At 40.5% G+C, this 66,521-nt stretch overlaps 2 protein-coding genes across 2 annotated transcripts; both read left to right on the top strand.

The window, feature by feature from the left end:
* Positions 1-5,775: 5,775 nt before the first annotated feature.
* Positions 5,776-17,943, top strand: paqr5b (progestin and adipoQ receptor family member Vb; the record flags this gene model as incomplete). The annotated part of the gene is made up of 8 exons (XM_083993064.1): positions 5,776-5,829; positions 7,740-7,867; positions 11,565-11,770; positions 12,655-12,781; positions 13,468-13,512; positions 14,260-14,356; positions 16,459-16,603; positions 17,657-17,943. The coding sequence occupies 8 exons, from the start codon at positions 5,776-5,778 to the stop codon at positions 17,941-17,943; spliced, it is 1,089 nt and encodes a 362-aa protein (XP_083849190.1).
* A 3,328-nt stretch (positions 17,944-21,271) lies between these two features.
* Positions 21,272-33,363, top strand: LOC311008204 (kinesin-like protein KIF23; the record flags this gene model as incomplete). Its single annotated transcript, XM_084001662.1, has 24 exons — positions 21,272-21,285; positions 22,726-22,792; positions 23,094-23,222; positions 23,401-23,506; positions 23,671-23,807; positions 23,891-24,003; positions 24,152-24,322; positions 25,382-25,423; positions 25,833-25,945; positions 26,295-26,416; positions 26,833-26,935; positions 27,026-27,105; positions 27,219-27,338; positions 27,535-27,694; positions 27,779-27,943; positions 28,488-28,654; positions 28,831-29,004; positions 29,487-29,699; positions 29,935-30,249; positions 31,864-32,097; positions 32,315-32,403; positions 32,772-32,832; positions 33,065-33,105; positions 33,228-33,363. 24 exons carry the CDS (start codon positions 21,272-21,274, stop codon positions 33,241-33,243), a joined length of 2,952 nt encoding a protein of 983 aa, XP_083857788.1. The 3' UTR covers positions 33,244-33,363.
* Between the last annotated feature and the right edge of the window lie 33,158 nt (positions 33,364-66,521).

Here is a 66,521-nt window from a genome sequence, read left to right as displayed (position 1 = left end):
TCCTAATAAAGTGTATGTCCACAGATTTCTTGAATATTATAACCCACACTTAGCTCCTCTTTGTTTTACAGACTGCAGATCTACAACACATCCCTGCATTAGCTGAAAGCATTCACAGAAAACATGTGTGAGGTGGTTGATAATCTTCTTTGTCTCTATGAGGACATGTTGAGTGTTAAGCTGCTCCAGGGGTTTAGCCAGTAACTGTAGAGCTGAGCAAAGAACACCTTGGTGTTTCTTTTTGTGAATGAAAAAGTTGAAATACTTTGAATAAAAGAGGAATAAAACATTACTGGTCGTAGTTTACATAAGCCTATAAATTCATTTTATGAATAATACATCTACTCTTTTACTTTTAATCCAGGACTTGGCTTGTAAAGCAATATTTTTATATTGCAGTTTTCCTATATCTGATTACATCTCTCCATTTTCTATTAATATTAGCTTATCGTTATTATTGACACAATAACATCAAGAGGGATTTTATTGTAGTTCAACTCGCCAAAGTGAAGTGAATATTTAAAGTATGACTATAGAAATAGATAGTTGAGACTGATGTTGTGAACTCATCCTGTGTTTTGTCTGTAAAGATCTGAACCTGCAGAGTAACAGCTGTCTAGTAACTGTAGAGGAGGAGGAGGAGCCGCCCTGTGAAATATGGAGGAGCAAGTATCAAGAACTATAAAATGGAAATACTGATGTGAAGTACGGGTTCTTTTCCACCGCTGCATGCATTAAAATCATAATAGCTCAAGAGTGAGATTAAAAAGCTAATGTGTTGTAAGCCTTTGGACCATCTCACCGCCATCTAAAGTGAACAAAAACAAAGTTATTTCCATGTTAAAGAAAGCAACGTTTGCATCAGCAACAATGACTCGGTGAATGCTTAATGTGAGAAGCCACTTAGTGGATGTGCTGATGTTACACAAACATTTAGGGCTTGCCACAGGAGGCTCAGCGTGGCTGCATGGTCTGGAGAGAGAGAGGGCTTTTGGCCTGAAGCGAACTTGTTACTTTTTCCTCATTAACAGTCTATAAAAGAAGCGAGAGGCGCTGCAAGACCTTCCAGTCCCTGCAGTGGTGCACTTTAATTCCCTGTGATGTTTCCAAAAAACTGTAGCTTTGTGCCCTAAGGTCACAGAGAAATATATTAATTTAACAAAAAAAAAAAAAAAAAAAGAGTTAACAAAACCAAACAGGAAAAGTCTGTTAAAGTCTGAGGACGCCGAGAGTGTTTAAAGAATGAAAAGCTTTTCTTTTTTTTTAAAGGAATGTTTCAGAGCAGTTTACCTGTTCACAGCAGAACCTGAGCAGCCTCTGTTGGACAGCACTGACACCTTGTGGTAGCACAGGACAGTACAGGCATACAGTATAGTAGACACCTCCACATGACAACAGAAATCCTCCAGCAATTGTTAAGCAATTGTTGTTATGTATTGCTGATGCCCTATGATGGCAGCACTAACTGATTATATTATGAGCACTAACTACCTTGTGCCACCGCAAACGTGTGTTATGGCCTTACAAATGTCACTTACAAAATCACTTCTATAGAGTGTTTGGTCTGAAACACGGGTCTGTCAGTTCCTCTGCTCTGCTCTGAGCCGAGGAGAAAACTTTTCTCGTATCCTACAAGTTTTATCCAATGAGGAGAGAGAACGGCATAAAGGGCTGTGTGTGCAGCCAAGGGATGCGCGTGAATGTGGTGACGTAGGGACGAGGTCACGAGGACCAATAGATCCATGACGAGGGCGGGGGCTGCTAACTCCATCGGCTGACAAGAAGTTATGGTGCGTTCAAGTCAGCCCGTAACTCGTGTTTTTCCGACCTGTGAAGTGGTACCAGTTCGATCTGGTACGAGTTCACGGGTCGGAAGTTACGAGTGGCCGTTATAGTGACTTTCACAGGTAAAACAGGTCGGAAAAACACGAGTGGGTTGCCTGGAACGCTACAAAGTCATAAGTCGTGACTTGAAGCTGTAATTTACGGTTTCAAAAGCCTGCCTGGAACGCAGCATTAGCCAAAACGACCGGATCGCTTACTTCTGCTTTAACATCAGGCAGAGGGACTGGCGATGAAAATTAGCTTTTTTAGCTAACTCGGGTGCATTTACATTTGTTTTTTACAATGTTTTATTAATGTACATTGTCCCTTGTCAATAAATTAAACTGAAACTGAAACTGAAATGGACGGTAGATTAAAGCAGAAGTAAGCGGAATATTTGTGTTAATATAAGTCTTAAATAGTTGTATCTTCCGACAGCAATCACTTACATAGAGTGTTTGGTCTGAAACACGGGTCTGTCAGTCACTCTGCTCTGCTGTAAGCCGAGGAGAAAACTTTCCTTGTATCCTACAACCTTTATCCAATGAGGAGAGAGAACGGCATAAAGGGGCAGTCCTCTCTGTGTGTGCAGCCAAGGGATGCACGTGAATGTGGTGACGTAGGGACGAGGACGGGGACTGCTAACTCCATCGGCTGACAGGACGTTAGCTTACTAACTTACTTACTTCTGCTTTAAAGGGACAACCAGGAGTTTTGGAAAAGCGAAGTGTTTTCACTACACACTACATTTATGAGCCTCCGCGTACCGTGAAATTCTTTGACCGGCGCAAGACAGACTCATGTTTTCATTCATCAAGAATTAAAGTCAGAGGTTGGAAGACGATCACATACCGTCGTAGTTCCCACCATAAACGGTGATTCGGCGGCGTTATTCTCATGACTCGCCACGAAACCAAAAGTAAAGAAACGCTGGTCGGCTCGACCAGCATCTCCACCACCACTAATAATAACAAAATAATGATAGAGACAAAACGATATATTTATGGAAAATGGGCCCATTAACAAGAGTGGGTAACGTAGATTCATCCACATTAATATGAGACTTTTTTATAACCAAATAGAAACTCCTCATTGTCCCTTTAAGTAAAATAAGTACAAAGAGTGTACAAACTGTTGTGGAGGGATGAGGAAGGATGATGGCGGTGAGACCTGCACTAATTCTGTGCTGGGTTGTGTTGTGCCTACATGCTGTGTTTATGTTCAGCAGCGGGGGGCGGGGGCACTGATGATCACACAGCAGCAGGAGGTGGAGCTGCTGTGATGAACTCTGGCAGAGCTTTGGCAGATCTCTTCTATTTGGATTCAGCTGAGTCTGGAATGTGATTTATCGTGCTGTTTAAGACGTTGGTGTTTTGTTAACCGGTTACACAGAGGAGACAGGCATGTGCTGTCTGTGTTGTGTGTTGGCTGCCATGTTCAGGTTAACCCCACCTAACCACCACACCCATCTGTAGAGCAATAAACTCCTGAAACTTTGACACACAGTGTTTCAGGCTGCTGGTGATAAAGTGACTTGTTTAAGAAAATGTTGTGAACAGTGACATGCAAAAGTTTGGGCACCGCTGCACAAAACCTCTGTTAATGTGAACAGTGCAGCAAGTGGAAGATGAAGTCATCTCCAAAAGGCATGAAGTTACAGATGACACATTCCCATTACATTTTAAACAATAACATTGGTAACACTTTATATTAAGTAGCTACACGCTATTAAGCATTAGTTAAGCATTAAATACTGAATTCATCATTTATAACACATGAATACTCATTAGTATGTAGTTTATAAACACAGTTAAAAATGTTTTACTCATCATTGATAAACACTAACTGTGTTTATGTGTTATAAATGAAGAAATTACCTAATGCTTAACAGTGTGTAGTTATTGCAAGTGTTACCTAACATTTTATTTTTATTTTTTATCTTTTACATTTTGAAACTGACAGAAAAGGAAAGTGCCCACAGCAGAGGTTTGGCCACCCTGCATAGTTAGTACCTAGTAGCCCCCCCCCCCCCCCTTTTTTGGAAACTATCACAGTGTGTAAATAGTAAATATCTTGTCTGATAGCTTGGTCAAAGTTATCTGAGAGCTCAAGTCTCCTTGAAAACAAAGATAATACACTGATATTGCTTAAAATATTGCAAAAGAGTGTTTCATGTTTAACTTGATGCCTTTTGGAGATCATTTCATCTTCCACTTACTGAACTGTTCACATTAACAGAAATTTTGACCAGGGGTGCCCAAATGTTTGCATGCCACTGTATGGTATCAAAGTATATCAAATACATGCAGTTAAAGTGAAGAAGCTCAACAGATGTGTTCATCCTCCCTCAGCAGACACAGTGTGGTCACCGTATTCCTATGAATCCAAATGTTTTCATCAGCTGATCTTGTTTTCTATCCTCAGGTCCTCTGGGGACATAACCTCAGCTCACCACTTTGTTTATACTGGTGCCATTATGTAAAAGTCATGATGACTTACATATTAACCGACTTGGAGCCAGACCACACTGACTTTCAGTCCAACATGCTTCTGTTGGTTTATTTATTGATTGATTTGTCTAAACCTGCACACCGTTGCTCTGACTCTGACTGCTGCTCCGCTCCCCTGAGAGAGAGCAGAATGAGCTCCCAGGGTGCACTGCTGTAGTCCATGTATTGGCTCATCACAGTGAGCTGTTGTGATTGCAGCTTTAAATAACAACACGGCGAACGACTGAAAGTGGTTTTGATGAAATGTGCGGCCGGTGGTTTGGAGGGTAAACTGTGGTTTGGACTTGTTCAGCATAACACAACCAAAGAGTTTACAGGAACATTGTGATATATAAAGTGTGAATGTGTGTAGAAGAGTGTGAGACTTGAACAGTGATTGCACAGAAGCCTCATACTGAGGATTTGGTATTCAAAACCAGACATAGGTTTTCCATCAAACCTTTGGGATGAAGCATTAACTTATCATTTGTGTTTAAACTTTAGCAAGTTCAAACACAGTAAGATTACAGTAATGATTGCTACAGATTTACCTCAAACATGAGGTCATAAAATGGCCAAAGTAAAAAAAAAAAAAATCACTTTGCCAAAATAACACCTTCCTTTTTTACTTTACTTCCCTGCAGCAGCAGTCAGATGTGTTTGCTTTCACCCCTGCAGAGTTTGAACAAGATAAGAGTGCGGGGAGCCGTGTCTGGGCTCGGCCACCTCTGCTGGGTGTGACGGCTGCCGCTCGTCTCAGGGCAGATGGTGACATGTCAGTTTCACCGTAAGACGAGCAAGAAAGTAGCATGAAAGGAACTCTGTTGACTTTTAATGACAGAGCCATTCACACCCTTCATTCATTCATGGAGCCATGCAGGTCTTATCTAGGCCACCTGAAACTCAGGACTATTTCTGAGCTGAGCTTCTCATCTGCTGCTCTTGCTTTTGAGTTCTGGCTAAAAATTGCAAACAATTGCAAAAAATAAAAATGAGCCTGAGTTGCACACCTTTAATTCCTGGAATTCACTGAAACCTGCTCTGCTGCCTCGCCTGTCATTTCTTTGTGTCAGGAAGATAATACAAGACTGCAAGACTTTTGTTTTAGAGACAACTGGACTGTTTTATTTTCATGTTAATGGAATGTTGTGATTAGATGGAAGAATAGTGGCCATGAGTTCGATCCCATCCTGAAAAACTTGTCTGTCTTTTAGAGAATCTTCAGTGTGTGTGTGAGTGTGTGTGAGCATACACCTGTGTGCACATTCTCTCCACCTCCACAGGGACAGGCAGCCGGAGGGGGGAGTGGCTCAGGTATGCTGCTGGATATTCTCGCTGGGTTTGAGTAAGGGAGGAGATGAAGGGGAGGAACGTCGAGGACGGCATGGCAACAAAAACCTTATAAAGACGGAGGCACACCAGATCAGATCACCTCCCAGACAGCAACGGCACCGAGGCCATCATGCTCAGCCTCTTCAGACTACCACGAGTCCTCACCATCAATCAAGTCCCCAAAGTAAGTTCATCTTCTGTACTGTAGGACGTCTATAGCTTTCACAGTCAGACTGAGCTGAGATCAGTTAGAAGGGAGTGTAACAGGGAACCTTAAGACAAGAAATGCCTCTGGTTATTTTCTAGAAGTCAGAAAGCTTGTTTGAGAAGGATGTACTTCTACGTTTTGAACATCCAGTTCTTACTTCCATCAAGCCCAAAGTTGCTGCCATTGAATGAAAGGTGAAGTTCTCGTAAATCTGTGCTTCCACCTTCATGTGGCTTGTGACTGAGAGGAGGGAACTGTTTGAAGGACTTTTGATAATCCTCAAAAGATGAAGGTTTCCAGCAGCATCAACCTCATCTTAACCTCCCTCTTGTGTTCAGGTCACCAGTGACCCGTTTTTAGTGTTTTAATGCATAAAAGTACCACATAAATTAGTTTATAGCATCAAGGCTTTTTGACTTTGTCAGGAACCTCTATTTAAACAATATAAAACTAAAAAAACAAAAACAATTCACAAAATTCTAAAATGTTCTGGTTAGAATTATGACATTTGTGGTGTTAGGGTTGGTTCTGAGTGTACAAACTGAAATCATAAGTGAAAAACCAACCTTTTCATGGATAAGAATTTTTAGAATAGGTACTTTATTGTCATTAAAATACAAAGTGTGCATAGAACGAAATTTCGTTTCACTGACTCTTGGTACAAAACAAAAAAATATGTATGTATATATACATATAAATAAATTAAAAACAAGACAAGTGAGGTCAATCGGTCAGTAAAGTGCTCTGTGTGCATATGTGCAAAAAAAACAAAACTATTTTTATATTTAAAAGGATCAGTTAAAATGTTAAAAATGTTAAAAGGAAGCCTAACAATGTAACCAAGACATGAGAAACAAATGGGATGATAGTGTGTTTTACAGCTGATTTAAGACTCAGGTCAAAACTGACCCTAACACCATAGATGGAAGCAGAAAGCTGACAAGAGGAAGGTTACATTGAAGCCAAGGGTCATACTGACAAAAACGGCCCAGGGGCCCACACCAAAAAATATTCAAACCAATATTTTCATGGATATAAGGCCTAACAATGTAACCAAGAGAAGAAAAACAAATTAGATGAAAAAAATGTTTTTAGTGTATTTTACATCTGATTTCTGACCCAAATTGACCCGAACACCATAGATGGTAGCAGAAAGCTAACACAAGACAAAGGTTAAAGCAGAAGTGAGTGATCCGGTCGTTTTCGCTAATGCTGCGTTCCAGGCAGGCTTTTGAAATAGTAAATTACAGCTTCAAGTCACAACTTACGACTTTGTAGCGTTCCAGGCAACCCACTCGTGTTTTTCCGACCTGTTTTACCGGTGAAAGTCACTATAACGGCCACTCGTAACTTCCGACAGATCGAACTGGTACCACTTCACGGTCGGAAAAATACGAGTTTCCTTGAACGCACCATAACAGTCCTCGTCGCTACGTCACCACATTCACGGCGTTCCTTGGCTGCACACACAGCCCTGCATGCCGTTCTCTCTCCTCATTGGATAAAAACTGTAGGATACGATAAATGTTTTCTCTTCGGCTCAGAGCAGAGCAGAGGGACTGAGAGACCCGTGTTTCAGTCCAAACACTCTATGTAAGTGATTGCTGTCGGAAGATAGAACTATTTAAGACTTATATTAACACAAATATATCACTCACTTCTGCTTTAATCAAAACCAGGATTAAGTCATGTGACACCTGATATGAATCTTGGGGGGACACTGAACCACTCTGACAGAAACATACAACTCCTGCACCACTCAACATTTCCCAGTTTTGTGTATTTTGTTACAGTTTGTAAAAAAAAAAAAAAAAAAAAACGTTAAAAGAGGTTTTTCCAACTTCTCATTATGACAGTGAACTAACCAAGAGTTTTTCTTTGACAAGGTTTTTCATGAGGACAGCATCATCTCCGGGTACCGACACCCCCGCAGCTCCGCCACTGACTGCATCCTCAGCCTGTTCCAGCTGACCAATGAGACGCTCAACATCTGGACTCACTTCCTGCCCACATGGTACAGCTTGACAGATGTTACGTTTTCTTTGGTGCATCACACAATCTCTGAGTCATAAACATGTTCACAAACCTGTTCTCTGTGGATGGATGCAGTGAGGCAAACTGAGAGAGAACAAGTGCAGTTTAACTTTACACAGAGAGGAAAAAGTTTTGTGAACACATGATTTTCCAAATTCTCACTGAAAGAAAGTAGAGTGCTCCCGAGGAAGCTTTCTATGGTTCACATTCAGAGGCAAGATCTTGTCAAGTATTATCTAGAATCTTTTCTGAACCTGTCTCACATGTGTCACAGAGGTCACACAAGTCTGATGCAAGTCAGTCTTCTTTCTGATCACTATGATAAAGAGAAAGAGTCCCTTCTAGGGATGCCACGATTACTTGTTTTCACAATTAATCGCAATATTAAACGCCACAATTAATTTATCATGAAGATTCCTAAATACAGTCACTTTCCAAAAAAGATTATGTTGGAACCATATCGACAGATGTGCACCCACGTAAAGGTAAATACATAGATACTGGTCCATTTACGTAACACTGAACTGGTGTCATTTGTAATTAACAAAACAAAATAAACTTAAACATTTGACAATTTATGACTTGAATATTTCAAACACTTCCCCTTGGGGATTAATAACTGGTCCTATGTTAATAAATAGTTCAATCGTACCAAGAAAATCTGTAATCATGACATCACTAGTCCCTTCATTCTCTTTTCACCATACAACTTCAGATTTCAGGCCAGTATCCACTTAGATAGATTTCCATCCAACATCCACATTTTCAAAAAACTGGCAAAAGAAACTGGAAATGAACGCGCGTTTCCACCCATTACTGTTACACAAATATTAGGAGTTGGATAATCACAGGAGATAAACATCTGGTGGGGCTAATTTTCCAGTTGGGTGCCATTAAACCATGGAAAGGAAGGGAACACAATGGGGTGATGTAATTAAAGGAGCAGCGGTCAACGCAGAAACGATGGAGCACGTGTAGGAAAGGATGAGGGAAATGTGACATTTCTGTTTGTTCTCTCTGCTTCTGTTTTTACTGCGTAAAGAGGGGGGGCTCCAGCAGTGTGTGTGTGTGTGTGTTTGTGTGTTCTAGGATTGATAGTAACTACAGAAGCTCCTTCACCTACTAGCCACACTGCACTTCCTCCCAGCTGAGATACCAGTTGCTTTGGTGCTTAAGTCCACAGAGAAAGTGTATTATTTGTTTATGTGTGTGTGTGTGTGTGTGTGTGTGTGTGTGTGTGTGTGTGTGTGTGTGTGTGTGTGTGTGTGTGTGTGTGTGTGTGTGTGTGTGTGTGTGTGTGTGTGTGTGTTAGGGATATACTCAGGTCACTTGGGTGTGTGTATCGTGGGATCCAGCATAAACCTGCAGGACGGTGGCTAATGAGCACATCTGTGCCTGAGGCTTTCATATGAGATGCCACAATTAGTTAACTGCTCAGTGACGGGGAAAAGCACAAATAAAGTTGATTTGTTAATGAGGTGCACTGAGACGTGGAAACAGTAGCCGCGATACACACACAAGGCAAACTATAGCCTCCTGATAAGATTACGCTTTTTGTGTAGAACTGTTTGCTGTTGTGTAACTGATGTATGTATGATGTAACTGGGTGAAAACTCCATGATACTTCATTATCAACATCTCGGTTTTCCCCTGCACTGTGATGTGCGGATGAGAAGCCTATTTAACATCCATCCATCCATCAGCTTTACCGCTTATCAGTGCATGGGTCACGGGGAGTGTGGGGGGGGGGGGGGGGGGGGCTGCAGCCAATCCCAGCTGACATAGGGCAGTACACACAGTGACATATAGACACACAACCTGACACACACACATTCATACGGTCACATTTTCACGTGTGTTTTGACTGTGAGAGGAAGCTGGAGAACCTGGAGAGAACCACACAGGAGGAACAGGGAGAACTTGCCTCAGTACTAACCACTGAACCGCTGTGCCCCCCCCCCCCCCCCCTCAGTTAGATATAGCTCATTTAAAGGGATAGTTCAACACTTTGGCAAATTGGCCCATTGCCATAATCCCTTTAGTTTTAGGAGTAGGTTCATTACCTTTAATTGTCGGTGCAAGATATTTTTAGAACCGCGGGGCAGAGCCACGAGCTGCTCAGAGCTACACTACAGAGGCTCATGGGGTTTCTTGGTTTCCCTCATCAAACTCATCAAATACACAATCCAACAACTCCAAAACGCTCTGGTGGACAAGTTGTGACCTGCACATTCACCACGCTATGAGATAATAACAGAACGTTACCAGACAGAGTTGTTTTTGAGGCAAATGCAAAGACTGTTTGCTGAAAAACTGCCCCCAACGGAAACGCGCATCAGCAGTTTTGCATGAATTTACCTCTAAAACAACTCTGTCTGGTAACGTTCTGTTATTATCTCATAGCGTGGTGAATGTGCAGGTCACAAATTGTCCACCAGAGCGTTTTGGAGTTGTTGGATTGTGTATTTGATGAGTTTGATGAGGGACACCAAGAAATCCCATTGGCCTCCGTAGCGTAGCTCTGGGCAGTTCTGCTCCGTCATCTAAAAATAGCTTGCACCGACAATTAAAGGTAATGAACCTACCCCTAGAACTATAGGGATTATGGCAATGGGCCAATTTGCCAAACTATCTCTATATGGTATGTAACTCACCGGTCATAATAAGTCTGCTACAGACAGGAAATGCACATTACACAGGAGATTTATGCATTTCTGTTATTTTTCAGCTTTTGCAGCCTGTCTCTGAGAGGTTGGAGCAGGACGTTGTCTAAATGTTTAAATCCAATTAGAAAAGGGAGTGAAAAAAGGGAATACTTTGGAAAACATAATGTACATAAAGAGTGGAAGCAGAGAGAACAGCTCTATCCACAGGTCAACACCTTCACAGCTCAGAAATGAACAGTAACACGTGTTAGTTTGATCCTTGAACAACAAAGTTGTGGGTTTACTGTAGGCTTCACGTTGTGACTCTGTCAACAATGTAGACTTGAATGAAGGTGTGTTTACCCTGCACTTACACCCATATTTGGTGCATGATGTATAGATGTCACACAGCACATGTTAGGCTACTCCCTTATTCAGTGTTACTACTATACTACCAGTGATTTAATAGTGAGTGATTGTAACCAATCACATCACCCCCATCCTCCACTCCCTGCACTGGCTCTCCTTAGCCTTCAGATGTCATTAAGATCCTGGTAGTGACTTTCAATGCCCTGCATGGGGCAGCCATCCCTTACATCTCTGACCTTCTCCAGCCCTACGCCACCTGCCGGTCCCTAAGGTCCTCCGACCATCCTGGCTGACCAATCTAAAAACAGAAGATGACTGAGCCTTTCAGTCTGTGGCCCCCAGGCTCAGAAATGCCCTCCCCCCAGACCTGAGAGCCTCTGCCTCGGCAGATATATTCAAGGCACAGCTAAAAACGTACCTTCTTCGACAAGTTTTTGAATAGCGGGATATTTAATTGTTACATTCAGTGCTGTTTTGCCTTGTATTCTGTGTCTTTTTTACTGTTTGTGTGAAGCACTTTGACTCTGAGCGGCAAAAAGTGCTATATAAATAAAGATTATTATTATTATTATTATTATTGAATATTCAAAAGCCTATGAATCTAAATCAATCATGCAGCATCTGATCCAACGTAATCAACTGGATGTGTCTTGTTCCTCCTAGGTATTTCCTATGGAAGCTGGTGACAGTGGTGCTGATGCAGGCAGCGTGGCAGGACTCCTTCACCTGGCCTCTGCTTATCTTCCTGCTCTCGTGCTGCATTTACCCGCTGGCGTCCAGCTGTGCTCACACCTTCAGCACCATGTCAGCACGGGCACGACACATCTGCTTCTTCTTTGACTATGGTGCCCTCAGTTTCTACAGCCTGGGTAAGTACATGTGGTTCACTGTCGCATGGTTCACCAGAGACCAGTGGGAGAAATAGTGATGCTGTTTTAACAACTTAGTATCAGTAACAGATATGATATTAAAGGGATGGTTCAACATTTTGGCAAATTGGCCCATTGCCATAATCCCTATAGTCATAGCAGTAGGTTTGTTACCTTTAATTGTCGGTGCAAGCTATTTTTAGAACGGTGGAGCAGAGCCGTGAGCTGCTCAGAGCTACACTACAGAGGCTCATGGAAGTTCTTGGTTTCCCTCATCAAACTCATCAAATACACAATCCAACAACTCCAAAATGCTGTTGTGGACAAGTTGTGACCTGCACATTCACCACGCTATGAGATGATAATGGAACGTTACGAAACAGAGCCGTTTTTGAGGTAAATACAGAGACTGCTTGCTGAAAAACTGTCCCTGAACACAAAAAATGTTGAACTATCCCTTTGAATAATAAATAAAATAACCCTAACCTTAACCGCATGATATACAGTATGAATCTTTTAAAGTGGCAGGAAAGTGAAAATGTAAAATGCATCAAATTATATCAAATCAAAATAAGTGGTTAGAGCAACATGCCAACATGAATGAGTTGCCAGTGGTGATACTCGTGACATTTTGTGTGTGAATAGTCTTTGAACTCTACAGTAGAACAGCCCTTGAAAATGATGAGTAATTTTGAGGCACTAATAGTTTATGAGGATGGAGTTGAGCTGAATGGCGTTACCTTGACATCTGAATGTAAATTCTGCTGGATAAAATATGTTTAAAAAAAAGATCAAATGCTCTGGCTGGAGTGTGCTACATCATTTACCTGATATAAAACACACACACCTCTTATGATGACACTGCTGATGTTTTGTCGCTGCAGGGTCAGCAATCGTCTACTCCGCTTACGTTTTCCCGGACAAATGGGTGAACGGCCTCTTCCACCAGTGCTACGTCACCATGGCTGTGCTCAACACTGTGGTCTGCACCGGGCTGGCCTGCTACTCCAGGTATGGAGAGAAGATTCCCTTAACCCAGCTCCCACACTCATTCTGTCCCTATCTGGGTTTGTCATGCAGGTTAAAATGATAGAAAGCTGAGCATCTGTTGTGATGCTGCTTGCATGATGTGCATGTTAACTTTATCTTTTTCCCACTTTCAAGTCACAGTGCTCAGCATTTATTTTTTTGAAAGACAAACTTTTGGTTCCATTTTGAAAAAAAAGCCCACATCTGGTTGTAACAGTGCAGGATGAGGATCTCTGCTGATTTTAGTATGAAAACATAAAACAGTGGAAAGTCACATTTCCCATTATATAAAGCTGACAAATACCACAGACAGCATAGCTTTAATTTAGATTCAAGTTTCACAAGATAAGCTACAACAGCTTGGATGATAAAGTTGCAACTTGGAAAACAAGTTGAATATGTTTTTGGTATGTAGTGGGTGGGGTATTTTGGAAAGGTTGGACAAGTTTAAAGGTGTGGAAATACCTTCAAAAGTGTGTTAGTGATTCTGAGTTTCTTAAACAACATTCATAAGTATCAGGGATATTCAGTGGCCTTCATCACTGAGGAGCAACGTGCCACCGCCTCTCGCATTTACAGCTGTTCTCACAGTGAGTGCTGTTATTTTCTACATGTACTGAATTAATGTTGGCTTGTTCTTCTTTCACCCGTCTCTCCCCGCTGCTAAGGCTTGGCTTACCATTTCTACAATATAATCATGACACCGTAAAGAGGTAAACACCGTGCACTTGCCTACAACTTGCTCTTTCTATGTCTTCTTCCACTCTTCTGTCTCAACTGAAACTTTGGTGTGCCTCAAACGCTACAGGCGGTTTCCACCTTTAAAATGCTGACATGTCTTCACAGTTACATCATCCAACAGACAGTAGGCTACTGACTGGGGCTTCAAGAATTGAGCAATTCACAGTTAAATCCAATGGGTGTTACCTGAGTGTGGCTATAGAGACCAACACAAAACAGTGGTTAATTGTAGGTGTAGTTCCAGCTGAGCCGGTCAGAGGAGCTGACTAAACCAGTGGCCAAACATGTTCTGTAACAAACTGCCTCTAACTTTAACCACTTCTTTTATTCACTTCCAATTTAAATAATTGGGTGTTTTTAACTTCTAAACAACTTTTTTTTTTTAAAAAGAAAAAGCTGCATATGTGACAGTTCTGTGAAGCATATCATTATGATGGGATATCCAGTTATCACATGCAAAAAAACAATCCTTAAATCTCTTACAGTCTGTCACAAATGTACATATAATTACATTATTTCAAGCTCTTTGATTCATTTCACATGTAATTAAATCGTATTATAAACAAATTGTATCTTACTGAGACATCATCATTAGTGATGATATACAACATGTTGTCATAGCTTCCTCCACGCCTCCAACACAGTGTAACCATGGGGTATCTTAGATAATATTAGGGTTTGTTGTCATTCATTACAGTAAACAATATCTTTCATTTCAGATTCCCTGAGTGCCAGAGTCCAAGGTTCAGCAAATGCCTCCGTGTTGTTGCCTTCGCCTACCCCTACCTGTTTGACAACATTCCTCTGTTCTACAGGGTACGGCACCTACACACCTCACACACGTGCATCTCCACACATGACCCATTTAAAAAAAACACACACAGAAGTAAAAAGTAAAAGTAAAAAAACAAAAACAAAACATGGTCCAGTATAAGGCCCTACAAGACAACTTCAATGAGTGAGTGAGAGAATACAGTATTTTACCTGACATAGATCCATCACTGTAAATGGTAAATGGTAAATGGACTTGCACTTATATAGCGCTTTTCTAGTCACTCGGACCACTCAAAGCGCTTTACACTGTAATAGTCGCATTCACCCTTTCACACACATTCATACAGCACTGCTCGCAGACAGGCTTTGGAAGATAATCATTCACACACATACACACAGGGCAGGTGTGGGTTCAGTGTCTTGCCCAAGGACACTTCGACATGCAGACAGGGGGAGCCGGGAATCGAACCGCTGACCTTCCGGTTAGTGAACGACCCGCTCTACCGCCTGAGCCACAGCCGCCCGCCTGTCTTTTGGTCCTGGTGCCCTGTGCTCACACTTTACATTGTATCAGTGATCATGATGAGGGTTATCTCAGATGTCATATGACTGTGAAAATGTCCTTCAAATGCACAAAAGGGTGACACAGGCCGTGATGTGATGTGTGATATGAATCTGGTCCTGCCACATTGACAGAGTTGTGAAATAAGTGAAAGAGTTGATGGAGAAAGGACTGTGTGTGTCTGTCTCTTACTATCACTATCAGTATTAAGGCAAAAAAAAGGGATTTTTTTTTTTTTTTAATGATGAACTTGGTTGGACACTTGTTATTTAACACACAAGTAGACATTGAACAGGTTCGTCCCTTTTTAGTGTCCCCTGGAAACATTTCAGTAGTGTCTGTGTCTTTTCATGCGTTTCCTAGAGTTTGCAGTGTGTTGAGCTCTCAGGACCACCATTCTCTTTACCTGAGATATTTACAAAAATGGAGACTGTGATATATTAAGTTACATTTCTGAACATGCACATTACATACAGTACCAAATAAACAGGTCCGTTTTCTTACATCATTTGGTATTAAACTGTTATTGAGCACTGGAGCAAAAATATCTACAGGGGTTTGGATCTTTAGGTAACAACAAACTAAACGCCCAGTGTTTCCTCAATGATGCAATAAATCTGCAGAAAATTCCTTTAATTGGAAATGTAGTAAAAGTCTAAAACAAACACTAACCATTGGTAAAATGACCATGAAGGTGTTGTGAGTGATTGTGGATCTGAGGCTGCAGCAGGACAAACACACTTTTACTTTGTGAAGATGTGCAAAACATTAGCCAACATCAGTCTGCAGCTAACACCTGTCAGCTCCTCCTCTGGGTGGTTGAGTGGCTCCATTTTTAAAGGGATAGTAGCATTTTTTTTATAGTGGGGTTGTATGATCTACAAATAGCCCCTAAGTACTTTAATTGCAGTAGAAGACTCTCTGCACTCCTCCCGTTAGCAACGCCAGCCCATAGCCCTGCCCAGAGATTTACAACATACAGTGTTGTGAACAGACCCAAAGAAACGGCCTATTTTTGTGGCCTAAAAGAGGTTTTACCTGAAAAAAAATACACAGTTCCATTGTTCGCTATAATATAATTTTTTCCAGCCCTTCAAAGTGCAAAAAAAATACAGTTTTTATTTGGACCTAACTGACGTATCCCTCCGCCCAGGGTTAGCGCCCGCCAATCAGCAGTTGGTTAGGTCCAAATAAAGTTTTTCCTGCACTTTGAGGGGCTGGAAAAATTATATTATAGCGAACAATGGAACTGTGTATTTTCTTTTCAGGTAAAACCTCTTTTAGGCCACGAAAATAGGCCGTTTCTTTGGGTCTGTTCACACTGTTGTAAATCTCTAGGCAGGGCTATGGGCTGGCATTGCTAACAGGAGGAGTGTAGAGAGTCTGCTACTGCAATTAAAGTACTTAGGGGCTATTTGTAGATCATACAACCCCACTTAAAAAAAATGCTACTATCCCTTTAAAGACAAATGATACTTTCTAAAGAGGTTTGAGCCTTGCTGATACATTTGAAGATGATAAAAGTAGTTTCCTGTTTCGTGAATGATCACTGTTGCCTCTGCTCTGTGTGCTGCGTTGGCAGGTGTTCCTGTGTGTAGGGGAGGGATGCACAGACAATGATACCAACATCCTCCACTACAACCACATCGCCTTGGCTTCCCTCACAGGCTTCCTGTTTGCCACACATTTGCCCGAGCGCCTGGCACCTGGTAGCTTCGACTACATAGGTAAGACTGATCTGAGGAGTAGATGTTGTTGTCAGGAGTATGTTAAGCATCTCAGATAATCATCACCCTGCTGCTCTGTCACTTCCCCTCTAACCTACTGTGTCTTTTGGCTCATTGTTTCAGTTTTACAATTGATGGTTATGGTTTACTGTTGTTTGGTTCCCTGTCACACAGTGGAGCCAAAGAAAGAGACAAATATTTTCTTTAGGAAACTGGTGAGAACCAGAGCAGAGTTAATAGAAGACGGCTAAATAAATAAATACAAGTTAAAGTTGAGCCATAATTGCTGGCTGTGTAACTACCGTATTTGCCAACAAGTTTCTCATATCAACCTACAAGATGAAATCACAGTTGACTATCTGTTGTGTTTGCACATTCTTTCTCACTGTTGTCCAACGGATAAAAAGTCAGTTAGCGCATATTTAGGTTAAAAATGTACAATACAGTTCTGTCAGTTTATTTTCAATATTGTGTTGTTTCCAGAATTTATATAGGAACATTTTCACAATATTTGAATTTCTAATGAGCTGTAACTTTATAGAGCACTTGTATTGTGCTGTTTTGGGCTGTGTTGTGACACTATCTTCTTTCTCACAAGCATCTCTGATAACTTTAGATGTTTTACATTTTGTGAAACACTGAATTCACACTATGGAACACTGAACAGTACAGAATAATGCTCTTGCCCCTCCACCCCTTATATTTATTTTTCTTTACTTTAAAATCACTTTGCACAGTGAATCATTCACTCAGTGGTATTTTTTTTTTGTTCTGTTGTTTAATTGGGTAAACAGATTTAGTCATTTACTGTAGTTTTTTTTTTACTGCTTTTTTAAAATTTAGCATAGAAAATACAAACTCTCAATGAGGACAACAAGAACAGCAATACACATGAAAAACAGAAAGAGAAAAGAGAATATCATATAATTTAAGAGGCAGTACGTCTTTAATTTTTAAAGCAATCCAAGTATATACAGTATGTCACACACTCAGTGGTAAATGCATCTCACCAGTTGTCTCAGCTCAAACATGACTCGACTGCTCCCTCTGCAGGTCACAGCCACCAACTCTTCCACGTGTGCGGCATCCTGGGCACCCACTTCCAGATGACGGCTCTGGAACAGGACATGGTGACGCGGCGCACCTGGCTCTTCGAACACTCCATTCCTGTCACATTTTCCAACTCAGTGGGTGCAGCTCTGCTTTGTTTGGTGCTAAATTTAACTATTATCATCCTCTTCAGTCTACCACTCCTCTCTGCACCAGCCTGCCAGGAAAAGAAATGTGGTAAAACTCCAAAGAAAACCTCAGCAAAGACAAAGACCTGCCCCTGCTGGTAAACCTCCAGCTTCATAAACCACAGCTGAGGGATCTCAGAGACACATGAACAGACTCAGAGTGCATTATGGGTGATATGAAAACATTGTAAAGAGCACTTCTCAGCTAAGAAGAGCAGACTTAATGTTTAAAGGGGTGATAGATTGCAGTCTGCACTAAAATCATGGTGGTATTTGTCCATCAGACATCACTGTGATGGCTGCTATTATATGTGGTGGTAAACTGAAAATAAGGGCATCAGTTAAATTAACAAAAAAACGTTATATACAATGAATCTACCTAAATGTTTCTGAGGAAACTTGTTCCAATAAAAAGCTACTAATGTAGCAGATTAGCTACATTATTGGACAGTGCTTTGTATGTTATGTCAAATATAAAATGTAGATTTACTGTTAATTCCTGCAGACACTGTATCGTTTTATATTTATAGTGCTTGTGTTTGCAAACAGCTTGTGCTGAAGGACAGTCTGACAGGAAATGTAAATAAGTTATTAAGTGACAGCTGACTGGATTGTAGGCTACAGATTGTAAAACCACTGTGACATAAAACACATCATGACAAAAGAAGACGAAGATTTTGCTTGGAGCTGCCTGCAAAGAAGCAACCTAATAAACTACAAGTTATGCCACTGATGATGTATGGTTTAAGCAGAATGAATGTTTATTTCCCTCACATGATTGCTTTGTCTGTACCACTGGATACTGTCTTATTATTATTCTTTTGAAAAACTGAAAGTATTTTAGTAGCCTATATGATGTTATTTATTATTCTTTTTTAAAATAAACTACACATGACTGACTGTGTGTCTTCCTCCCTCAAATGAGAGTCCCCAATGCCACAGCTTCATTATTTTTCCTTCAACTTTTACACATTAAAATGTGTTTTTAAAGCATGAAAAAAATAACATCTATGCCCTCCACATCTGAATGAGACTTGGAGAGCAATCTTTGAACTCATGCATGACTCCTCTCACTGCTGTGGACAAGCGCTCATGAAATGTAAGATTGTTCATCGTGTTCATTTAAGAAAAGTCAAAATAGCCTATATCCATAATAGGCTACTTGTGACAGGATGTAATTGTCTCCAGCTATTATGCATCTAGTCTGTGTATTGTATGTACTGTGGTGTAGCATATTATTTCACACTTAGAATGTACTGTGGTCATTCCATGAAATCGGTAACTTTTCAACTTTGAAAAGTTCAAATTTAAACTATATTTAATTGCTATTTTTTAAGTAGCCAGGAATCAAAGAACGTTTAAAATGACAAGAAATTATGTTGTGCCATCTCAGGCTGTGGAATTTAATATTGTATTACAGTTTTAATGTTTTCCTAATCTTGTCAACCCTGTTACCGACATAAACTTTACAATATACAGTATTTTAATAAGATTATTGAGAATATTTTCTATAAATAGTCTATATAGTTTTAATTATAATGGTAACAGTTGAAATTAAAAAACATTAAAAAATTTTTATCAAATTAATGACAACAACAGGGTTGAAGTTATGGTAACAGGGTTGACAAGAGTAATAGATGAGAGGACACACATTCTATTGTCTGCACTGCAAAGGTAACAGGGTTGACAGTAACAGGGTTGACTATTTCAAGCTAATTTGCCCATTGCTAGCTGAAATAAATGCTAGCTAAAGGGCAAACTGTGTATTTTGAAAGGTAATTACCTGTAGATATTGATTACATTATGAGAAATAGAAAATTGTTTAGATTTACGGTAGCTATATGTTAAAAAGTGGTAACAGGGTTGACGTTGTATGCTTGTCCCCCCCGGTCCAACCTTGAAAAAACATCAAAATAGCACATCAGAGATGAGAGAAAGTTACTTGTTACTGAGCTGTTAGCATCCTGGGTAAGAGATGATGCAAACTCCTGTCAATCATGTCAAATCTGGGATGTACCATTGGTTTTCTAGGGTTTTTTGGTTAGGGTAACAGGGTTGACATAAAATCAGGGGACACCGATAAAGTGGTAAATATTTATAATAATTAATATATATTATTACCAAAAACACTGTTTTACAATAAGATCATAAAACAATATGTAAATATGAACATTTTGCCAACATTTTACATATTAAAAGTCCTGTTGACGTAGGCTACAACAACAACAGTGAGGGACAGGCCAAAAACCTCACCCTCATCAGCATAAAAGTAATTTTAATTATTTAAAATTAAATTTAATGGACTTTAATTTGATGTTATAGTAAGGAGAGAAGACATGGTAATGTTATATTTTTAAATTACATAGCCTATTAATTTGTTGTTATCATAATTTTATGACTGATTACTTCTTGGGGACGCAAAAGTTACCGATTTCATGGAATGACTAATTCTATGAGTAGCCTAGATTTTGTTTTTGTTTTTCAGATAGCCTACTAGGATTTAACAGACTAAATATGAATATAATATTAAATACACATAACACATCTTAGAGTGGTGAGTTATTACAGCTTACTCAAGGGGAACTGGAGTAACAAATATTTTGAATGGCTAATCAACGCTGCTGGTCCACGCTCCGACACAGCAAGGTGGCAGTGGAGCGTGTCGCTACCCGATCCGCGACGCTACCGGATCCGTGACAGCCACGTACGGCAACTCCACTTGGACAAACTTAGTTGAATTGACTTAGGATCACTGCCCTATGTGCGTCGCCACAGACGGTTTATCTTTTTATTTATTTTTTTAAATACTTTATTAGTAATGTAAATTGAGGGTTGGTTGTGGTGATCTGGATCTTGATGATCAGAAAACAGGAACACAGGCGGACTTTTAATGTTTACTGTCCTCTTTTCTCGCCGGCCTCATCACCATGACAACCACAAACAATCACAACTACCACAACACTCACTGAATAAACGAGTCTGCCGCGGCTGTCTTATGACGGACCTACGCGGTTTTTATTTTATTTTATTTTATTTTTTAATCATTTTCACAGTACCGTATTTTAAATTCACAGAACTTAAAGCATGTACGCAAATCGGGCAGTGCCCAAATGAAGTTTGTCCAAGTGGAGTTGCCGTAGGCAGCTGTCCAAGATGGCGGCCGGTCTGCGCATGCGCAGACCAGTTTTGTCACGGATCCGGTAGCGTCGCAGATCGGGTAGCGACAGAGCGTCTTAACGTGGCCTCCTGGCCGCCATTTTAAAAGAGAAGAAGAGGAGGAGAAGAGGCGGGAACTTCCGGTTCGGTACGCCCGGCCTGCGCTGTGATTGGCTGAAATATCTGACTGTTGGGCCAACGTTTCTCAAGAGGGAATTTTTAAAATCGTGAAGAGGCGCTCTGTCCGAGAGACTGAGAGAGCTGGACATCAACAATGCAGAGACCAGGGTGAGTAGAGTACCGCCGTTTGTTCATTTAAGGTGAATAAACAGCACACAGTTTACAAAGTACACAGTGCGGTAAACATTATGGAGTTACGAAGACTAACCTGCGAGCAGCCGAAGAGTAAAACGGACAATGAGAGGGTTTAAGTTAGTTCCGTAGCGTTAGCGTTAGCTCGTCGTCTGACCAACGATGGCGAGTTGCCTGACAACTGGTCGGTAGCATGGATGTATGGTCGGTAGTGGCGAAATAATAACTTAACACTGGAGCTAACGTTAACTTACACCATCTGAGACAGCGAGCCACACGTGTGAAAGACGCTCTAACCCTCCAGGTTAAATTAAAGTTGTAGTTGGTTGTTATATGTCTTTCTGTTGACGTCGTCGTCTTTCCAGAGTGTATTATCTTACGTCTTTTTGTTTCCTCATTCAGCCGTGAGGTGACTCCTGGTTCTTTATTTTGGCTCCGTGTTATCTTTTTGTCGCTGTGTGGTCGTTTTCATCTCAATGGTTGTTTTGTGTATTGTCTCGGCTTAATTGGCCTCAGAGCTCCAGACTGCCCCTAAATTGGGGCATTTTGTCAGACAGTGCAAGTGCATTTTTCATCTACTTGCAAATGTGCAACCAGTAGCTAAATTTGCTTGTTCTTTTTTTTTAACATTAGTGCAACGTGGAAGGGGCAACTCTGGTATCAACTCTGGTATCTGTCATTACAGGTGGCAGGTCAATGTGTGTGAGGATCATGAATCAAACGGAAATGTGAACATTTGCTTTGCAAGTTTATTTACAATGTGTGCCCTCAGTTTTCTGCTTGTGCTCCTAAAAATCTGAAGGGACCACTGTTCTCCTAGTAAAAAAAGTAAGCCTGGAGCCTGGACCTTAGCGGAAATGTGCAGTCACTTCATACAGAGGCTCAGGCTCAGTCTAACGTGGCAGATACAATATTCTTTGTTGAACATAACCTGTGAATTGTCACAATATTGTACTTTATGGCCAAAAGTATGGGCACACTAGATTCCTCCAAATTCTGGCCTTGGCTTAGCATGTTCTCATTTTTGTGATGAACCCATTTCTCTGTGACAATGACGTACAGTTTCAGTTTTGTGTGGAAGGGTTTGACTGCACCTTCAAGATTAACTGTACCTGAATTATATGAGCCTTTTGTCCCCATATTACTTAGTTTAACTGTCTCACACACACATACACTTGCGCCCTCACTCATAAGTCTTGCTTCTTGATTTTATGTTTCTATGTTTGCTTGTTCTGTTTACTGCTGTGGTCTTCTCATTTTGTTTTCATGTTACCAAGGTGAGATCTCCTTAAACCTTCCAGGTTTTTTAATCTCATCTGCACATTCTGTTAACTGTATTTTAATTATTTTTCTTGCTTGATTATAATATTGTACAAACTAATAATAATAAGGTCTGTATTGCTTCATCACATACAGCAAAGGCAAAACTCCCCGGCGGCCAGGCCCAAAGAAGGCATCCAACATAGATAAAGATCCTGTTGGAGTAAGTAAACATCACTTATTTTGCTAATCCTCAAACTGCAACACCATCACACCACAGTCGTGCTAAAAGGGAAACATGTTTCTTTTAGCCCCTTGTGAAATGAAAGAAAAGTTGTACCAAATGCACAAATGCACAATTTTTAAGTGTTAAGGTAGTGGATGACATGTTTTAAAGTTGGCCAAACACAGAATTAGTAGCTAACATTGCTGCCTTGTAGAGCCTTCAAAATATTGCATTAATTAGTTTTTTTTAAAAATGTAGTTCTTCTTCCTGCTGTGATTCCTTCCTCCGCTGTATCTAGGTATACTGCCGTATACGACCGCTAGGAGCAGGAGATGAGGAATGCTGCATTGAGATGATCAGCAGCTCCACTATTCAGCTGCATGCTCCAGACGGTCTTAAAGCCAACCGCAATGGGGAATACAAAGAGGTAAATGTGTTGCTGCCCTTGCTGTCTGACCATGTAAGACAAATCCATTGCTGCATATCTGTCGATCTTTGGCACTAACCGATTAAATGCATGATCAATCATAATGTATGATAACATCACATTTTCTGTCAAATTCTATCAATGTGTGCTGAATGTTTTCTCTTTGTTTATTCATTAGACGCAGTACTCCTTCAAAAAAGTATTTGGTATTAATATCACTCAAATGGAGCTGTTTGAAGACGTTGCCAAGCCGCTGGTAGATGACCTCATTCACTGTAAAAATGGTAAGTTTATTGCAAGGCTTGTACTGTTACTGTATGACAAACTGTAGGCTATTTATCCCCTGATGGTGAAAGGATTTGTCCATCGGTTTAAAGTTTGTTGAACAAGTTAGAGCTGATGAGTATTAAAGAGCACTCTAATCTTTTTGTTATTGTCACGTTCATAGGTCTGCTGTTTACGTACGGTGTTACTGGAAGTGGTAAGACATTCACCATGACTGGCTCACCAGGAGAAGGTGGACTCCTGCCCCGATGTTTAGACATGCTCTTCAACAGCATCGGGCCCCTTCAGGCCAAAAGATTTGTACGTCTCTCATTTATTTATTCAGTTCTTTAAAAAACTTGAGGGGCATACATTTACTTGAAATGTTTGAAATCTTTGATTAGGTCTTTAAACCGGACGACAAAAATGGGATGGAGATTCAGAGTCAAGTTGATGCTCTCCTGGAGAGACAAAAGCGAGACAGTCAGCAGTCGGTGCCCAAAACACCATCATCCAGGTAGCTGAGTCATTTTATAATACATTTCATTTTCTATGCTAATTTATGGTATTCATGAATACTGATTAAAATTGTCAGGAACTGAATTTAAAGTTGATATTTGCAACTATTTTTAATGTTATTTTCTTTGGTCTCTTTATTTATTCAGGCGAAACCCTGACCCAGAGTTTGCAGATATGATCAGCTCAGACGAGGCATGTAAATCTGAGAATGTGGACGAAGACTGTTGTTACAGCGTCTTTGTGTCCTACATCGAGATCTACAACAACTATATTTATGATCTCCTCGAGGATGCTCCCTTTGACCCAATCAGACCAAAGTAAGAAACCAGCTTTCAAATCCTGATGTGCTTCATAATACATATTGTCATGTAAAATCTTATTTGTATTCAGGTTGTTACCTCAACCTTTTACCTGATTGCATCTGTGTCTATTGGTTTGTTTGTTAGTTTTTCAGAAGAATTAAAGCAGAAGTAAGTGATCTGGTCGTTTGGGCTAATGCTGCGTTCCAGGCAGGCTTTTGAAACCGTAAATTACAGCTTCAAGTCACAACTTACGACTTTGTAGCGTTCCAGGCAACCCACTCGTGTTTTTCCGACCTGTTATACCTGTGAAAGTCACTATAACGGCCACTCGTAACTTCCGACCCGTGAACTCGTACCAGATCGAACTGGTACGAGTTCACAGGTCGGAAAAGCACGAGTTACGGGTTGCCTTGAACGCACCATAACGTCTTGTCAGCCGATGGAGTTAGCAGCCCCCGCCCTCGTCATGGATCTATTGGTCCTCGTCCCTACGTCACCACATTCACGCGCATCCCTTGGCTGCACACACAGCCCTTCATGCCGTTCTCTCTCCTCATTGGATAAAAATTGTAGGATACGAGAAAAGTTTTCTCCTCGGCTCAGAGCAGAGCAGAGTGACTAAGAGACCCGTGTTTCGGTCCAAACACTCTATGTAAGTGATTGCCGTCGGAAGATATAACTATTTAAGACTTATATTAACACAAAAAATTAACAAAAAAGTACCAAACAGATTGTACCAGATTCAAGTCAACATTTTTTTTGTGTTACTTTTCTAAACACTGTGAGCATATGGGCATATTTCAACACTTTAATCAGTCTCTCAGGACCAATACCTCTGAGTGCCATTCTAGTTTATGGTGCTTCTTGTGATGCAGATGGAGGCTCATATAGATCCCTAACTGCATCCACACACTTACACCCACTCATGTCAACTATGAATGTTTCTCTAATTATTGTGCAGCAATGCATTCCTGTTTCATATGCACTTTGACTATGTTCTCCGTGCACCTAGTAAGTTTTTCTTGCTTCTGTGTTGATGAGATGCACTTTTTTAAAAAGTCCTATTTTTGTCAGGTGGCTTGGTGGAGGCACGCCTGTACGGAACAATGAGTTCATGTATGTGGCCAGTAAAGCAACATTTACACAGTGGTTGGTTTATTTGTAGTTGTGACTTGGCTGTAGCTGACATGTTGTGTGTGTCAGTCCTGTAAATAGCATATAGCATAGGTGTAGCTTACTAGCTTTGTGTCATGTCAGTGGCTGTTGTCTTTAACCATTGGCTCCCTGCTGTTACTGTTAATGCAAAGACACACACATCTCGAATGGCTTCAGCTTGTGTGTAATCGAGTTGTGCATGTGTCTGTGTACCCCTCAATGTGTTCACACTGTGTGTCTTTAGATTGTATTTTGTTGTTGGCACTAACATCAAGCATTTTGACCTCTTGCCGTTTGGCTTGCTAAGTTGGCACATTATTGTTACACATTGTCGGTGAATGTGTTGACTGATGTGATTAACTTGTTTCAGAACACCCCAATCCAAGATTCTCCGTGAAGATCAGAACCACAACATGTACGTGGCCGGCTGCACAGAGGTCGAGGTCAAATCTACAGAGGAGGCCTTTGAAGTGTTTTGGAAGGGTGGGTGCTAATTATTGATTTCTCTGTTATAGTTCCATTGCATTCTGTGTTCTGTGTGTTCCTTGCATTCAGACTTTCTGTATAACATGATTTGGTACAGCAAGACTGTGGAAACCATCAAATCTTTTTTGACAAAATTAGAATTCGAAACCTTTTTCTAAACCTTTGTATTTCATATAAGGAGGCCATACTGATATGCCTCAGGGCAGTTTTGAGCTTTATCATACGTCTACATCGTATTCAGTTTGTCAGTCAGGTCAATAGAAATAATTGGACAAAGTAATACATTTTTTATTTAGCCTCTGCTATTATTGATCTCACATGTCTTTATGATCTGCTCTGGTTTCAGGACAAAAGAAAAGGAGAATAGCCAATACTCAGCTCAACCGTGAATCCAGTCGCTCCCACAGCGTGTTCACAGTGAAGCTGGCCCAGGCACCACTTGATGCAGATGGTGACCACATTCTACAGGTAACATGACAACGTCTCCACATCCATTCTGATTTTCAGTTTAACGGGATAGTTCAACAGTTCGGCAAATTGGCCCACTGCCATAATCCCTATAGTTTTAGGAGTAGGTTCGTTACCTTTTGGAGTTGTTGGATTGCGTATTTGATGAGTTTGATGAGGGAAACCAAGAAATTCCATTAGCCTCCGTAGCGTAGCTCTAAGCAGCTCGCGGCTCTGCTCCGCCGTTCTAAAAATAGCTTGCACCGACAATTAAAGGTAACAAACCTACTCCTAAAACTATAGGGATTATGGCAATGGGCCAATTTGCTAAAATGTTGAACTATCCCTTTAAGCCATCAGGCCGAATAAGCATGCAGCCTGTGTCGCGAATGATTCCTGATCTGCGGTGACGCTAACGGTGTGTTGTTGAAACACAGGACAAAAACCAGGTGAATGTGAGTCAGCTGTGTCTGGTGGACCTGGCAGGCAGCGAGCGCACTAGCAGAACCAGAGCAGAGGGAAGCCGTCTCCGCGAAGCCGGTCAGTTTATTACCAACACAGGACTGAAGTCAACTAGAGGCATTTCCCCTCTACCTGCAGATTTGTGAGGTGTCTTTGTGTCATTTACAGGGAATATTAACCAGTCCTTGATGACACTACGCACTTGTATGGAGGTCCTGCGTGAAAACCAGATGTGTGGAACTAATAAGGTTGATATTTTCTAATCTGTTTTACTTCTATGTAGAGAAAATTCTGTTTCATTCTCACTGTTGGTCATTTTACAGTGGATCCAGTTTCACAGAGCTTTTTTATTCTCTTCCAGATGGTGCCATACAGGGACTCGAAAGTCACACATCTGTTTAAAAACTACTTTGATGGAGAAGGGAAAGTCAGGATGATTGTGTGTGTCAACCCAAAGGCTGATGATTATGAAGAAACTATGGTATGGCAATGTAATTGTTTTGTACAATGGCTTCATCAAATCATAATGAAAATTTGGCAAGATCATTAGATTTGACCACATGGTTTTGTTGCTTTGTCCCCTAGTGTCCCCTAAACAAGCAGAATTCCTCATCTACATATTCCAAAGTGCTTTAAGGAATAATGTTTCTAATATTGCTTCTCTGTGTGTGCTGTAGCTGGTGATGCGCTTTGCAGAGATGACCCAGGAGGTGGAGGTGGCTCGGCCCGTCGACCGGCCAATCTGTGGCCTTGCTCCAGGACGCAGACACAGAAACCAGGTCTTCAAAGACGAGCTGTCACGGCGCCTAGAAGATCGAGGAGGTCCTGCTAATGCTGGTTCGTCATCATTAGGTCTTCAACACTAGCTACTCTTACATGTCAGATCTGCATCTTAAAAATGTCACATCCCGGCTCACGCAGGAGATGACCCAGCTCTGCTGAATCAACTCATAGAGAGCCTTCCACCACTCCCCCCCTGTGAGCTGGTGGACCCAGCTGATGATCAGACGCTCCCACGCCTGATTGAAGTCCTGGAACGGAGGCATCGCGTCCGTCAGATGATGACGGAGCAGTTCAACAAAACTGGTACAGGCCTGTTTTCTACATCAGAGATCCTGCGTCAGTAAATTCATTCATTAGAGCTATTGTAGTGATGGAAATGGGATGGCAGGGTTTCTGGAGTATTTTTTGTTGTCTCAGCTGAATTATGCTGCATTCACATGGAATCTGGACAGCAAACCAGATGTTATTTTAGTGGACAAGAGGCCGGCAGAGATGGCCACGGTAAACGGCCATGTCGTCCAAAGTTAAAATATTTTAACTCTTTACCATCCACCGCTACGGAATTCACAACCCGATGTGATGTTTTGGAGGGAATTTAGCATAAGTTTCAGTTTCAATGCAGTTTCAAGAGAAATTAGAAATGTAAACCCATATATGTATAGCTATGATAATAACATTAAATAATACACAATAATTTGTTGTTGAACGATACACCATCGGCATAGCAACATATTGTCACAAGTGTATTGTTTTGCTGTCGTGCCGTTCTGTCGAACCACGCTGAATGCAGCATTAGAATTTAAAACATTTCAAATGGTTGAAGACTTACATTTATTTTTTTCTACAGCCTGTACACTGAAGTCCATGTTAGAGCAGTTTGACAATCAGATCAATGCAAAGGATACCTTCCTGCACGACCAGCAAAGCAAGCTGGGCCAGAAAGACAAAGTTATCACCGGCCAGAAGTCGGAGATTGAACGACTGGAGAAAAAATCCAAAACATTGGAATACAAGGTGTTTCCTCATTCACTTCCTCTTTTATTCTCCTCTAATCTGGATTTGGTTTGCAACCTTTTAGATGTGTTTATAACATTTCCTTTGGGTTTTTGATTGAATTTAAGAGAAGCTTGTAGTTACTGTGATGTTTTATTTTCTGTCTTTTTGTCCCTCACACTGCTTGTCTTCTTCAGATCGATATCCTACAAAAGACAACAGACATGTATGAACACGACAAACGCTCGCTTCGGCAAGAGCTGGAGACCCGCGAGCAAAGGTTCCAGAGAGAGCTGTCGGAGAGGAGGCGCATGGAGCAGCGCATGCAGGGCATGGTGGCAGACACCAAACACAAGTGGGAGAAGGAGTGTGTAAGTGGCGTGATTGACAGCAGTCTTACTATTTGGTTTGTATATCAAGAGCCTGTACATATTGTTGTAGTGGTAATCAAGTATATCAGAAAAGTAGAAGAAACTCACTGAGATAGACTTACTTTCATTACTCTTCTACCTAGAAAAACAGTTCATAAAAAGTAATTTGCCAGGTGCTTAAATTAAAAGTCATGACTACAGCATGATGTTATAAAAAAAATTACTCACCAAAGCTGATCTTAGTGTTACACAAAATGATGAACAATAATATGACAAAAGATTAAACAAAAAACTGTGGTGCTGACAGATTTTGTTGAAGTGCAGCTTTGACAATGGAAGATTCTGTTCATCACTTGTAGTCATTGATGTATGACACCTTCAACAGGTTAAATTTGTGACAAAAAAGAGTTTTGGAACAAAAATAATTGAGAGCGCTGCATCAATAGTTTCTGGTGTGTTTTTTTTTTTTTTTCTTGCACTAGGAGAGACGAGTGAATGCCAAGCAGCTTGAGATGCAGAACAAGTTGTGGGTGAAGGATGAAAAGTTGAAGCAGCTCAAGGCCATAGTGACAGAAAGCAGCAGCAGCGGTGGTGGTGGAGGCTTTCTCACTGAGCGTCCAGAGAAGCCTGAGAGACCCTCAAGAGAGAGAGACCACAACAACAAGAAGAGATCCGCCTCACCCTCACCACTTCCTGTGAGTCATACCGCCTGTTCCGTCAATGTACATTTGATCACTCTCTTACCTATAAACCAAGTTTAACACGGACAATTTGCATGGTACTAATTACTATTGTAATCATCTTAAACGTGAATTCTCAGATTTTTGTGCACAGATGCTTCTCTACTTCACATTACTGTTGTTTATTGTGTCAGTCTGGAGGCACGGCTAACATCCACACTGCTTGGCCCCGTTCCCTCATCACTTTCAGGACTTGAGCCAAATTCCTTGCCACCAAAATCCAGCCAGTGTTAGGTCAGCTCAGGACGCGTACCCCAGCTCTTCCTCCAGCACCTCCTCTTTCCGTTCAGTGGCCTCCTCCATCTCTGAGTGGGAGCAGAGGTTCCCTGTAGACTCGAGCAGCCAGACTAGGTACCCCGGGACTCCCCAGGGCCGGAGCCGAGCTCCCGCTCCGTGCCACGGCACCAGCAGCGTGGGTCGCAGGAGAGGCCAGCGCTGGGTCAAAGACACAGAGGCCCCTGCTACGACTCTGGTCCGTGGGCTAGACCTAGAGGCAGGCACAAGGGTTAGTGTGTGTTAGACTGTAGAAGCTGTTAAGAACATGCTGTTTTTCTCTGTGAGCCTGTAGTCTGAGCTTTGCCTCAGAGTAGAGCTTCGCCTGTGAGTGCACCGAGTAGAACCGCCCGTCCATGTCGTGCAGTGTGCTTGTGAATCCTCTAGACTTGCATCCGAGGCCAGGCCCGCTATGAGTAGTTCCATCATGTTCGTAGTTCTTTCTGTTCCCTGTTGCTCTGTAGAATTGCTTTTTCCTTGTAGTGCATCATCGCACATTGCACCACTTCAAATGACAAAAACCTGCCACTATAACAACAAACCACATGAATCCTGCAGGAGTGGATGAAAAAATTGGTAGGGGGAAAAAACACGTAAAAAAAAAAGGTAGCACTTGACACTTTGAAAACATCTTTATTGTTCACTTTTTGCAATTGCTGTCATGATATCGTCTATTTTTTCTTGACACCTCAACATGCAAGTTTCTGGCTTTTATGGAGCCCGTTTCCATGACAGTACACAACATCAAGTGCCACTGCAGCTCAACTAAACAGACACATTAAGCAATTTAACAACGTGGTCATTATGTTGAACCCAGAAAGAAAGAACAAAATAACAATTTAATGCTCAGTTGCTGTTGACAGTGTTCTGTCACACCACAAACTGCTTCATATTATTCACACCACAAACTGCTTCATATTATTCACACAAATATTTGAACACAAAATTAAACATTATATTTAATACTTATTGACAACAAGCTGTTTTGCCATTCTTTAAAGGAGACATATTATGCCCCCTTTGCACAAATAAAATAGTTGGTTGGTTTCAGTGCCTGTCCCTTGAACCACTGCTTGCCCCGCCCCTTCTACTGGTACCAGGTAGGGGTGGTGTCATGCAAATTCAAAAACTAGTTACATCACTGGAAGACAACTGAGGGAACAGCTCATAAATCCACATGGATTTCAACCGAGGGAGCCTGAACATTACAGATTTTTCTTTTTGTCAATTCTCACATTTTGGGGTGGCAAGACAAACACCCAAATATATGTTAAAGAGCCTTCAAAAGATTATATTTCCATAATATGTCCCCTTTAAGACTATACTAATGGTAAAGACTTTGCTGTGCAGTTATTTTTAAACATGCATGTAAACACTGCATCAGTCATCCATGCTTCGGCGTACATCTTGCCCTGAATCTAAAAAATATTTCTGTGCTGGTTCTGCATGTAGTTTTTCAATCCTCCAACCATTTCTTTACTTCTGCGCTGCTTTGCATGCTAATTTCTACTCACTCCACTGAACTATTTTCAGTCCAACGGGAAAAAAATGTACTGCTGGAAGACCATAATGTTTCTTTGGATTGTGATTTAATTCTCCCTGCAGGAGGGCCACAGGACCTTGGGAAATTTGTCTCCTTTGAAATGTGAAATGCATTTCCACACTGATTATATTTAATGGGACTTGCCTCGTCCCTGCATGACTTCCAGTAGTACATTTATTTTCAGTACAAGCTAACACCCTCTAATGATCGACCCTCACCGCTAACCCTTAACATCAAATGGTCACCAGTGGTGTCACATGTAAATAACTTTCTGGTTTGTCTTTCTCACACTGGGATCACCAGACGGCCCCTCCAGTGCGTCCAATGCACAGACGCTCACACTCTGCGGGTGGGGAGAAATGGGTAGACCACAAACCACCTTCTAATTTGGACCTAGACACTGTCATGCAGCCAATCATACCCAATGCAATCAAAGTGTCGACCCCTAACGAGAAAGCTCTGTCTAAATGCCACAAGTATGTGCTTAGACATCAAGAGCTTGCCTCTGACGGGGAGATCGAGACCAAACTGATCAAGGTAAAATTGCATAATTACTTAATTTGAGACTCTACATTACTTTATATCTTGCATGAATTTGACTTTTACCCCCATTCGTTTCCATTTCACACACGGGTCCTGATTTGGTAAACCAATGATCCCTGTTTTCATCCCCTTCTTGATTTTTTTTGAGTGTATGTTTCTCTCTCTATTGTCCCTTCAACATTTGTGTGAGTTTTTATTTGAACTTCCCCAGGGTAATGTTTTTAAGACCAGAAGTGGAGGACAAGCTGTGCAGTTTACTGACATTGAGACACTAAGACAAGAGTGCCCAACAGCAACAAGGTACAGTATTCTCTCTCAAGTACAGATACTTCTATGTGATTGTGCAGGGTTATAGTCTCATAGTACCATAAAATAGGTATCCTTACTTACGCTGAGTATGTATGTACTTTTATAAATGATATTTATTTGACAGCATCATGTCAAGATTTCAAGTCCAACCATGGCTTAAGATGTTGAGTTAAAAGCATCAAGCACTTACTCTGTGGGTGTGAAAATGTATTTACTAGGTGTCTGAATGAACATTGTAAATGTTCCACAAGATTAAAGAAATGTTAAAAATGCCCTGTGAAATCTCTGTAGGTGGAGAGTGTAAGCCATCCTTTAAATGTTTAGTCCAGAGAACTGACAAAGTTCCATTTCTGTTTTAGTCGCAAGAGGCGATCGGGGTCTGGAGAAGGACAAGTTCTAGTGGAGGACATCGAAAACAGAGTAAGATTTTAAATGGAATAAACACAAACATGAAATGAATGTTAAATCATTCCTATTCTTTTTTTAGTCATGTTAGCATTCAAGTTAAGACATGACATGTCTTCTATGTGTTTTATGGTATCGGTAATTACGATCTTTTTAATTTGATATGAATTAGATGGTTATAGTATATAGATAGTTTGTTGGGTTTGTATGCATGCATGATTCTAAAGCAACATTTTCCTCCCATTAGGCTCCGGTGGCCAGCACCAGTTCAAGCTATGGTTATCAAAAGTAAGCAATAAAATCCTTTGTGTGCGTGCGTGCATGTGCATGCACTCTTCACTGTTATTGTTGCTTTTCATTTAAATGAGTGTTGTTAATGTTTTGCTTGTGTTTTTGTTTCTTTCTTCCAGACGCAGGAAGCCATAAGTAGCTGCACATAAAAAGGGACTTTTTTTTTTTTTTGTCTTGGTAACATCTAAGACGTTGCGTTGTGAAGGGACCACCATATGGAACTATGCATCCTTTTTGAGAGTCAGAGCATTTTTGTCCTGTATCTGATCTTGTTTGAAGAAATTATGGTGCAATTATAATTAAATCATAGCCGGCAAGATGTTAATTAAAGCAGAACATTTTAAAATGTAATTTGCTCAGTTTCTGTGCTTTTCCTCTTTGGAATACAAGCATTATTACTTCTTAAAGACATGGACATATTAAATAGCCCAATATGAATATTTTGTGATACATTTAAAGTTGTATTTAATCTTTTCACTGCGTTCTATTGCTTCCCAAAGATTAAAACATATGAGCTTTAGAAAATATTTGTTTTTTTATATCTAATGCTCCTGCTGCTTTTCTTTTTTTTTTTTGAAAGGATTATCCATTTAGTAGATGTAACACTGAGCTTAAGACTGCTTATAAAAAAAAACAGTACAGAACGCAGTTGATGTAGAATTACTATGTGTAGAGCTTCAGCTGTAAAGATGACACTGTTTAGTAGGTTTTGCCGTAACAATCTCTGACCATCCATGAACAAGTATTGTGAAACTTTTTTCTTCAGTTTGATGACACAACTTTTAAGATGTGTAACACACTACTCTTATTGGTGGCATTAAATTTATTTGAACACCAAATCTTGTCATAATGATTTCTTAAACTGTGAAGACAGGAATTTAATTTCTTCATTTTAAGACCTGGGGCATTATTTTCCTATAGCAAACTATTAGGATTTGTTTCACTTCATCCTAATTTGTAAATAGTTTTGAATTAAGTACTGGCACTGGATTACTCTCCACTTGTTTCATCAGAGCAGAAAGAAAGTTGAATAAAATCGTTGATTAGTATTTAGAATGTGAATTTTATGTTTTTGGGTTAGGATGAAATCAAGATGTATTTTTGGAAGCACTTGAACTCTAATTCTGGGGATATTTGAAAGATGAATTGCATTTGTGTTATTGTACTATAAATGCTAACTTTTTTTAATTAATCTTAATGCCAATGGGACCACCTGTCAAGTTGAATAAAGACAGACTGTACTCCATAAACTAGAGGTGAAAGCCACAGTGGGCCACTCAGCTCCAAGTCAAAGGCTCACTTTTAGACCAAGCACAACGTTTGCCTTGCTGAAAAGTAGACACTTTATCCCTGTTTGTGCCTCATGTTTAGCCTGTCAACAGGCAAGACATGTCGAGCCAAACTACACAACCGTGTAGGAGCGCTCTTTAGCAAGTCTGTTTTCTCTTCTCACCTCTAAAATCCTGCGGACTGGGGCACTGCTTGCATTTTGGTTGTGTGAAATTCCACCAGTGTTTCAAATGGTTTCAGGATCATAGTGCCTGAACTGGTGGAGGAGTGCTGGTGCAAAATACCAACTCTGTCATCCTTATCTTCTAATATCAGCTATGGCTATTTTCATTTATTAGTCTTCAATTGATAATGTGTTCAAAGGAGAAACAACGTATTTATCCAGTGAATTAATCCCTTGGTCGGGCTGAAGACCCTGCCGTGCACACTCAGCAGAGGGGATGGAAAACTTGTAATTTCCAATGTGACCAGCAGGTGGAACCTGCAGAGCACAGATGTCTGCGTGATGATCACTGAAATCAGATCTGCTTCAAATGTAAACCATTAGAACATGGGTGGGTATTAGTGCAAACATTACTGAAATAAATACCAGATAACATTCATGATGGCGTATTTACATCAAAAAGAACTGACAGTGATCGGTTGAATATTCAAACAAAGGTACCAAAACCATCTTAAATCCTAAGACTACTACTGTACATTTATAAACCTACAGACAAATGACTTTAATGTATGATAAAGAGACATCAACCTTTGTTTACTTCATGGTATTACACCAAAAAAAGTATTAGCTCTATGGTTATATTTGTTGTCTATGGGACGTCCATTCTGCCCTGGGGCCCAGCTAATTTAAGCCCTGGTTGGAAGTGGTGAGAATGTGGCTAACGGCTATCAGCCAATCTCAACCCTGGTGTCTGCAACTTGCCTGTGAAAATATTGACCCTTCCTTCCCTGCTTGTTTAACTAGCCAGCCTTTAAGCAGTGTTGGAGCAAATACCACATGACAGCACTGCTTTACTAAATGGCCTCTTTAACTCAAACAGCCGCTAATGGCTGCTTAAACACAGCCCCTCTTATCCGCTGTGGACTTTGTGTTTGCTTTGGTACATTGTATTAGATCGGTCACCTTTTTGTCTACTGCTGAGTGAAAGTGAGAGATTACAAAACACTGGATTTGATGTTTGAGGCTTCATATTTAAAGTTAATTTCCTTCTGGTGTGCACAAATATGATGTGTATACACAAGGGTGGTGTTGGCTTCGACACAAACACATGTGTGATATTGTACAAATAAACAAAATGGCATAGAAACAAGCATTTTGTTCAGTGTGGCTGGTTGTCCACAGGAGTGACACTTGGAATATCATTTGACGTTTTGTCACACCTTTAGAAATAATTGGAGTTACCTGACTGGAGTTTTTTCCACCTGTACGCTGGCAGAAATTCACCAGCTGGAATTCAGTAGATGACCTCACATATTCCACAAAGAGTAGTCCAAAATCCTGCTGCAATTTTACAAACAAAGACTCTCCATCACTCTCATATCACTCCCCACACTGGTTTTCTGTGAAATTTTGGATTTGATTTTTAAATTCTTTGAATAACATTATTGGCATAACAGGTTAGTCCCTTACAGGTCCACCAGGCCTCTCAGGCCGTCAAAGCAAAGCGAGGCAAATTTATTTGTATAGCACATTATCATACAGAGAGGTCATTCAATGTGCTTTGAAGAAGTAAGAAGCAAAAAGCACAATGAAAAGTGTACGAACACAGATTATTAAATAGGTAATGTTTTACCCAAAGCAAAATAGCAAAACTGAAAAAATATTGTAAAACTACAAATGCACAGTAGGCAAACTCCTTTTTTTCCCAAAGATACAGATAACCGTGTGTTACGCAGACAGGTGTTTGATCCACCAATGAGGTAAACACCTTTCTGTATTAATGCAAATCAGCTTTTCACTTTGCCAGCTACATCCTTCCAAATCAGAGCCCACTTAAGGCCCCGTGACTATACGCACTATAGGTAACTTCTGTCAATCCCTAGAGGAATCCTGCGTAATTACAAACCCTTAATTGTTGTTGCACTTCAAATTGTTGTTGCGCATTGCCGTTGCAATGGGTAGATGGGTAATAACATGCCAGATTGGGCGATGATTCGTAATGACAGATCAGAAAAATGAAATAAGTTTGTAGTAGGTGTGTAAATGATCAATAATCAGTATTATTGGCAGTAATAGAGGGCCTAAAATAGCTTGTGCCCCATGGAGGCTTTGCCTGGCCCTGTCCCAGATTATCACGTCATTTGTGGAAGTGGAATCAACATTTCTCAACAAGTCCAATAAAAACTAAAGGTAATAACATTTACCGAGGATGTGTTTACTGCCAGATTAGACTGCGTTTGTTTTTGTGAGCTTGTTGTTATGGAAAATTGGGCTGTTTGTAACCTAGTTTGAAGTGTGCTAGTTTACTCCAATAGAGCTTCATAAACACAGACGTTTCTGTGGTCAGACCTGTGTGTGTGTGTGTGTGTGTGTGTGTGTGTGTGTGTGTGTGTGTGTGTGTGTGTGTGTGTGTGTGTGTGTGTGTGTGTGTGTGTGTGTGTGTGTGTGTGTGTGTGTGTGTGTGTGTGTGTGTGTGTGTGTGTGTGTATGTACCTGCTAAGTCAAGCTGTCTCTAAGTGGGAGTGCAGGAAGTCTAAATCCTTCCCAGGCCAAGTTTAGCCATTTTTGTGGTTTTTCAAGTGGTGTGAGAGGATGATCCAAGACTGAATAGAATGATGGTCATCACAGCAGGTCATTAGCACAGTGTCACAGCCAGAGATCATTTTTAATGTCTTGCTTCGTCTTTTTTAAATGTGTGGTATTTGGTGTGAGTTTTCTCACACGGGTGGTTTCAGACAGTCTCCAGATGAAGCCATTGGTTACATTTAGAGTTGTCAGTCACACTTGGTGTGTCTGTGCTTAGTCCGACAATAATAGCACTCCAAAAAAGCTTGACTTGCTCATTCATTTCAAAGAGAACAGTGCCTTGGCACAGCGAGGTGCTGTCTCAGTGTGAACCTGACTCAACACAATGCAGCAGCATCTGGTGATGATGGCGAGTCAGGTACAAGCAGGGCCCCGTACCTGGGAGATTACTCTGTAAAGTGTGATTGTGCTGTTTACTTCATTTGTAAAATCCTGTCTCGTAACATCATAAACCACTGTGTAATACCGCGCCGTCTGATAAGACCATAAACAAACTCAAATGAATGTCACACTCAGACTGGACTTTCTGGATTGTATTACATCTCCACACCAATAAATGGAGCCACATGCCCATACTAATGTGTTTTTAACGCAGGGCTAGTTTTGATCTGATTGCTTACCCAGGGAGTGGGAGATTTGCTTTCATTCTGTGCTGTGCTGTAGTTTGGTCTCAAATGAAAACAATGGTGAGGTTAAATTAGCTAGCTGTGGCTGATACGCACTCCATTGTTTTGTAGGATAAGGGACTTTCAGACGGCGTTAGCTTTCCTTTATCTTTGGCTGTACACAGCCGTGTAAACACAGTAGATATGACAAGCCATAGATGTGGTGTATGTTGATTTTGGTATGAGTTGCCATTGCATGCGCATTTGTAACAAAGAAAATGATTGCAGCTTTATTAAAAAACAATGTGTCACGGCAAAATATATTGATTTAACCCCCTAGTATTTCTAAATTACACTCTCTGCCGCCATTGTCTTAGAAAATATATGACACCCCCCCACCCCCACCCCCTTTTTTTGTTTCCATCTACCTCCTGTGTCTCCTCCCAAGTCAACAAACAGTGTTTGTACAGCCATGTGTGTGTGTGTGAACGTTCAGAGTAAACAATGGTGGTTGGAAGCAGGACTGGTTTCCCTTGTTTCCCATTTAATTTTATGGTTGCACCTCAGTTGTCCTTACCTATTGCCTTAGACCGTACCTTGTTGAGTGCATGTCAACACAGGTTTATCACATTTGTGATAGTAAAACAAATGCGTAGCAGCTGTGAATAATGTTTCACTTAGCAGGGATGGTGTTTAACCAATGGGATCCATTGGTTGTGGAAGGAAGGAAAAGGACCTTTGAGGCATGAAAAGCAAAACACGAACCTGTCTCCAAAAACTCACTTAATGATTTTGCCTTATACATTTTGAAGCAACAGCTTCCTGCGTTGTGTTGACTGGAAAGAAGAGCTACATTCTTGTACTGCAGAAGAATAGGGAGAAATCCAACTGATCTTTTTTCAAATAGCTCTGAGCTGCATAAAACGTAAATTTAGCAGAATCTCATTGTTGTTGATGTACTTTTTATTTTATTTTTTTTAAGTAGGCCTATATTTTCTTGGGCTTTTATTCTTTAATGAGTAGGACAGTAGAGAGACAGGAAATGGGGAGACTGAGAGGGGGAATGACATGCAGCAAAGGGCCACTGGTGGATTCAAACCATAGCCTCTATATATGGGGCGCCTGCTCAACCCCCCCCCCCCTAAATAATCATCATATGTCTTTTCTTGATATGTCTCTGAGAATTTAATGAAGCAGCATGAAATTTAGCTTAAAGGGATACTTCACCCAAAATCAATTATTCACCAATCATCTAAGGAACGGTTTCGGAGAACTTTCAGAGTTATCAGAACGCTTTAGGAGTTCCAGGGGGGGTCCGGCTGGCAATGGATTTTCATATAATGGCGGTGGATAGAGCTCACTTTTGAATGGTCCAAAACACACACTATGAAACATCCAGATACCTCCATACTGCTCGTCCTACTGACCCAAGTGTCCTGAAGCCGCCACATGAAGAAGTTGTTTGGAAAAAATTAATGTGATCTCTCTTTTTAGCCTTGTTGTAGCAGCAGCTCCCAGTGGCTGTACGAGATGCGCGAGATTTGCTGCGAGATGTTCTTCCATGTTTACATCATCCATCCAATGGTTTACAACGACGAACAAACATCTCACAGCAAATCTTGCGCATGCATCAACATCAACAGAGCCACTAGCTACTACAAGGCTAAAAACAGAGATCAAATCAATTCTTTATGAACAACTTCTTCATGTGGCGGCTTCAGGACAATTGGGTCAGTACAGACGAGCAGTATGGAGGTATCTGGATGTTTCATAGTGTGTGTTTTGGATCATTCAAAAGCGAACTCTATCCACCGCCATTATATGAAAGTCTGTTGCCAGTCGGACCCCCCCTGGAACTCCTAAAGCGTTTTGATAACTCCAAAATTTCTCCAAACCCTTCCTTGGCATGATGGTGATTAGATGATTGGTGAATAATTGATTTTGGGTTAAGTATCCCTTTAACATGTACATTTATCTTGCCATATCTTAATTATTGCGTGGAAGTGTGGGGCAGTACCTATGCAAGTAACACCGCTCCTCTGTTTCTGCTACAGAAAAGAGCTGTAAGAGTTATTCACAAGGCAGGCAATAGAGAACCCTCAAATAGATTATTCATTGCAGGTTTGTTGAAAATGGCTGATATAATAGAACTTCAGAACATTTACAAAACTTGTTCAAACTGGTGAAGAGGACAACAGACTGAAGCTTGATTTTAAACATACATTTGCAAGGCTAAGCTTAAAACAAATGTGTATTTCTGTTGCAGGTGTAAAATTATGACATTCACAAAGCAAGGAATTGAAAAATTGTACAAGTATGTCTCAGTTTAAGAAAATGTTTAAAAAAGAAAAGATAAGCGTCTACAAAAAAGAAGAAGGAGAAAGAGAAAAAGATAGATAGACTAGTGGTGTTTTGTTTGTTTTCTTGTCACAACTATGTTTCATCATCTTTAACATTTTGAAATAGATTATAATATTGGTGTTGAAGTAAGCCAATGTAATTATAACAACAGAGAGGGACAGGTATTATAAGTTTTCTTCATCCTGCCTCTTTTTCATTCATGGTGACAATGTGTACATTATGTAATTTTGTGCAACCTTGTGAAGAATGTATACCATGAATGGAATAAATCAAAATGAAACCTCAGATCATCATCATCATTATCAGTGTTAATGTAAAAACACTGTTACACTCCAGCTCATGGCTGAGAACATTTTTGTGACTGTAGCTGAGATGAGCGTTAGTTTGGTAGTTAAAGGCAGTAGTGTCTTGTGTGCTGGGTAAAGCTATAACATCCACATGTGATGGCCACTGTGGAGCCTGTTTACCCGCTTTGCCTGTTGATCTTGCTAAAAGCCTCTCACACCCCCTTAATACATACACACTCTCACATACACACACACAAACATTGAGTGTGTGTACCTAGTTTAAACACACACATTAATAACAACTGTAATGCCATTCTTTGTCGAGTGCTTTTACAGGTTCAACATTGACCTTGGTGTTTAATCTTCCTGCACAAACGACCGTCACTTGATATGCAAACAAATCCTTTGTCAGTGTCAGCCAACTCCCATGTTCCTCTGAGAAGGCAAACACAAGGGCAACGCTGAGACTATCCTGTGTCCTGACATAATTAAAATATAAGTCCGTGGAGCCAGTAGAAGTTATCGTCAGTGCACTGATGACATTAGAGGTCAACGGGGGCGTTCTGATGCTGGAGTTTATCTTAATGAAATTTGCATGCTTTTTTTTTATTAACTGTTGCAAAATTTAAGAACCCTGTACTTCACTTATTGAAGTTAAGTTCAGTTCAGTTTATTGTCATTCAACATGTCAAAAATACACAGGTCCAGAAGTTTATAGGATAAATAACATTTAGGAAAAATAGACTATAATGATAAATCATTTAAAAAACGTAAAAGAAAAAATAGAAATAGGCCCATAATAAAGATCATACTAAGCAGCAAATAGTCCCAGCAGTGTAAAGTGCTGTGGACAGATTTAAGGCATTGAGTTTTCCCCATATATTTTCCATAAACATGTATAAGAGGGGTGAGCAACAGAAAGGTATGTGTGCATAGCATTTGTGACAATCAAATTAACATCTCTCTTTCTTAAACAGATGCAAATCTATCTAGTGCTTTCTCTTAAAAACACTTGTAAATCCTCCACATCTCAACATCTCATACAGTGTACACTACACCCCCATGAAAATGTCTCTTCATTACCATTTTAGTGTAATAAGCACAAACCTGAAGCTCGATGCCAGAATAATGAAATAACAGTTTCCTGTTTCTCCATCAGATTAAAAGTCTGTACAGTCAACCACATGTCCATCCACACCCTCCCCTGTCTTATCAGTAGCGGCCACTAGATGTCACTGCAGTCCGTCCATTCTTGTGTCTCCCTCCTCATCCTTCCCCCTCCAAACTGTTGACTCTCTTTCCAATAGGAAACAGATGGGAGACCTTTGCTGCAGGCTGCAGCCAAATGGAGCAAATTCTCATTACAATGTCTGCAAGCTCTGTTTATTCTCTCCAAGCTTCACCTCCACCCCTCGCACCGTTTTGCCATCTGATGTGTTCGACACTTGTTTCCGACGCAGGCGTTTGATTTTCAGATGCCCCGTCTCGCTGATTACAGGATATTTATCATCCTTTGCACACAATAGGAAGCATGCGTAAGTGTTCTGTCAGGCTGCTTACAGAGATCTCTTACCTTGCCATGCAAACTATGTGCTCACTGTCCTGTGAGAAACCATGTATCACCCAAACACCAGGCTGAGAAAACAACCCTGCTTCTAGCTTTGTGGCAATGCATCTCAAAGCCAACCTGTTGGGTTATTGATTGGTTTATTTAGTTTAAAAAGTTGTCCTCAGTCTATCCCCTAATAATTGATTCATTCTTTTGAATATGGTTTTAGTTTGTCAGACCATAAAACAATACAGATGGAACAACATCTCTTGATTTAACTCCTCACAGTGTTTAGTATTTCCATTGAGCTAGCAGCTAACTGTTAGCATGTTAGCATTGGCCTGAGAGGTGTTTGATTGATTGATTGATTGATTGATTGATTGATTGATTGATTGATTGATTGATTGATTGATTGATTGATTGATTGATTGATTGATTGATTGATTGATTAAATGTTCATGATGAGCCACACAGCTGAGCAGACCGGTGTTTATCATTCACCTGTCTGTCGACTGGTGACTTGAAGTTCACAACTAAGTCCCCTCTGGTCTGAGACAGACTTGGTGCTTCAGAATAAAAGTCTTTGGCTCTGCTTTGCTCCATTTCATCACTTACTTTATGTTAATTTACCTTAAAGGGACAACGAGGAGTTTTGGAAAAGCGAAGTGTTTTCACACTACATTTATGAGCCTCCGCACCGTGAAATTCTTTGACCGGCGCAAGACAGACTCATGTTTTCATTCATCAAGAATTAAAGTCAGAGGTTGGAAGACGATCACATACCGTCGTAGTTCCGACCATAAACGGCGATTCAGCGGCGTTATTCTCATGACTCGCCACGAAACCGAAAGTAAAGAAACGTTGGTCGAGCCGACCAACGTTTCTTTACTTTCGGTAAAGAAAGCAGCATTTCCACCACCACTAATAATAACAACGATAGAGACAAAACTATATATTTATCGAAAATGGGCCCATTAACAAGTGTGGGTAGCGTAGATTCATCCACATTAATATGAGACTTTTTTATTGTCGCGGAATTTTTCGTCCTGCCGATGGAGAAACTCCTCGTTGTCCCTTTAAATATGACACGGTTTTAGACGTTATGGTAACAATAGCTTATTTGACTTGGGCCTAATCACAGCAGAGAACACTACTCTGTCGGCAGCTGGCCTACAGACTTGTTCAGTTGTTCCTAATGTCTAATGGATTTTTGGGTTTCTCTGACAGACGGCTCCAGGGGGGTTTTGGTGCAGTGATGCTGCTGATGTAGAACTGAGTATGAGCTGCACAGTCCACAGACAGTATGCACACAGTGCATGGTTCAACTTTTTCCCAAGGTTTAAAAATTAAAAAGGTAAACAAAAATAACAGAAAACTGAACCCTAGTGTAATGATAGTATGAACTCATCCCAGCTCTGCTACTTTACTGTGTCTCTTGGTTTGGGAGCAAATGAGGATAAAGTGGACAAAGCTTCAGAGATCTTTAGAAATTCAGTATGTGAATATATAAACCATTTGCTGAACACATTTCGTCCCGGTGAACGTTGTAAATAGGCCTCTCACATCTTAACAGTGGTATGTTTATGGCCATACAGTGTATGATTTAGTTTTTAGGCTTTTACATCTCAAGCCAGACACATTCAGATATAGTGAGACAGTATTTCACTCTAACAGTCTGCTCATCTTCGTCTATTTCCATGCCGTCTATACCCACAAACTTTTCCTCTCCCTCTTACTCTCTATCACAGACAAATCCCCAGCTCTTTTTGAGTCCCCTGTCTGGGAAGCCAGCACTTCGAATGGAATATAAATGACATCATTACGTAATATTCAATCTGTTGCTGCAGCAATATTCTATTCCACAGATAGCCCCCCTTCACCACCCAACCCATATGCTCCGGACTCGCTGGTCTCCTGTTCTTTTTCATGGAGAATATTAAAGAGTTATTAAATTAATCTGTGCTCGCTGGCGCATGTTATTGCAGTGCAGAGATTTGTAGGGCGAATGAAGCCATTAGGCTGCACCCTAAGCTGATTTATTAAGGGTGCCGGGGAATCACCAAATAGACCTGATAACCTGTTTTATTTTGCATAAGTGAACACTTTCCCTCAAATCCGCTTATGTCGCTTCTCCCTCCCTCCCTTTTTTTCAGTTTAGCTTTTTTCTTGTATTTTTCTGTGACCTGAGGCCGTGCAGCATTATCATCACAGTGTCTTTTTTTAATACTATTATTAGAGGTAATAATTTACAAAAGAGTGAATGGCACAAGTCATGCTTTCATATGATGTAACGTTGCTCATATGATGGGCTTCTGCTAGGATAGTCTTTACTCCGACTTACTACTGAAAATTTCTCATTTCTCTGGTGGCAGGTGATGATTGACTTTTCCATTAGGAAAACAAAACATTAAATAATAGAAAAGATGGAATATAAAAAAAGATGATATTAATTTCAGGCAGGCACACAATTTTTTCTAATTTTTCTAACCCTATCTAATCTTACTTGTCTAACTTTTACGCTCTAACTCGGCAGCCCCAGTGTAAAATACTCACAGCGGTAAAAAGACAGCCAGGGGATGTTGGATGGCAACAAGTGTATGTGTTATGTGCACAGCCAGGCATCTGTGTGTTCTCTCGCCCTGACAGAATCTGCAGTTTTAACACCCATTGATTCCACCCCAGATTCCAAACCTCATTTATCAGAGTGTATGCCAGCAGTGTAAACATTTAATCCGGCGTGAGATTTTTTGGGCTCCTTTGGGTCTGTTACTTCTTTTTTTTTTTTTTTCCCAAGCCTCGAGACAAAGTCTGCTTTCAATTATTTCTGCAAAATTGCTTTACAGGGTCCATGCATGATTAAATATTCATTATGTTAAACTAAGCACTTTCTTTGTATATAAATCCATATTAGATTTGGCTGGCAAGTTGCCTGAAGCCACATGAGAAGGATTTCTGGTGCAAAAAAGCCTTAGACCTCCTTAGCAGCTCCTTTCTCCTGGGTGTGTTTGTTTTTGTTCTGATGTAAATGATGACTTGTTGATATTTTCCAACCTTTTTTGTCCTCCTGGGCAGACACACACAGGCCTTTTCATTTTGGGGGGGGTGTGGGGGGGTGAAATGTTGGAATTTAAAGTGGGCATGGGAAAAATAAACAAGCGTGTCAGTTGGTCTGGCGACAGGGGAACAGCACTGATCAGTCCAAAAAACCTGGATGGCGTCTAAAGAAAAGCCGTTTGTGTATGTATCTGTTTCTCCCGCACAACTATGTGTGTGTGTGTGTGTTCACAATGGAGGTGTGTGTTTCCATGTGTACACTGTACGTGTTTGGAAAATGGAGGGCAGGGGGTGAAGAGGGAAGCCATTCCATTTCAAATATGACAAGCTTCCCTGAAAATATTTACCTAATATTTTTCTCTTTCCAAGTAAAATTGACCTCTTTGATTGCAAAGATTGCTCCAAAGACCTCATGGAAAATAAATTCGGGAGTATTTGAAATTCCTGAGTGGATTCGCCAGGGCTGCCTAGCGTGAGCCCATGTTTATTTGTTTTCCAACTGCAGGAGGGATCAGGATTGTGTTGACTCAGAAGGTATTTGGTTTGTCTTCTGTTACAGAAATCATGAAGGGACTCTTACTGCAGACGGTTAGAAATTGGACAAACCTGAAGCAGCTGTGTACTCCTGTTTCCCCTGAAAGACAAAAAAAAATGTACCTGACTCTCTGCCAAGTAATATGTTTTATAATTTGCTACTGTGGTATTGTGTCTTATATGGCTTTATTCTATCATTATTTTAGCTAAAGCAGCATCTGATAAGTGCAGCCACTTTACTAGTCATCTTGCCTTTGGCAGACGGTGCAACCTGCCCCTGCTTGGCTCGGAGCTGTTGGAGTGCGGCTAGGTATAAGTGGCTGAGGAATGTATATCATTCTTGAATGAACTGGACAGGCACTGACCGCAGAAAAGAGAGCCTGGTGTTCTGTAGAAAAACATCTTTAGAGAGGGAAAATTTAATAGCGGACGGTTCGGTGGCGGTCCCACCCTCTGTGCTCCATAAGAGCTGTGTGTCAGGCCATGGCTTACAAGGGTGGAAGAGCAAAGGACTCCTATGTAAATACTGCGGGTGGTCCATAGTACGTGTGTGTGTTGTACTTAAAAATATAATGTGCTTTTATTATCCCAAATCGCTTAATCAGTTTCCAATTTTAATCAAGGCAGCAGTCTGTGTCATTTGTTCACCTATCAGTGGCATCATATCCCAATTGTGCATGTGTCAGTGTGTGTGTTAGCATTGTGATCATCTGCAAGAAGATTACTTTCACCTGAAAATGTATCTTCACAAAATTCAGAAAAATGGCTTCGCTGAGAAAGTTTTTTTTTTTTTTTAATTGCAAAATGAGGATCATTATATACAGATACAGCTACACTGACTACCGTTTACCCATCTGTGTGTGACTAAACACACCTCTGTCTGCCATGACAGCAGTCACACACTGGCCCTGCTAGTTGACTGTCAGCCTGCACGGTGCAGTTAAAACACTGCTGGTACCTGAACCTGTCAAGTCCTTGTTCTCTAACAAAACAGATAACTAAGGTGTAAGGCTCTTTTATTGTCAGTATACCTACAGAAGGATACATATACAACCAAATTATATTGCACCCAGTTAAAAGGGGCTCTGTTCTTCTGTCCAACACAAGTTTGTTTCTACTGCTTGCCCTCCCACAGTTTTTATTTTATGCCTTGAAATTTATTTTAAAGCCCCAGTATGTAGGAATTCCCCCCATCTCGCTGTGCGGTTGCATAGAACGTATACTTGATGTTGCATTCAGGTGAAATTGGGCAGACGTCAGACAGACAACACACTGGAAGGTCAAACGGGAGACGAATGTGGACATCTTTTGCTTCCACTGACATTGTAAACACAAACTGGCACCTGTGCGTATGTATGTAGAGTACGAATGTGGATGAGTTTGTATTGTTATATTGTTGTAGATGAGCTTGTATTGTTCTTGGTGGACTGCTGAACAGAATTCTCTGGGATTAATAAAGTTGATCAAATCAAATCAAATCAAATCAAATCAACCAAGCTACACCGAGCAGCAACCTTTTTTTAATGCTTTTAGACAGGATACCTTAAATAAATACAACCTAAATACAACTTAAGTGAAATGACTCAAGTGTCCAATTAAACCTGAATGCTGAATGAACCTGAATGGATCGTGTATTTCATTCAGAGACACAACATTAGACTGTTTATATCCTTGCCAAACAGGAACTTGATACTCCTGCCTCCACCACTGCAGAGTATGGTTTTCACTTTAGTAACAGTGCTTCCTTTTTCTTCTCAGTAATGGCATGTAAACATCGCAGGTAAGAGGTCAGGAGAGGTCTTTTTTGTATCCATTAAGTCTTATCATACCTATTTGCCCATTTGATGAGATTGCTCTCCCTGAAAGGTGCTGCTGCTGCTGCTGTTGAAAGCCTTATTTTCTGACTATTTGAGCTGACCCTTAAAATGCATGCAACAACATTTTAACTGTTGAAAAAACCTGGAGTCATTTGCGAATTGTTTTGGTCAAGACACATTGGATTTGCCAACGAGCAGCTTCTCTGCTTCTCCTCGTCACCTTTAAATCGACTCTCCTGTCCTTCACTGTCATCATGGTCGCAGCCCAACACGAAATCCCACTCACAGGATATGACTGGCACCTGGAATGAAGAGGACAAATGGGGAACAATGGAGGAACAAGGGCTTTTCCATTATGAGAATTAATCTAATCACAGCTCCGAGCGGCAAGCAGGCTTTGTTAATGGGGCTTGTACAGTCAATTATCTTAATTGTTCCATTTACAGAACCTGCTGCATGTTTCAGGGGCAGGCGCTGGAACTTGAGGGATGGGCTCAATCACTCTCCATAATTGTAATTGTCAATAGATTTACTTATGAACGTCAGGGTGGCCATAAGAGGGATGAGGGCAATCGCAGGTCGTTCAGAGAGTGTGTGTGTCTGTGTGTGTGAGTGTGAAGGGGGAGGGTTACCGAGAAGATGAGCAGAGGATGGAGGTTCAATTTTAACGGTCCTAAACTGATAGTGAGATGATGTGATTATATATATTTTAACAATTTCATTAAAGGAGACATATTCTGTCCCCTTTCCAATTAAGATAGTTCCCAGGTGTCTTAAAGACATGTCTGTGACATGCTTTGGTCAAAAGCCCCCAAGGATCAAACATCACAGCTCTTTTCATCCTCTCTAAACAGCCCTGTTCAGAACGGCTGGTTTCAGTGTCGGTCCCTTTAAATGCAAATGAACCACTGCTTGCCCCGCCCCTTCTACCAGTAGCAGGTAGGGGTGGTATTATTCAAATTTGAAAGCTAGTTAAAGGATCCATCACCTGGTATTTATATTTGTTTCAGGTGTTGAAGGGGTCTTAAATACACATTTTTGAGAAATAATATGCAACATTCACCTTTATTTATCCCTATTTGTGTACCCAATTTTGCTCTCGCGAGAAAAATACGTAATCTTGTTTTATAGATGGTGATTTCTGTACATACAGAGTCCCCAGGCAGCGCCACTCCTCTGTCCAATACACACAGGAAGCTTCACTTTTCATTCAAACAAACTGCCACAATTGTTAGATTTCATCAATGAGACCAGCATTTATATCCTAAAAAGGAGTTAACCAGCTGATAGCAAACCTCTAAAAGCCTGCGGGTAAGTTAATTAACGATCGTTTTGTCCGCCGCGGTGTCGACGTAGTTCTGGCCGGCCGAGCACGTCAGCAGACCGGCTGCTGCCTCTGTGATGTCGCGGTCGTTGCTCCACAGGTGGAGTTTCACTTTCTCCGAAAAACATCGGAGCAGACATCTAAACAGCTGTTATTTGGATCTAAACAGTTACTTTCTCGCATCAAAAAATATTAAAACTTAATAAAGTGACGTAATAACAGCGCTACAGCAGGAAATAAAACAGCTTTTTGCCTGTTTCACAGCTACCGCTGCCGGCAGCCGTGTATGGCAAACCCCCCCCCCCCAGCCCCCTCCTCGGCTTCTTGCTGACGTCAACGAGAAGCCCAATCAGAAATCGCGTTTTTTTTCCTCTCCTGGTGAATTCAAGGGGGAGGAGGCGAGAGTGAAGTTCTTTGCCTGGAAAACATGTCAGCTATTGTCAGTAACAGAGAAGATTGAGTTATACATGCAATAACCTGAAAACAAGTGATTTTCAGGTGATGGATCCTTTAAAGAGCCTTCAAAAAGTGCACAGTATTTCCATAATATGTCCCCTTTAAGTCATAAACATTTTGTGTTATTTTGTTGTGTTAAATGTTCAGACTAAACTGACAAAAAAAAATCAACGAGGTATACAGTTTAACATTTTCATTTCTCTGGTCCTCCTCCAACGCCTGTGTTATCCCTCACAGATTGCTCCAAAGATGCTGCTGCAACCGGTGTTGAACCACAGGAATTACATTCATAAATCACAGAGTGGAAGACAGATTATTTTCACCTGCTGCTTTGCTCTGATGCGCTGTCACTGTGAACATCAAAGCCCAATCTCCAGCAGCACCAGTGCTCCTGATAGCGAAAAGCCACAGTGCAGGAGAGTGCTACGGTTGATGGAGCTTTCAAAAAAAAGGAAAAAAAAAAGAAAAGCCTGACTGAGGTGGTCTGCAGTCCCTCTTTGTCCCCACAAACACTGCACTATGACATACGCAGAGTCACTGTCACACCATCAGCTCCTTTGGGGACGGCCAATCCTGAGTCAGTCAGCTACACCGGGGATAGACGGAGGAAAGAGACCCCGAGGGAGGGAGCAGCTGAAAGCCTTTCCTCTCTTAGTTGCGTTCTCTTTTTCCTCTCTCTGCACATATTCGGTATAGTTACTGTTGCTCTGTTTCAATTTGGAATTGCCGGAGAGTGACTAACATGGAGGCCCCTCGGAGAAGGTCAAGCACTGGCACCCATTAAACTCACTTGTCTATGATATCAAGTACTCTGCTTTTTCACCATGTAGTGTTTGATGAGCTGCTCCATAATATAATCACTTGTTCTCTGCATCGCGTCGGCCTTTGTGAGCAGTGCTGTACAACAAAACTACAAGATTTTAAAAAGCGAGAGGGAAAGAGCACCGTTTGGCCTGAAAGAGAAGATGGGGGGCGTGAGTGGGGAGATTAAAATCCAATTTTAGACAAGCTGTTGTATGAAAGAGTGAAAGCATGGTGGCTTTTGCTTCATCTATTGTTCTTGGCGATACGTACTTTACTAATTTGGCTTATTTGGTTGTTTTTCTTCCTGTTAAAGCTTCCAACTGACTGTTCACCATTGCCTGTCCCCTTAGCTACTGTCGTTATGCCTGTTAAGCTGCTCTTCCCATATGGCACATGCCTTCACAGTGGTAACAGTGGCACATTCACCACTCCTAATTTCATTTTAGAAGCAATGGTCCTTGATTTCACACTGAGTTAGACAAAAGCAGACTTGTCATTTATAAGTGGTTCAAATGGACAACTTGAGTTTTTCTTCAACATTAGAACTCTAAATTGTCTCCTGACGTCTTCAATTTAAAACGAGAACCGTAACAGACTCTTTAAATATGTGCTTGAGGACCAGATATGATATTCTGTTAAAAGACCGAGGCTAAAACTACATGTCACAGACAGATAGTCAGCAGTTCCAATGGGTTTTACAATTGTAACACTGTCTCAGATAGTGTGGCTGGGATTAGGGTTAAACTTTCTTAAATCTAAAGAGCAGGATGCAGGTGCAAATTTCCCCTATACTCTGATTTTATATCATTTTGCGTTGGCCCTCGAGCGAATGCTAATTAAGTATTATGGTTAGTAACAGTAGGTAGATCCATCCCTTACTTTTGTAAAGACGACAAAAGAGCAACCCCCCCTCCAGCTTGGTTATTATTTAGCGTGGAATATTTCCTTGTAACCTTTTTTGTCATATATAAAGGTCAAAATGACAAGTTTCTAATATAAAGTTTGGTCTGCACCGCACTGGTTGTTACAACCCAGGAGGATGTTCATTTTCAGTGACCCTTGGAACTCATCAGCGAGCTTAAGCACACAACAAGATTTGGCTGCTGTTCAGTCCAGTCCAATAATCACATTACCTCGGAGTAGAACTGGAGACATTTTTATAAATAAGCAATCAGCACAGTGGCAAATTTAATTCAGTGCTTCATAATTAACCTTGGGAGGAAAACTCATTTAAGTCTATTAAATCATCAAATGAGCTCAGGTAAAGCTAAACTTGATTATGCTACAAAGAAAAAAAAAAATCTAGTTACAGTCTTTGAGGTGAGGAAATACCGTCGTTTATGAGAGCCAAAGCAGCTCTCTGTTTGAGCCGTTAAATTGTGGCTCACACATCAATGCAATTAAACTCGTCAGAGGAATACTGACTTTCTGGTTGAATTCACAATGTTAATTAGCCAGTTGGGATTTTTTGAAATAAGTTATTGCTCTGCTTTATCTTGTGCTCTGGGTGAGTGATTCTCATAAAGACTAGAGCTTCTCTCTGTGCCTTCCTATCATAGGCAACGTGTAGGGTGAACTTGCAAAGTAATTGCGAGGAAGTGTGTTACTAATGATTTCCACAAAGCTGCAGCACATAATGTGTTGCTGTTTAAAATGCAAATTTCCCCTTGTTTATTCAGTGTGCATATTCAAATTCTAACTCACAAACCTCGCACTATTCCACAACTTAGATTCAGTTCAACTTGCAAACATAAACGGGTTTTCCTCTATCTTCACAGAGGCCTAATTGGTATTTGTGCCATTTTCACATTATTCCCTGACATTATATCAGCATTTTTATGAATTACCTATGACAGACGTGATTTTAGTTGCACTTGAATATCCACTATGTATTTGAAGCTATCATTTCAGCTTGATCTATAAAGTAGCCTAACCTGTTCTTTGCCAATGTAAACATAGCGATGCAAAAAACCACTGAATGCTGTTTTGATATAGATCTCCATCAATAACGTCTGCATTTTAAGCCACAACACAAGTAAATTGTTGATAGGCAGGTTTCCCTTCAAAAACAGTGGGAGTCATGGTGGTTGCCCCCGGCATCGCCCGTGACCTTTGGAGCTGCCACCAGTGGCCAGTTGTAATCTATCAACATCTAAACTTTCCCCTGTGCTCAGTCACACACATGTGGGAGAGCGACCACTGACATTAAAACTCAATTAGTGAGGCCACTTCCTAAATAATACATTAGCAAAGTGCATTAGCTGCACATCGTCTGTTGCCCAGAGCACAGTTCTTGCACTACATCTCAATATGTCAGAGCTGCAACTGTCTGGGAGCTAATGTGTTGGAATGGGGGAAACATTGGGATGCAGATGAACTCTAGCAACCGGAGCATTATAATTAAATATGAAGGAGGAAGCTCTTGTTGGCCTGGATATTTAGTGTTTTTCTTGTCTATTAGTGGCTTTTATTGCTGATATCAGCTGCTATAAATGTCAGATTAATAAAAGAAGGCAATAAGTAATACATGCAGTTTCTAAGTGGTTAATCTTGGATAAACACTGTCATGGTGTACTATGCCTCCTTTTATTTAACAACTTTATTGCCAACTCTCATGGGAAGGTGATGTTGAGTCGGATATTTAAACAACTGCAAATACTATAGGTGGTGTTTATTGTTTATCGGATGGATCCCCATTAGCTGCCGCCTTGGCAACCACTAATCTTCCTGGGTCCATAAAGTACATAACATCTAACATAAATGATAACATCCAGGACATTAAATAAATACATACAGTCATACATTCCTAGCATAACTACACAACAACAATAATACACATACATGTACACACACACACATACACACACATAAATTATATGTGCATAATATCATAATATATTAAGAACACTATAATTAAACTAATACACTATAATAGCATAAATAGCACCATACAATAGTAATATATTTTCAGTCACTACTATCATAATAATAATTCTACTAATTTCAATATCAATATTTTTTTTTCTTTTCTATTTTGCACGTGGCTAATGTTAGCTAATATTAATATTGCTTTTTTTTATATTTCTTTCAATATCAATAATAAATTCCCAGTCATGTGGTCTGCTGCATTAGTTGAGCCTTAAGTCATTTTATTAAAGGTAAATTGTTTTGTGAGTGAGGAGGTAAAGAGTTCCAGGACATTGCTGAACGGTAGATAACTGAGTGTTTGAGGATTCGTTCTTGGGACCCCCTCGAAAACGAGGTGATACACCTCAAGGGGTTAATCCTAATAAAGAAATTTGAATATAGTTCTCGGAGTTGGAGGTATCAGGTATTCAGAGCTGGCATGGTGTAATGGTCTGGAATTTAGTAGTTGGTTGAAAAAATATTCAGGTGTCAGATTGAATATGATGTTTCTAAAGAACATCAGGATGTTGTAGCTGAGTTTAACCAAAGTCCTACGTCTCTGGTTTAACTTCAACTGTTAACCAGGAAAGTCGGGATTGCATATCAGCTATATTTGCCTACGTGTTGAGCAGTGAAGTGCTAGTCTAGCCGCTCTGTTTTGAACCAGTTGCAATGTATGTATTTCTTTCTAAGCTGGCTAGAAGACAGTTATCTTTCTGTGCTCTCCCTATAATGCAAATGCCAAGGCCATGTTGTCTCCCTTTGCGTCCTAAATCTCAGTATTTGGCATTCCCCCCAAACACAGCTGTGAAACAACTGATAGTTGGAGCCATGTGTGATAACACTGCAGAGAACAGGTGGAACAATCGGTACCTTCACAGCACCTATAAACCTTTATCTTGAAGTTTATGCAGTTAGCCAATACAATGCATACACAACTCTCTCTACACAGACTCTTTCCACTCTCTATTTTATATAAGTTGGGGTTTGGGAATTGTATTATCAGAACTGACATGGCATCATGCACAGTTGGTAACTATTGGGTTGACAGTGTCATGTCATTCCTCCATCTTGTCCAAATTTTAACTGTCCAACACCTTAGTTTGTGACCAACTACCTGCAAAACTAATAACAGCTCCAACGAGAGGGGTCTGGCTGTCAGGGCGCTTCCTTGCAGACCTCCACTGTGAGGCCACCTCCACTGTGGGGACGGAAGTTGATTTGAAGCTTTTCAAAATAAAAGCGAATAAACCGGAAGCATGTATTTGTGAAGTTTTTTTTTGTTTAAACATGAAGAATAAGAAAAAGTGGTCAATAATGGACAAACGCTGGGCTTAATATATGAATAAAATTAAAACTAAATTGGCTATACCGTGTGTGTGTGTGTGTGTGTGTGTGTAACGGAGGTCCACGGGTGGTTAGCGGTACTCGAGTTAAACTCACTCACCGTTAAAAGACGTGGTAACCAATGTGCAGAGTGCCCGTTGAGCTTTTGGCGAAATGGTTAGCATCGTCGCACGCGGTGTTGGAGACCCGGGTTCGAAACCCGTTCAGGGCAGGGCACAGAACAATTGATATATAGCCTACTTTATTTTTTGGGGCTTTATTTGATATAATGTAGGTAAATATAATTTAAAAGCGAGTATACCAGGAGGAACCTATATATTTTCTAGTTTCCCATATGACCATACTTTATTTCTTGGGGCTTAATAATGTAAATATGATTTATGTGTTCAATCAACTTCCGTCCCCACAGTGGAGGTGGCCTCACAGTGGAGGTCTGCAATGAAGCGCCCTGACAGTGGAGGTCTGCAGCCAGACCCTCTTGGCTCCAACTGGAGTTTGTGTTAAGTGCTGATTCTGTTAAAATGCTAAACCTCTTAAAGGGATAGTTCAACATTTTTGAAAATTGGCCCATCGCCATGATCCCCCTAGTAATAGCAGTAGGTTCGTTACCTTTAATTGTTGGTCCAAGCTGCTTTTAGATCGGGGGAGGAGAATACCGAGCGGCGCAGCTACACTACGGAGGCTAATGGAATTTCTTGGTTTTGCTCATCAAACTCAGCAAATACACAACCAAAAAACTCAAAAACGCTGTGGTGGACAAGTTGTGACCTGCACATTTACCACGCTATGAGATAATAGCAGAAAGTTAAGAGAAGTGAAGCAAATACTCGGAACTACTTTCTTCAGTGAACCACTGGTCGGAGGGACACAGTGTGCGCACCTCAGCCAGTGCCGTAGTATACGGACGTATCTGCAGTAAACAGGCGCTTTTGAAATCACTCCGCCGAGCAGCCGTCTAGAGTGTAAAGTCCGACTTTGCCTCTAAAACAACTCCATCTCGCAACTTTCCGCTATTATCTCATAGCGTGGTGAATGTGCAGGTCACAACTTGTCCACCACAGCGTTTTTGAGTTTTTTGGTTGTGTATTTGCTGAGTTTGATGAGCAAAACCAAGAAATTCCATTAGCCTCCGTAGTGTAGCTGCGCCGCTCGGTATTCTTCTCCCCCGATCTAAAAGCAGCTTGGACCAACAATTAAAGGTAACGAACCTACTGCTATTACTAGGGGGATCATGGCGATGGGCCAATTTTCAAAAATGTTGAACTATCCCTTTAAGACTGGTAAACAGCCTGGATCTGTATTCCTGTCTGTAGGCTAACTGTGTTCATGTGGACCAAGCACTTTGAACTCTTCCTCAGCATTTAGCTTCATAACCTTTCACTAGTGGCAGCTGAAGCCAAGAGAAAATTGGGAGGATAAACTAGGGTAATGTTTAGCATGTTTGGACTTATACATATACATTTCAACATTTACTGAATGTGCATTGGTTTATACACTACCATATTGGTAATGATGTGAAAGAGAAGCTGCTCTAAAATGCATCTGCTTGCTGTGCATTCATAATACCATATACATAACTTTTGAATTTGACTGTACAAAATCCCATTCAGGAACGCTACAGCTCAGCGGGGCTACATTATCAGCCACAGCACAAACATAATACAAACAAATACTATAAATAGATTACAGAGAGCCTGATCCTTTATTTTCATAGAAAGACGCTCTGCATTTACATTCAGAGGAGAGAAAATGTGCTAATCTGGCTTTGTTTCACATGGAGGCCTCATTTGTCATCCTATTGCTCTGTCTCTGGGTAATGCCTCCCTGCCTGAAAAGCACACCAACTTTTAAAATGGCTAGTTGTAATGTGCTGGGTCACCTGTTTTTTTTTTCTCCTTTACAACCACTAACAGGTGACACATGAAGGTAAAAAGCTGAGCAAATGAGTGGAAAAACCAAATGAATGAAGATGCTTCCACACAGGTGCACTATGGTATGATTAGGCAGTTAACATCCCACCATACTCTGTGGCATATTTAAAATTCTGAGTAGGCCCAGGTGATTCTGATTTTGTATCAAGATTGCAAGGTGAGTGATCTGAGGGGATCGAGCCCTCTGGACCCACAAGGTATTCAGTGAAGGCCTATAAATATTGAATGAATTTTGTGCTCCTAATACATTTTTTCATTTGTTTTAACTCACTGAAATAATACTGATAAATTCTAGATTATTGTTATAAACAGTGATGGGAAAAACAGCTTTATAAAATAACATTGTTACTGCACCGATACTTTTTTTTTTTTTTAATGCAATAGTTACTTTTCCTGGTAATTAGTTACTATTACCCCATACACAAATCTGATATATGGCTATATATGTAAATAACATATATAATATCTGTGTCCTATATGTCTTTCACTAATAGGCCTATGTGAACACATATTTCTACATATATGAAATATATATTTTAAAATATTACAAAAAATGCCCTTTTTATATATGGAACATATATGTGTCACGTATATGTATGGCATATTAAATACATATATTTTTCAAACATAAATGTCACATATATTAGTATTGCATCAATGCTAGTATGATATTGCTTACCCTACATATTTGACTTATATGTAGTAATTCACTTACTAACTCCGTTACTTTTTGGGTAAAGTAGCCTAACAAGTAAATCTTAGGATACTTTTTAAAAGTAATGTGCCCAACACTGGTTTTTGTCTTGGAAAACAATTCAAATTGTTTGCGAAGACAAACAATTGGTTTCCCCGTCAAACAAAGGTACGGGGAAATGGACCAATCACAATATTCCTTCTGATGGTATCTGGGCAAGCTGGGCCATGTAAAGATTCAAGTGATGTTGTTGACAGGTGTCTTAGCCAATTATATTTTGTTAACTTGTGGGCGGAGTCATTTCGCAGCATCCTCCAGGTTTTCTCTAATTAGTGAAACCACCTGTGAAAGTCAGTGAGTGAACGAGGAGAAAAAACAGTCCTAGGGATAGGACAACAACAGAGAGGAATGGTGGAAATTGGCTGCAGGATTAACTAAACTCAACTTTCGAGGTTAACTTTTGAAGTAAAACTTGAAATTATCTGGAAAGATTGAACACACCTTGGGGGAAAAAAAGGATTAGTGCAAACTAGCAAGAGCTAGGCTACTAGAGCCATTTCAAGCTAGCAGCTGCTGCTAAGATGTAGCATACTGTGGGATTGTTCGCTTTTCAGTCCCGACTAGGACCTGGTCCTGTATCGGTTTTGAGTGTCCCGGAGTCCCGGACACCTGCTGCCACTGAAAAGCTTTGGAGACACCTGACCTGCAGCTGAGTGACAGACAGCAGACAGAGACCACTACCCACATGGAGGAGGTGGACCAGCCAGCATGTCTGTAACATGGATGTATTATATTATCATAGATCCAACGGTCTGTAACAGTCACTGTATTGTTATTATGGGTTTGTGTAGAATGAAGGCTGGCGCCATTAGCTGCTGCTGCTCCGTCGTCCTCCCTCTAACTCCGGATGGAAACTTTAAAGTTGATGACAGTGTGTTAGCCAGCCAGGCTAGGTCGGCTAACACCACCACAACAACAACAGCATCTTCATCTTCGGACTTCACCATCGACCCATGCAACATGACTCCTCTGCTCCAGGACATCCCGACAGACCGTAAGTTGGATTTGATGTATTTGACAGAAACGTGGCAACCACCTGCTGGTTTATAACATCTGAATGGATCTACTCCTCCTGGGTTTGTTTACATCTGTCAATCCGGTTTCTCTGCCAGAGGGGGAGGCAGGGCCCGGTAAAATGTGATAAAATCAGTGCAGAATATTTGGTGGAAGATGTTTCTTAAAGTAGATAAAAATAGAAACTCTACATGTTTGCTTCACCTGCCATGAGGAGGCAGGGTGTGGGTGTGTGTGTCTGTGACTGCTCCATGGGCACAGGTAGCTGGTTGTTGGTCTCACTGTGAGCTTTGAGAGTGAGTTTAGACTGATCTTTGTCAGTTTGGTGTCAAAAAACATAGTGACATAGGACTCTGTGTATTGTTTTAATTGCTTTGTTTGGTTGTTTATTGGTCCTGTTGAAGGCCCAGAGTCTGGGGCCACGGATGGCCACTGGGGGCTTTGAAGGGATTAAGTCACAAATACCTCTGAACTGTTGTTTTAAAAGAATAGTCCACCCAAAATTCAAATTTCACTCATTATCTACTCAGCCTCATGTGGACTAAGGGCTGGGAGAAGTTTCAGAGTCCTCCGTGGCTTCTCTGAGTTACAGGGGGTCTCGGCGTAGCAGTGCATGACCATATAACGGTTGCAAATGGATACCACTTTTCTTCGTAACAAAAAGACACACCAAAAAACATCCAAATACCTCCATGCTGCTCGTATGTAATGTCCGTCTTGTATTGAAGCCCCGAAATGCGAAATTGTTCTGAAAAAAATTAAATAAGTCTATATTTCAAGCTTGTTTGTAACGGAAGCTTCTCTTCCTGGTCCGTCCAAATCTCGCGAGATTTGCGCCGGCGTACTCGCCGGACATTAGTACATACGAGCAGCATGGAGGTATTTGGATGTTTTTTGGTGTGTCTTTTTGTTACGAAGACAGTTGGTATCCATTTGCAACCGTTATATGGACATGCACTGCTACGCCGAGACCCCCTGTAACTCAGAGAAGCCACGGAGGACTCTGAAACTTCTCCCAGCCCTTAGTCCACATGAGGGTGAGTAGATAATGAGTGAAATTTCAATTTTGAGTGAACTATTCCTTTAAATAATTCAGTGATCAAATCAACATCTGCGTTTAGATCATGGGAAAGAAGTCAGTAATAAGGTCTGAAGTTAATGAATTCACATGTGTGAGTTCAGTGGTGCAAAAACCACAGGCACTGCAGATGTGGAAAGTGTGATATTCTATTATCAGATGACTCATCCACCATATTCTTGACAAGTGGACCGGTGCATGTGTGGCGCATGCACCAAGATCTGCTGCTGTGTTTTTATGATGTGGCACGGTGAGAAGGAAGTCACTGTGAACACCTGTAATGAAAGGTTTCTAAGCTGACGGGAGTGGTCTCCTCCAGGAGGGATATGAACCATGTGAATAATGTTATTGCCTTTGCAGTCACCAAATCAGCTATTGGAGAATTGTATTGATGATGTCGAGCTCAAACAGCTCTGGTGGCTTGTGTTGGCACCGACTCCTTCCATCACCTTACAACACTTTCCTGTTGGGTTTTCAGCCGTCTGGTACAAATAGAGAACATGCAAGTAAAATGACTTGTTCTTTATGGAAGTCCAAAATAAAGCCCCTAAATCGCACTCCCTGGCGTAAGCCTGGTGGAAAACAGTTGCAATCATGAGCTATAAAAGATAAATACATTTGTGAGTGATTGCCGTTAAGCCAGTTCCTCGTCAGCACCAAACCAGGATGTGAAGGTCCCTGCCAAGAACAATGAAAGCTCGGGGTTTTTGCATCCACAAAAAATATTGGAAGGCATTGTTGAGGGATAAACACTTTGAGCCAAAGTGGGATGGATGTTTTCCTTGTGTTGCTTCCTGGCAGAGCCGTTGGTTTCTGCAGCTGTCAGTGGTGTGGTTTCTGCTGAGGCGCTGTGAATCCCAGGCTGACTTCTAACTGGCTGTGGTCTCTGTGATGACAGTGTGGAGAGTGATCTCCCTCCACCCACACACTCATTAAGGTCCACCATGCGTGGACATCTGTCGTTTACCCCCCCGCCCCCCTTTCTATTTGCTTCATGTACAAGATAATTTGGATAATTTGGTGGTAGGGTTGCAAAAGGGTGGAAATTTTCCAGTAAAATTCCAGAATATTTCCAGAAACTTTCCACGGGAAGTTAAACTGGGGAATTTTAGAAATATTCCTAATTGGAAACTTTCCTTGGGAATTATGGGAATTTATGGGAATTATTGGGAATTTATGGGAATTAACTGGGAATTGGGGGTAATTTAAACAAACTGTATCATATCCAAACATAAATGCAAATATTTTGTTTTGTCATAAGCAGACATCCATGCAAAATAATACAATTAAAAAACATTTCAACAGATTTATTTGTGAGTAGACCTTTATCAACTTTTAATTCTATTTCTAGTAAAATATTCCCATGGAAAGTTTCCAATTTTGAAAATTCCCGAAATTTTGCAACCTTATTTGGAGGTCAGGTCCAGATTTTTGTAAATGTAATATCAGTAATGCAAATCATCACCCGTGCACAAAGCACAAGCCTCTCTGCCGTTCTGTCACTCAGCGCTTGCAGCCACATGGCTTTAGAGAATTATGGGGAATTCGACCACTGCTCAGTCTTGTTGTCTCTCAATCCTGTTTGAGCGTGAGGTGGAGAGACACATCCAGGACAAGGTGCTTTGTGGAAACAAGTAACAGATTACCAGTCATGTTTCTGTTTTTTCCTGATATAGAGAAAGTGACTGTGCGCTGTGTGTTAAATGTTCCAGCGCCCAAAAGAAGCTTTCAGCCGCCAGCTCTGGTTGGTCAGACTCAGAGATGACAGAAAGTTTGTTGTTTTCACCATTTTTAATTACTGTGATAATGATGCTATGTAATTACACAGCACATTTGATGAAATGAAAAGACACACTACAACTGGTGAACATATGACACTCACACACACATAGGGCACAAAGAGGCTTTGCTTCACTAATTAGGAAAAAGTAAATACAGAAACCTGTAGTTTGTCAGATGAGGTGTTGCAGTTTTTGGGGGATGATAGCTAATTGTGTTGCTGTCCTAGATTGAACTTGTGTGTTTATGTTAATTTACAACTCCACCCTCCTACGGATCATTACAGCAGCTGACAGAGCTAACGAGCTACATGCCGGGTTAATTGTATATTGAAACTTTGTGACACTAACAGTGATTAATGTGCTGCTGCATGGTGACCATTGATCAAACAGCAATTTTATGATCACTTAGCTAATTGTCACAGTCAGCCCCTGAACACAAACTGCCACTGATGCATATGAGGACATACATACATAGATAGACATACTGTATGATGTTTGTTAATGACTTTAGAAGAGCTCTGTTCTCCCTCCCAATCATCTTCTCAGGACTGATCATTAGAAACTCAGTTCTTTGAAAGGGGAAAAATAATGTGTTGTGTAAATGGTCGACTAAAAAGGAAGATATATTATATATTTTTCTGTGAGTTAAGCACCACTCATGAAGATCTGGTTCGTGTAACCGTGACGATAAAGCACTGCAGAAGGCTTGGATCTTGATGTTTAAAGTTGTACAGAAATGGCCGTTTGTCCTGTTTGTTGCGCCGAGTTGCCGCACGAGTGTGGAAAACAAATTTGATCGGTCGTTATCGAGCGGGCGGGATATTCAAAGCTTGGGGCGAGACCGAGCTTGGTGTGTGTGTGTGTGTGTGTGTGTTGTCTCAGACGTTTGATTGACGGATGACAGATCCAATATCAGTGGCTGGTGAATCGTGAGCAGGCTGACGTATAATCCGTGCGCCTGCATCATCCAATGCAAAAAAAAATACCACACTTTCATCCCGGATGTAATAAAAAATAGAATTTTGCACAAAGTTTGGCCTACATCGTCTGATAGATGAGTTATTACACTAATGTTAAGACCCACAGTGGGCTCAAATTCATTTTTCTTTTCTGTACACCTTTAAGAGCTGAAAGAAGTACAAAGTAGCTACTGTACAGGTGCATCTCAATAAATTAGAATATATTGGAAAAGTCCACTTCCAGTAGTTCAAGTCAAATAGCCCCAAGCAAGTATCGAGTGCAAATAGATGGACATACTTTTCAGAAGGCCAACATTTCCTTATTAAAAAATGCTTTTTTAATTGGTCTTTTGTAATATTCACATTTTTTGAGATACAGAATTTCAGGTCTTCTTTTAATGTGAGTCATAGTCATCATTTACAATTAAAAGAAATTAAATAAACAAAGACATGAAATGGATCTATAATGTATCAGTTTCACATTTTTTGAATTGAATTACTGACAAACATTTCCATGAAAATCAAATTTATTGACATGCACCTGTATATCTCCCAATGAATTCAGTCGATTGCACTCATTAAATCACACTGACACTGCAGCCTTTTACTTTTCTGTAGCCTCTGAGAACAGCCCACTCTAAATTGTGTTTCAGAGTATTCAGTCTGGTTTATGTCAGTGTGAAAGCCAATAAAACCTGCCAGCATTACTGTAATCATAGAATAAGTCACTTATTTATCATTTCACGAAGGCAAATCGTGTTCCCTGTTATTGTTCAGATAATAAAAGCTATGCTGATATGCACAAGGTCAGAACACTGCTAAGTCCTTGACTAGCTAACATTCAAAAGAAATTAATCAAGTGCTTGTGTGACATAAACAGAGCTTCAGGAAAGAGGGGAATTGCAGTAGTCTTTCATTTGTTTAATTGTTAATTCCCCTGTTTTTAAAAATCACTGATGAATACTTAAACTGCTTATAACGTACCCTCTTATCCAGCTGTAAGCACTTTGTGCATTTGCTTGAAAAGTGCTATACTGTACAAATAAAAATGATTATCATATTATTAGGTTAGAATCAGAAGTCATTTCACAAGATAACACTGCTGTAGAGGTCTAGACCAAAAAGATGACAAGTAGGTGTATATGGTCGATATTAATGTTTAACTGTGCTCTTGGAAACGGCTGCAAATAAAGGCCATCCTGTACCTTTGCCCTTATTAACCGTCAGTGTCGCTCACTGTAGGACGAGGCGTCGTATCTGCGTGTGCATGTCGTGTTTCCTTGGAAAATATGTCAGTGTTTGATCAGCCGAACTACAGCTGTGCAAATATTCAAACTGACAAACCTATATAATCTGCCACTCTAAACTTCACAATCCTGTACAAACTTTGACTTTACGGTATCAGAGCAGCAAAAGACAGGAAACACTGTTGCCAGCTCCCAAACGCTGTGGAAAGGACCACAGTGATAGTGGAACAGACTGCTATTTTCATTTATTTTGCAGAAGTGAACTTGACCTGATGTCTTTAAGTTGACAGTCTCATAGACGGGGGTTTGTTGTGTTCCAATCCTCCGTACGTTGTTTCCTGGTACATAGTTTTGTCAGTTTTGTTCTTCACCTTAAATTTGCACTTGGGACAAGTACATTCAGGCAGATTGAATTAGTAAATAAAAACAATACTGTTATTGTTAAAGCAATAGTTTAACATTTTGACAAATTGGTCAATTGCCATAATGTTTTAGAGGTAAATCCATGCAAAACCACTGATGCACGTTCCCGTCGGGGGCAGTTTTCAGCAAGCAGTCTCTGTATTTACCTCTAAAACAACTCTGTCTCATAACGTTACATTATTATCTCATAGCGTGGTGAATGTGCAGGTCACAACTTGTCCACCAGAGCGTTTTGGAGTTGTTGGATTGTGTATTTGATGAGTTTGATGAGGGAAACCAAGAAATCCCATTAGCCTCTGTAGCTCTGAGCAGCTTGCGGCTCTGCTCCGTCGATCTAAAAATAGCTTGCACCGATAATTAAAGGTGCCAAAATGTTGAACTATCCCTTTAATATTGTTGTACTTATGTGGAAAGGCTTATGGTAGAAGAACAATAACATATTGTGTACACCTCATTAATGTCAGCACAGCTCTGTTGCTATAGTTGTTAGGGGTGGGAGAAAAAATCGATTCACATAGATATCGCGATATCTTTTTTGACGATTTTAAAATCGATTTTATTTTTCAAAAATCGATTTTTTTTTTTGAAAAACATTTTTTTTTTGATTTTTTTTTTTTTTTTTTGAATTTTTTAAAATATTGTGCAATGTGTATTTGTTAGCCTCTTTTACATACAGAGAGTACAGGCTTTGAAAAGGGTTTAAGTTCACTTTATAATGGAGTATGTTAATTTATAGGCTCCTACAGTATTTGTGTGCAGATAAATGTTAAAAATGCGACTAAAAATCGAGAGAATCGGCAATATCGTAGAATCGCAATTTAAATCGAATCGCCATCCAAAAAATCGTAGAAGGGAGAAAAGCATATCGTCCCAGCCCTAATAGTTGTACATTATTCAAAGGGACAGGGCTGTGAATCAATGAGACTGAGATTTATTTTTGACCTCTTTGACCATCTCTGTTTTATTTGCTGCAATTTTGACCCTTAGTAAGCACTGTTATTTTGTTCAGACTATTTCAAGACTTTAGATGGCAAAACCATGTGGCTATTAGGGTCTGAGTTGACCTCGGATGGAGAAGATAAGTGTTTTGAGGGTCTGGGGTATAATTGCACCAAAGGTTGGCAGGAGCAGCAGAGTGTGGTGCATTTTCAGTCGCTCCATGAAAATGAGTAGAAATGAGTCATGTATGAGTGGGGCTACTCACAGGCTGCCACAAGAGCTGTCCAAGTGGCTTTTCAAAAGACACATAATTGCTTTCCTTTTCAACTGGGCTCACACTGGTTACAAAAAAAACAGCATACCATATTTTTTGGGGGAGAGTGGAGAAGCTCCTTCGAACTAAGCTGACACCGTTACATTGAATGTGATTAGTAGAGATTACACCTTATCATATGGTGTGACATAGCTTCCGCGTCAGATGCTACTACTTCTAATAAAACCTGAACAATTGACATAAGTGACTTAAATATTTGACTACAGATGATGATAGTGCTGAGCTCTGTGAAAGTAAGTAGCAGCACTGACCAGGTAGAACATTATGAACACTGATAGGTGAAGTTAATAACACTTCATCATGGCACCTGTTAGTGGCTGGGATATATTAGGCAGCAAGTGAACACGTCCTCAAAATTGATGTGTTAGAAACAGGAAAAAAGTATTTTCTTTCTTTTTGCCTTTAATTAATAGGGTAGTGGAGAGAGACAGGAAATGGGGAGGCAGAGAGAGGGGGAATGATATGCAGCCACAGGCCGCTAGAATTGGGAAAACTGCAGCTCTTGTGGGCTGTTCCCGGTCTGCAGTGGTCAGGTTCTATAAAAAGTTGGTCCAAGGCAGGAACAGTGGTGAAGCGGCCACAGGCTCAGTGATACACGTGGGGAGAGAAGACTGGCCCGTGTGCTCCCATCCAACAGACCAGATACTAGGGCTGGGACGATATGCTTTTCTCCCGATTCGATTCTTCTACGAATTTTTGGATGGCGATTCGATTTAAATTGCAATTCTACAATATTACAGATTCTCTCGATTTTTAGTCTGCATTTTTAACATTTATCTGCACACAAATACTGTAGGAGCCTATACATTAACATACTCCATTACAAAGTGAACTTAAACCCTTTTCAAAACCTGAACTCTCTGTATGTAAAAAAGGCTAACAAATGCACATTGCACAATATTAAAAAAATAAATAAAAAAAAATCGATGTTTGAAAAAAAAAAAAAAAAAAAAGATATTGCGATATTTATGTGAATCGATTTTTTTCTCCCACCCCTACCAGATACTGCTGCTCAGACTGCTCAACAAGTTCATGCTGCTTCTGATAGAAAGCTGTCACAACACAATGTTAAGCAGTCGGTCAGAATGTTACACTGTACCTGATCAGTGCTTAAGACAAACATTTAATTCTATCTAGCAAGATCTCTATTAAGAAGAAGCACTGGTCTTTTATCTCTGAGTCCTCCCATTATGCATATGCATGTGTCTTGCTTGTAGAAGTTCACATCCACATCCACAAGAGTCATATATTCAGAGGGGAGTTAGGAGAAGAGTGCCACTCTGAGCACAGGCCATCTACCGTCTTGTCATGGAATTGTAATTCTCCTCTTAAAGCATCCTTTAAGCAAAAAAACAAAATTATATATATATATATATATATATATATATATATATATATATATATATATATATATATATATATATATATATATATATATATATATATATATATACACACACACATATACAGTGTATGTGTATGTATATATATATATAACTTGAGTAAATCAGTGCTAACATTGAATACAACTAATGAAGATCTGGATCAAAGTTGTAAACAAGGTAACGGTTTTGCCAGAGTAGCAGCAGCTTTGTTTAATGAAACTCAAAGTGAATTGTAAAAGCCCAGATACACACATAAAATGACCAGTGAAATGATTGAAGTCCTTGCTCATAATTCTTTGTTTTGCTGGTTGGCTTCATTTACTCTAGAAAATGAATTTGGCCAACCTGCAAGTTAGTCTTCAACTTGTTTATTGTCTGACTGCTTGTGTTTGTCTCTTGATCCGAGCGCCTTTTGGTTATGCTGCTGTGTTTCAAGTCGGCAGTTAACTTTGTAAGGACAATTGTGGTGGTGAGCTAGGTAGTA

This window comes from Trachurus trachurus (genome assembly GCF_905171665.1).
Source record: "Trachurus trachurus genome assembly, chromosome: 3".
NCBI classification, from domain to species: Eukaryota; Metazoa; Chordata; class Actinopteri; order Carangiformes; family Carangidae; genus Trachurus; species Trachurus trachurus.
The sequence above is the reverse complement of the archived record's forward strand: the minus strand, read 5'-3'. Positions and strand labels throughout refer to the sequence as shown.